The following is a 72,089-nucleotide window of genomic DNA, read 5'->3' as shown; positions in this document are numbered from 1 at the left end:
ATGGAGCGGGTCCAGTTGGAGATTAAGAAACTAAAAAAAGAGGTCAGTTTGAAGGGACCCAAGTCCTCAATCATTCACTCCTTTGACATTTTTTATCATGCCTTTCTCAAAGTAGGCTACACTGTGCAAACCTATCGGCCTAAGGATGAGATATAGCCTACTGCCTACATCACAGATGCAAGACTTGATGTACGTTTTATCTACATAATGCTCTTTTCTCTGTTCTCCACAGCTTGGTGAAAATGAATAAAATGTGAACAACACAATCCCCTGTCCTTGTTTCTGTGAAGTTTTGTTTGACAAATCACACATTCACTTGGTCAATCCAAAATGTGTTAGGGCCTCCACTGGTTTCAATACACACCCACTTCAATGTAAAACAAGTGTTGAAACATTACATATGAAATGCAGTGCCTCTGATAAATGCACCCCCCTTTCAATTGTTCACCTTTGGATATTGGCTTGTTTTAAAAGACTTGTAATTCTTAATGAATGATTTCAAATTAAAATGGCTGGTCCTTTGTGTTTTCTTTGATTTTAATACAGAATTAGGTGTTTGCATGCCATTTCCCATGGTATTAAGCTTTATTCACAATTACATGGAGTTAAATCAGAATTAAGGGTGTCATGTAGCCTAGACATAGCAAGTGAATTGCTTTCAAGAAAAGGCTCCCTAATAGCGTACTCTAACGTGGCAGCACCATTTGTCATTGTGTGAGTATTATACAAGTGAAAAGAGTAAGCCGTCATGGAATCATCACCCAGTGTAATGACATTGTAGGTACATATTCTACTGCCTCCAAATAAGAACTACACACATGCAGTAACCTGATTCATCTCCTGCATTAACACAGATGAAGGTGGACATATGAAACTGGCAGCCCAGGTGCTAAAGTCATGCACTACATTAACTTCACAATTTGCCATATTTCAGCTATACATAATCACACAGAGTGTAATGGTTTAGATTAACAAAGGCTGGTGTAGTACACCCATGAACTTGTAGCTGAGTGGAATGTGACACTACTTCCCATACACAAGGTTCATGGTTCGAGTCCCCTTCATGGTATTGTCAATTTGTAAATTTTAGGCCAAAAACTCATCAATTGATATATATTTCTCTCAGACAATGTGTAAGGTTTACAAGTGCTTCTGTAGCCTGGGAACCCCAATGACAATAGATAATTACTAATTTGGATAACATTGATTGAGCCTCATTAGGGCACAGGCTGCTGTAAACAGGTGCAAGATTACCTCCGTCACACTACTTAAGCAGTAGCCTGAACACTTCAGATGTTAACATACAGCTATGGCCTGTCCATTTCTGGATGAGGACATTGTGGATGAAGGGGCAAACATAGTCCGCAGGGCACTCATTCCACCTGTACCTAGAGTATTTAGGAACAGGAATGATCCCTTAGCTGCCTCTGATGATTATCTCTATGGAAGATACAGGTTCAGTCGGCAGGGCCTTGTATACCTGACCAACCTGCTAGATCCTTACATTGCTAAGTACACCCGGCGCAGCAGAGCCCTTTCCTCTGTGCAGTCTGTCTGCATTGGCCTGCGATTTTTTGCGTCGGGTACATTTCTGTACACTATAGGTGACGCAGAGGGACTGGCAAAGGCAACTGTGTGCAGGGAAATCCGTAAGGTGTACCTTGCCTTAAAAGCACACATGAATTTCTTCATCACCTTCCCAGGACATCTTCCAGAGCAGAGGATAAAGGAAGCTTTCTTTTCCGTTGCTGGTATGTCACATTAGGCCTATGCCAAATGTAGCCTAGCTAATGCATGTGACTAATGAACTTCCCTTTTCCAGGCTTTCCAAATGTCCTGGGTGCAATAGATTGCACCCATGTGAAAATTATAGCCCCTCCAGGTCCCGAAGAGAGGGATTACATCAACCGAAAACGGTTTCACAGCCTTAATATTCAGGTAGGCCTATGCATTAAGGTCCCACACGCATATGAAATTATTCACAAGTAACTGACTAGTAATGATGCGATTCACATGTTCTTCCTTTCAGAATTCAGCTCTTGATGACAAGAGTAGTGTACTTAGGCTTAGTAGGCCAATATTCCTGTAGGCCGTTTGGTCCAATAATTGTGATTCTGGAATGCTGGTGTGATCTGTCATGCAACTGCATTTCACCTTGGTGGTCTGTCAATCACTTCTCAATTGCATTATGTTGGCAGATGATCTGCGATGCCAGCTTCCTGATCACGAACATTGAGGCCAGATGGCCTGGATCTGCCCACGATGCCCTTATTTACAGGGCATGTACATTGTCCCACAGATTTACACAACGTAAGAGATGAATATCAAAACGAAGTGTCACCCTCATATGGTAAACCTTAATGTTCAACTACTCTTTCTGTCTTGCAGGGGAGTTCAATGGGATCCTGCTGGGGGACAGGGGCCCCTCTTCCTCACCTCCTGATTCCATATTCAGATCCGGGGACAGCTTCAGAGAGGGCATTCAATCTGTCACACAACCGCACAAGGGCCCGCGTGGAGATGATGTTTGGGCAACTGAAATCTCGCTTCAGGTGCCTTAAGGGCTTACGTGTCACTCCACGACGGGCCTGCGACATATGTGTTGCTTGTGCGGTATTGCATAATATTGCCAACCTCCGGAAAGAGAGGATGCCCTTGGTGGAGATGGAGGAGCAGTGGGACCAGATTGATCCTGCGGCTCTTCATGGGGCAGATGGGCGACGTGTCCGTGACGCATATCGAGACAGATATTTTTAGGGACGTCTACATTAGTATCATTGGTTGGTTTACAATGGTGTGATTTAGTTAGTTTTCAATATTGTGGAGTGATTTTATGATTTCTATTTTTTTGCCTTTCCCCTTCTCACCTAAATAAAAGGTGGACTATCATCACCATCATTTGTCAGAGTGTACTTTGTCAGCTCATAATGTCAGAAGCTGTAGGCCTAGCCTATGCTACACAGAGGAATGGCCTTGCATTTGAGGAGACTCCAAATGTAGATTACAATGGACAAACACAAACCACACCATAGCTAAATGGACACATAGCCTATTCACTGCAAACACACCCATATCAGAAGACATTAGTCAGTCTTGCAAAACACAAGAAATGAACTAAGAAATGAAGCAGTGGTAAAATGGTTCCTTTTCAGACATGACATTTGCTAATGGAACAAGTTACACTTTCTTCACGTGTTAATTTCGGGTTGGAATTTCAAAAAAGAAGAAAAAAAATCTTGGACAAGGCTACCATTGCTGGAAGCATTGAACCCCTGTCGTACGATAAGTGCCCTGCGTTCATACCACTAGACCAACCATGACTCAAGTGTAGAGGAAAACATGTCTTATTTTATCATACTACTAGGATGTTTAAATTTGATTAAAAAAGGGAAACTGTGTATGATCCCTCGCATTCAACAGGTTTCAACAATGTTGTATTACAATAATGGCTTGAGAATTGGTGGCTCATCGGTAACGCAGCTGCATTTCAATGCAAAGTCCCGTGTTCGATTCCCACCGTACCCAATGACGTTAGTGCATTTGGGTAAAGCTGCTTTATCAGATATTTCACAGCGTAAAAATATTAATGCTTTCATCAGATTGAGTGTTTTATTCTTATTGTTCTTCTTTCAGAAAAATTCGTTTTAGGATGAAACAAAGCATAGGTAACACGTAAGGCAGAGAGCATTTGCTGAATCATTGCAATGCAAAAACCAAGCGTCGGCGACTTTGATGACTTTTTCTTAATTACCTGGAAAGTGTAAATAGGCGTATTACTTGGTTGAGAATGAAGTCAGCCACTTAAAGACACATCAAATGAGAAAATAGACAAATGTAGCCTTTGTTTCTGAAGATTTCATTTTTATCCTATAACATGTCGCCAGATAACAGATTAGAACCCGGCGCACTCACATATCATGCAGCGCACCTACCCACTGCGCCATCCCACTGCGCCATCTACACCACCTTCTCCGCATCGAGATTTGCTTGAAGTTATTTTATTATCAAGACAATAAACGTTTTCTAAAAATGTGCTTATTATCAAAGAAATCCCCCGAAATGAAAGACAATGGTAATTATTGGAGTTTTAACAGGCATTACCACCGCATGCACTGTTTTGATAGGGAGACTGGCTCGCTTTGATCTCGCAAAATGCTGGTGGGAAAATGCGGAACGGTCCGGTTGTGCCACAGTTTCCTGCAGGTTGAAATTCTTTGCAACACTGATTCACTTAGCCTGTTGTTTAACCCACAGACATCATATATGAAGACTAGATACGTCATCGCGTATTTCAAGCGCGTCCGCACAGGTCGGCCATATTAGCGCAGCCTAAACTCTCCACAGACCCCCGTTACACCTGAAGTAAACTGAAGAATTGAAACGTCGAGATACTTAAAAATGTATACTGTTGCTTCGCTGAAATATTGACACCTGTATATAAATGGTAGGGCTCCTTAAAACTTAAATGTAGACTGGGGTAAAACGCCCAAGAGATGCATTAGCCTATTGTCCAAACATTTAGATAGACCTACAGCAAATACACATTTTAACCATTGCAGTGCATTACGTTGACGGCATGGATATATTCATTGCACCAAATTAAAGACGACAGAGATGACGTACGGGAAGAGAGATGTACAGCGCAACAAGTTCATTCTATCTGGATGGCTTTAGCGTCACGACTCATTTTGAACACAAGGTGGAGCTGTCGAAACCAAAGCATATACTACAAGTGAACGTTTATTTGTTATTTTACTGAAAATATAAAAGATTACGTTGTGCATTTGTTTATGGGATCTATTTAATTACATGAATAAGCCTACTGAACTATATTATATATGATTTTAGACCTATGCACATAATAATATAATGTAATATAATATAATAATATTGTGAATATTCATCACTATGCAGTATCAACATATACTTTCGTTTGGAATTTTTTATACTGTATAAAAAAACAACCCTTTCGAAAATCGATATAAATTTGAGGGAATTATGGCCATCTGAAGAGTATACAGCACCCAAAACTCACTGCAACTGGTTGAGCCAGAAGGCTGCTTTAACATGGCCGCCATGCGCGGACGTTGGACTTGCATGACGGGAACGCGGATGACGCATCTAGTCTTCATATGATGTCTGTGCTGGGAGCTACCAGGTTAGAGTTAGCGCATAAATTACCGTGGCAAATCAGCTGAGTTTCAGGTTAGAAAGGCTGATGGAACGGATCTCTGCCTAAAAATAGCGTAGTTTACAGACTTGAGCTCGGATTTGGGGTTATAGAGCTCGAAAGTCCCGCCCCTTAGTTCCGCGTTTCACGGGACCTAAGCTGACCATCTAACAACGTGGTAGAGAGTAAATATCTTCTGATCTCAGTCATGATAGTGTGTGTGTGTGTGTGTGTGTGTGTCGGGGAACATTTGAAGTGAAAAAAAACACCCTCCCCCACTTCAGCATCAGATGTTGGTGGTCTACAAGTCAATATGTTTACCCGACTATCTTGTAGCCCAGTCATGAAGTTCATAAAGCCATCGGTAGCCTATAGGCCAAGATATCCAAAATCCCTCCGCAAATTTCTGCATTGCCTGAGTTCATAGGCTAAAACAACTTTATTTAGGCCTAACTTATTTAGCTTACTTTATTAGCCTTATTTAGGCCTATTATCGTAGGCCTATTTAGGCTTTAACGTGGGCCTATTTTACAAAATATCGAAAGAAGGAAAGACACGACAGACAAGTTGAGGCTTACTGATCGTAGCCTATTACAGCAAATCGAACATGCGCTTTATGAACACACTAGCCTGAGGGCAAACATCTTCTTGGCACTATTGAGATAACCAGGCCATGCCATGAATTCAACTACCTGGGCCCACACTAAAATACTGACAGACTACAATTGCTTGGATCTTCAGTGGGTTTCGTGGGTCCGGGGGGATGGGTGGTGATGGCACGCTTGATGTATTTTTCCCCACCCCATGCATGCACGCGGACACACAGTGTCGGGACATTCACCCAATGAATGACTGAGTGCGGCTAAATATGCCTGTTGCATATCGTAGCCTAATTATTCACACATCACGTCAAGTCACAAATTAGTAGTCTCTTGCAGTTGACCTATGCCAAATTAACGTCCTCCCTGTAAGGCTGCACTAATTCAAACAGGTAGAGGAGTCGGCTTAGCCTATAGCCAAAGTCTATAAAATGTAGCCTATTTTTTGTAATTTCCAATTATCTAGGCTATGTTTACGATAATGATTTGTTGCGCTACGACGGTGCTCAAGACAAGTTGGAACATAGTCATCTCAAGTGCTCCATTTTATTTTGATCCTGCTTTAAGTCAATGGGCGAGAGGGACGGATGAAACGGGTGTTTCATTCGTCCCGACAGTGTCTACTGACACTAAAATCCCTTTTGCCTGTAAACCTGACAACTTTGACTTTTCATACTATCGGATATGTTAAAGTTTTCGAGTAAATCGCAGTGTTTCATTCGTCCCGAGTTTCATGAGTCCCTGCTCTCCCCTACTGCCTAAACTGTTACAGTTTAAATGCGTCCTCTCCAAACTGTGTGTGTGTGTGTGTGTGTGTGTGTGTGTGTGTGTGTGTGTGTGTGGGCGAGAGAGGGAGAGAGAGAGAGCGAGGGAGAGAGGCGCTTAATTCCCCGCAGAAAGAGCAAGGCGATGTCTCCAAATATTAGACAAATGCATCTTATTTTAGTTAAGTAGACATCAGGGATGTATTTTGCTTAATAGCAACGCCGACCTGATTGGTTCATATTGCTCTGAATAGCCACAGAAGGCTAGGCTATATTTTAATGGGTTTACGCGCGCGAGGTCATCTAACTGTGGTCACAGTCGCCAGGTGCTATTATGAGAGGAAAACTATAGCACGTTGGCAAACATTAAAGTCAGTTTAAGCCATGCATATGATGAACCAGTTTTCTTGTTTGAAAAAACACACTTCCCGGTGCGCAAGGTGCATGCATTTCTGACTGACCCAGATGAAATCGCATGAGGAACTCCATGATTATGAGATGACATTGCATAGGCCTATATTTCCCAGCATATATTTCCCCCCTCTCTCTCTCTCTCTCTCCAAACCCAGTTGTACTCGGACTCACTTTTAACACCGCTGGCCTTGAATCGCAGCACACATTGCAGTGAGCCGTGCCGTGTGCGAGTGCTGAGCAACTTCACCCCTAACGTTTAACCTAGACTAGCGAGTGCAGTGTTGTAAATCACGTGGAATAAGTGCAGCGATTACCTGCGTAGCCTACTTAATTATGGAAGTGAGTGTCATTTGGACTGCCTATGGAATCAAGCCTACTGTCACCAAGCTCTTCCTGTCTCCCCAGCCTCGCAATGGATGGACACCTGGCCACCGCTCCTCCGCCTCCTTCGGAACGGATGACTGTGGGGGGGATCTCCAAGGAAATTTGGAATTTCGGACTTGTATAGATTTGGGGTGCCCCGGGACTCTTTTAGATTTCTGTTAGTTAATAAATATTATTTTAAAACTCAATATTTGTGTCTTGGCGTATTTGTGGTGTACAGTACTCTCCAGGGTATTTGGTAACAAGGAGAGGTGTCGCTGGAAAAATGCGCACTTTCTCACCTGCGACACATAACCCGACAGTTGGTTACACTTAATTTGAGCACGAAAACAGCAATATCAGTCGCTTGCTAATTTTTGCCAATGTGACAACATTAAATTCATTAGGGAAGTGTAGGTTAGGTTATCGCCCCAGCTGTTGGCGATGTGAGATAAATAGCCAACGCTTACACGCTCAAACGAAGCGCTGTTAGGTTACTGCGGTGAGGTGTATTGCACTCTCAGTAATTTTTACCAAACGAAAAAGTATCCACATCCAGACAACAAGTCTGAAGTTGCAATATTAGACGTTTCAAATCTTGCGATGCGATAATCGGTATGGCTTCTGGCTACACTCAATTTACATTTTGTCAGAGCTTGCACATTAATGCAATTCATCCGATCATCATTTTTTAAAAAAAAGAAAATTCATTACATTATTTAGGCTATTCTTTTTATGACTCTTCCTACTTCCTGGAGGTGTTCTCACACAATTTATAGGCATGTTGTTATCAGCTGAATCGGTGCGTGCTGGTGAATATGAGCATATATTAATATGCCGTCAGCATCGTCTAAAACATTCCAAGCGCTCCCAAGTGCCACCCGGCGGTTGTTTGGGTACACTGCAGCTAGGCCCGGTACGTACCGAGGTGGATGACGTGGCATTACCTCGGTAAAGGGTGTGCATTGTAGGGGGACCGACTGTATGNGCTGGGCTACAAATATGCTGTTTAAGATGATAGATAAAGATTATTCATGCAGAAGTATCAATGTTTTGTTCCGAGGCCGTCGCCATGAAAAATGTGAAGAAACACAGCTTTCTAAAAAATTTGGGGGTTTGTACGAAAAATTAAGCAAAAATATCAGAAACAACATATATGGAGCTCGTAGCACAACTCGAAGGGGATCGAAATGCCATTTTAATACCGCCATTGGATTACATGCTACGATTTTCGGCTAAAAACGCCGTTGAGGTCCCATGAAATCGGGGGAAGTGACGTCACTTTCTAGCTCTATAGCCGTTGATGGAATGGTCTCCAGGTCACATTCAGTTTGTTTCAACTCAATAACAAGATATGACTGCTAAGAAATATGCTACTGTGTAAACTGGTTTCAACTGGCTTTGCTAATTACCCCCTCCCCTTAGCAGTTGAAACCACCATTGTAACTAGGGCTATCCTTCAATAAAAGAGGCAAGGAGGAGACTTTTTTCAGAGTGAGCTAGGACATTGTAAACGATTGCAGTCTCCTGGCCACCCTCCTTGCAAGTTTTAAATGTAAACTCAAGTTCTCTGTGTCTCTTCTGTACAGGTTGTTCGAGATTAATGTTGGTTGCTTAAACCTAACACTAACACATAATTCGGTTTGCCTACCCCTCACATCAATACTATCTACAATACCACCCAATAATTTGTCCACATCAAATGTGTTAAATCCGTGCTTATTACAGAGCTATGATTATTTCCAGAGCGAGTAACCACAGCTGATGATGCGACGCACTCGGCAATCTACTTTTGTGGACTTTTGTGTCAAATAGTTGGCTTGACCGTAACTGTAGATATTGTCAAGGTAGTAGCTTCACAAAACACATTCTGCAGACCTTTCAAGAATACGTGAAGGACTTTGGACACTTCGCTTTATGTGTGGATACCCTCAACATATTACGAGGTACGTGTGACGTTGTTTTGAGCTGTGCAAGACTTTAAAATGTTGTGTTTTTGAAATGTGTGTAACCGCCGAGATACGATGCCCGCATTCTATCATATTGCATAGCTGATATGGCTAACGAGGCTAACGTGATATTATCAAACTTTCTCAAAACGCATCCTTTTGCCTTGATTTTGCTCTAGAGTGACTGTATTTCATCCCAAACATGCAAAAATGAGGCAAACTTGTTCCAACTCCGGATAAATCCTTTAAGTACAAAATTCTCCTGTTGACATACAAATCACTTCACTCTCTTGCTCCTCAGTACCTCTCTGAACTCCTCCAACCCCACTCCCAGTCCAGGTCTCTGCGGTCTTCTGAAAAGGACAATCTCATCATCCCCCGAGCCAGACATCGTACTGTTGGTAACAGAGCTTTCTGTGTTGCTGCCCCCACGCTCTGGAACAGTTAACCTCCCAACATACGCCAGGCCCCCACACTGGCTACGTTCAAGAAGTATCTTAAGTCCCATCTATTTACAGAGGCATATGGACTTGAACTTCACTGGCCCTTCCCCTGCCCCTCTATTCACAGAGGCATATGGACTTTAACTTCACTGCCCCTTCCCCTGCACCCCCCCACCCCTTGTAAAGCGACCTTGGGTTCCTTGAAAGGCGCTATATAAAACCAAGTTATTATTATTATTATTATTATTATAACTGTGTACACAATAACTTGTACATGTCGTTATTTAAACAGCCATTGAACTGTTCAAAGTCTCCCCACCCCCACCCTACCCATTTTAAATGTACCTGAGAGAGCAAGCATGTTTTGAATATACTGTCAATCCGGATAGTATTCACAGCGCTTCACTTTTTCCACATTTCATTATCTTACAGCCTTATTCCAAATGCTACTAATGAATCTCTGTTGTCAAAATCCTACACAAAGTATTCCATTATGACCATGTGAAAAAGCTGTCTTGACAATTTAGAAAATTTATAAAAAACAAAGAAATAATTTTTACAAAAGTATTCACAGCCTTTGCTTAATACTTTGTAGAACCACCTTAGGCAGCAACTACATTTATTTTTTCATTTCGAAATGAAAAGGGATTAAAAGGGAGGTGATTGGTGTGTTTTCAACCTTTTAGTGCATTGAAATTGTACATTTTGAGTGTGCACCTGCCTAAAATAGATGGGTGTGAGTTTTGAATTAAATCCTATGGAGTCTCATGATCTGCTTCTGTAGTCACATTGCATGTTGACATGCATGCTTCTTTAGGTGTAGTTCAGATTTCCAATGTTGACGGCATCCATACATAGCCAAACCATATCAGTCCCTCTACCATGGTTGACTAGCCATATGATGCACTTTTTTTTGGTAAAATGCACTTGTTTACCACCACACGTGCTTTACACCATCTAAAGCTAATTTGTTTATCTTGGTCTCATCAGACCACACAACATGGTTCCAGTGATCCATATCCTTGGTCTGTTCATCTCTCTTGTCTCCAGTGTATCAGTTTGGTGCCTTAGCCGCCTGAGCCTTGGCTGAGCCTGAGCCTAAAGGTTACTTCCATCGGAAGTAAAAGGTAAAAAGGGAAATCAGTATGTGGCCCAGTCACATGAACAATACCCACCTGTTTTGTTTGTCACATGTGAGGAGAGAAGAATCCTTATTAGGCTATGCAACAGGGCCAAATGACGTCGGAGCTATAGATCATGTGAATTGTGACACTGTGCATAAGTCTTTAAAGCAGCCCGTAATGGAGGTGTTTAACCGCGCTTTATCAAAGACCCAGAGCAGTTACACTTCCCAAAGTCACATGACATACTGCCTGGTGGCTTCATTGCAATGAGAGAAATACTTTGCACACACTTGAACTCAATCAGTTTGAGAAGAACATGTTCCAGTTATGGAAGAGTTGTTATTGTCTTTGGCTGTTGGCAAGTCTTTTTTCAAGCATCTAAGTAAAAAAGCAAAACAAGGCTAAAAACATGTGTGTATGTATCGGCATAAGACATCTTTGCTTGATAAAAAAAAAAAAATGAATGGTGTGAACTGTGATCACTCTACAACAGGGAGCAGACTCGAGGTTAGCAGCTGGGCAAAATAAATGTAATATAGTCTATTTGCAATGTCATAGGAATTCATTCATATGCAGCATGTAATTGTAGCATTGTGGCACGTATGACAAAATTTACTTTGCACGACTACGCCACCTAGGGTGGGGAACTACCTAGGACATTTACCCCAATTACATTCAACCAGGACACAGTCAACAAGGACACAGGTTCGAGACACTCAGGCAGAAATATGTTCACATGGGTTGTCATTTATTCACAGGTGTATGGCATGTTACTTTTGTAGTAGCCCAGAGGGCTGCAAGGAGTTTAGCAGTTTGAACACTGAGTTCAGTAATTGTCCATCACAGTAAACCACATGGAACATAAGTCATATTTCCAGATCAAAACATCACATCACATGGTGTCACATACAACTCATATCATAGGTATGCACGCGCGCACACACACACTGCATGGTCCGTCGGAATGGACGGCCAAGCTGAGGCACAAATGGTGCACAAGGAGGTGGACTGCACAATAACCTGCTATGTGGCTTAAAGTGAAAATGATCAACTAATGGGTCAGGCTGGAGAGGCTCTCCACTAGCAGCACGGGAATAGACAGGAAAGATCAGGAAAACGCCACAAATTAATAAAACAAAATCAACAAAATTCAAAGTAACACTGCAAAATAATAATCACCAAACGTGTACACAGCAATGGAAGTGTGAGAAGGTCCACCACCCGAAGACTGGCTTGCTATGGGATGCACCTCATACCTGCCCAAAGAGAGAGGAGATACTGAATACAGAGTAATACAACTCCAAATGTTGGTATATGATTATCAATAAGAAAGGACTGGATGGTACTTATCTTATGATAGCTAGTAGAGAGATGACCAGCCACATTATACAGAGAAGGGAGGGCAGCCGCCTCAAGTGCCGCACCTGAATAGATCACTTCCACACACTCATACAGACACACAAGATGACAATCTCACAGGAGCAAGTAGCTGGTGTCAGCCACCAAACACAGTGAAAAACAAAAAAAAACAAAACAAACAGATTCACAGAAAACATACAGTGGACTACCACCAGAGTCTGCCCTACTGGACCACACTACAAGCCTTCTCCAAAGGCTCTCTCAAGATGGCGGATCCAGGGGAGGTAGATTAAACAAAAAAACTAAAAATAACAAACACAAAACTGGGCATGAACCGACACAGGACCAGCAGCAACAGAGCAGCAACTCTCCAGCGGCGAGAGGATGTGGGTGCACTAATCACTCCACCTGTAACACAATTTAAACCATTACTAATTGGCAGTGGATACATGTTGAAACAGAGGATTGAAATGAGCACTTACTGCGGGAGATGAAGGGATGATCAACAAGTAACAAGCTCAACGCTCGACATGGCCACTCAGATTAAGCACTAGAAAAGGAGTTAAGCCAATGTTAATGCCCAATACAAAAAGGGGAAATTTTGCGCAAAGAGCACCAACAAGACAGGCTACCTTCAGCAGACTTCAGTGATAAGTCACCCATCTCAGCTAACCCCAGTCTTCACCACTCAACAGGACAATGGGGTGCAACAATCAGCATCAACCACGGAGCGAGCCATCGGCAACGGAGTGGGCTACAAGTAAAACATGGCCACATGAAAATCACTCACTGCAACTGTGCCATAAGCAAACAAACACGTGTGCATGACTTAGCATCTAATGCTTACCTCAGGTTGCAGGGCCCTGACAAACTGAGCTCCAAGCCAACTGGAGCCCTGGTGCAGCGACCACACAGGTGCTTGGCCACAGCACCACAGCAGGAGGAAGAGGGGCGGTGCCTCACTCAGTGTCTACTTATATATCAAATTAAAGGTCCCAGCAGTAATAGGCCAGCCAATCATGGATTACGGACAGAATCACAGGTCAAATTGAGAGGTGGAGTTCAATCTGTTACATTCTATCCCCACCTTTTCTGTCGTCGCCCCGACGACAAACCAACACACTCATGAGTTGACAATACACACACCACGAGTGTCAGGAGTAGAACTTGCCACTCAACTCTGAAGGGGGAGTATAAAGTCAGTGGGACCAGCCTCTGATTCAGAGGGGATCCAGTGACTCTGTAAAGACACTACATGCAGTTACACAAAGTTATGGAGACCCAGCAGGCCAGCTGCCGCTATCCAATAGGAAAAAAACAGTGGGCCCTACCCCTGATACAGAGGGGACCCAGTGACTAGGAAAATGAAATGCATAAAATCGTAAATGACACATGGAGACCCAGCAGTGTAACTGCCGCTATCCAACAATGCAAAGCAAGTGGACCCAACCTCTGATACAGAGGGGACCCAGTAGGCCATGGAGACCTGGCAGAGTAAATGCCGCTAATCAACAGTATAAAACCAGTGGACCCAACCTCTGGTACAGAGGGGACCCAGTAACGCAGCAAAACAAGGAGACCCGGCAGTCCAACTGCCGCTATCCACACAATGAAAGGCCAGTGGGCCCAGCCTCTGGTACAGAGGGGACCCAATGATCCAATGACACAAGGAGACCCGACAGTCCAACTGCCGCTATCCAAACCAATGCAGTATACACCCCGCCCCCTCCCCAAACCTGCTGTATGTGGTACGCTGCCGAGGGTGCTCTTTGCCAACCCGTTAAAAGGGCAAGTCAGGTCTCGCAGTTGCTACATTTCTTCCTCCATTTCAAAGATGCCACCAATACCAACCCATCAAGCCCGCAGCCTCACACAATCCCCCAGTAGAAAGTTGCTGCTCTGCTGCCCTCCAAGAGTCCACAGCGTGCCGGCCCACAGTCTCCACTCCTAATCAGAAAGACAAAGGGAAAACAAAGTTTAACACACCAGTCACCAGTATCCGAAATGGAACTCATCTCTGCCTTGAAGAGTGTTCTCCTGCCGACTACGCCACATGATCATTAATTCATAAACAATCCAAACAGAACAGAGAAATAGTATGCACGTTGGTCTGCAATCTTGATTTCTGATATGGTTCTTGATGTTCTCTCCTGCACAGGGTGGACTGCAGAGCAGAATATTACACCCTGAACTACTGATGACCTACTTTGCCATCGTCTTCATCTCAAATATAATCATCATCATCATCATCATCATCATCACCATCATCATCATCATGTAGTTGGGTTTTGTGAGCAGAGAGTGAAAAGGAACCTGCATGAAGAGGCTTCTGTATTGTTCTGAAATCTTTACTGTATAGTAGTTTACAGAATTACTTCACCCCTCCGGTTAAGGTAGCCCAATTCCTCACCGGTCACTGCCAAAATCAATCAGTTCTTAGTTAGCAAGATTCTGAGCCATCATGTAAATTAGGCTATAATCTCTAGTTAAAATCTTTTAAATGATGCTCTTCACGAGCCAAAAAAAATCAACCAAGGAAAAACACAACTCCAGTGTATGGTAGAGTAAGAGACTTGTGCCGACTTGTGATGGCTTGGTCATCAATAGGGTTTTGGGTGTCCCATGACTTCTGTAACAACTGCTGCATGCTGTGGTGTCCAATCAAGGTGGTGTGACCTGATTGAATTTGACCTGGTGTTAATTCAACACAAACCCTCACTTCAAACATTAGTAATGGACATGGCTTGTTGCAAAGGGTAGCAGGTTGAAATATACAAAGCGGATTCCAAAAAAGTTGGGACACTTGGTATTTTGTGAATAAAATCAAAATGCTGGCATTTTCAAAACATTCAATATGTTAATAAGGTAGAGCATTGTGTACAGACAACATATCAGTTGTTACAGCCAAGCAGAATGATTGTTTTGGGGTAATTATGTGATCATTTAAAATTTCACCCTTGCAACAAATTCCAAAAAAGTTGGGACAGGGCCAATAAAATGCTTTTTATGTTGGATAAGACTAAACACAACACAAGGGAGAAGACTTAACATTTAAATACTTTGACTGATGGCATGATTTTATTCAAAAAATGTGCAATGTGCAAGACATGATTTCAGCAGCTCAACTGATAGGTGTGTTCTTTGACTTGTTTACCTTCTTGTTATGCTTAATACGTGGCATATCCTCACTGCAAGAAAACAATTTTGTCACCTGTTTACTCTTATGATGGAACCACACTGTTGGAACATAGTAGAGATTGAAATTTGCCATCATTATGGGGCAATATCTAAAGACTGTGCTCCAAAATATAATGCCTTGGTAGCTATGTATGCTGTTTAAAGTCTGAATATATCATTCAGCCCTCATTTTAATGCTCTACATGAGTAAGAAGACCATAACCAAGACACCTCAGCACCCCCAGACCATCATATATGCTGTCTTTCGGACTGACCACTAAATCAAGCTGAAGTATTCATTTTCTATATAACCTGGAGGGTGCATGACACCATGATTTAAAAAAATAATGAAATATTTTCCATTCTGTAATCAGAGGACAGTTTCACATGTCTCCTATGTCCATCTAGGTTGATCTTTGCCACTTGCACCACTGTGTAATGTCTGCATCATGAAGTGTTGTGTTTATGGTCATTTTTTCAACAGCTGTCATTGTTGGAGTGTCATAGTTTGCTTATTGACGATGGGTATGTCATGATCTCATAACTCGTGCAATGATTTCACAGAACTCTACATTACAGAAATAGGCCTTATATGCCTGCAATTTTGAGAATTCAATCTTTCTGTGTAATAGATCAGTAATTAGTCCCTCAAAATCTTCGCTTCTGAGTGCCACAGCCTCTCTGTGATGGTATTTTATCTGTGCATTCATGTTGGCAGTCAATATAGTTCCTTTCAAAATATTCCTCCTTGTGTTATTTTTTTAAATTATTCAACTATTACAACAAATTTTGGCCCTGTCCCAACTTTTTTGAGATTTGTTGCATGGGTCGAATTTTACATGACCACATATTTCCCTCAAAACAATGCTTTTGCCTCATTTTAACTGTTCATGTTGACCTTGTGCCATTGTGCATCTTATGCATGGATTGAATGTTTTGAAAATGCCAGCATTTTTATTTTATTCACAAAATACCAAGTGTCCCAACTTTTTTGGAATCCGCTTGTAAACAAGCAACAGAATATGCTTTAAAAATAGTTTATTAAAATGGTCAGATGTCTGGGGGATGTGGTGTATGTTTCAGGAGTGGCTGCCAACAGGGGCAGTCCTAGGGGCAGGCCAACCAGGCCCCCCCGAGAGGGAGCAGTCACATAGCGTAACCCTGGCCCCAAATGACATGTTAAAATAGTTGTAAACATTAAAAATTGTTTAAAAGTGTTATTCACATCACTAGAACATTTCACACTAGTGTTTTTTGTCAGTTATTCTAAGCATGTTTGCGTAAAAAAGGATTGTATGACGTACTATGGATGTAGGCCTTTTTTAAGCATAGCAGGTTTTACAAATGGGAAGTAATATAAAAGTTTTGATTTTTAAATCCCTATTTGCTTTGTGTATGACCTGTAATAACAACAATTTTTTTCTATGGGGATAGATTTACTAGCATACAAATGGTTAGGAAAAAGGCAACAGAAACAGTTCTCAAATTGAACCATATCCCATTACTAATTAGTTGATAAGGGTGTTGATCGATGTTGAGCATGCAGGGATTTGCCTGTAAACATACAAACACACGTTTAAAAGGCATATGGATGACAACAGAGTCCTCCCTGTTTCCAAAAGCTTATCGTAAACGCTTTTGAGGAAAAGTGATTGTGGGTTTGACATCAATGCTAGACTTACTCTATGAAGAAGGAACCAATATCCGCTCTGTCAAAAATAAACAAAGAAAAACATATAAAGCCTCCAAAACCCTTGGTTACACAAAACAATTTGATACTATTATTATTTTATATTTTTTTATATTTAAGATATTCCACGTTCTTCCAAGGACTAATTTGTCACATACACTGAAGGTTCTGGGAATGTTTTGGGGTTTCCCCCATGGTGCCAAACAGAAGTTTCTTAAAATAACTTTTTACGGACCATTTTAACCCTTTAAGACCTAGAAACACATCCGTGGGCACTTATGGTGCTGTACCATAATACAAGACTATCTGTAGCAGTGGGTAACACTTTATTTTAGGGATACATCTATTAGCACTAATACATACAATATTAATGGCTGCATAACTAACTTGTAAGGCATGTACTAAGCAAACGCTAAGGCCTACTAGGTCCTTACTAAGGTTAAATTGGTAATAAATCCCTTATTGTGCATGAACAAGACATTTGCAAATACATGCCTAACAAATGTTTGATTTTGCTTTGTACATGCCTTACAAGTGACTAATACAGGTACATTGTATGTATTAGTGCTAATAGATGTATCCCTAAAATAAAGTGTTACCACATATCTATACTTTAAAAGCTTTGATTATTCTGTCCGTTTCATTTTTTTTTTTACACCTCTTAGGTCTGGGATAATCCTTGCATGGTTAATATGTGTTGTGTCACTTGGGCCTAAAATACTATACACACTTCTACACTCCTACACTCTAAGTAAGACTACGTGTAGTAACACTACACACTCTACACTCTAAACTAGTTACACTACACACCTCTAACACTACACACCTCTACACTTAAACACTACACAGCGCTACACTCTAACACTACAGAAACCCTACATACCTCTAGACTCTGACACTACACACCTATACATTATAACACTACACAGTGCTACAGTAACACTACATACCTCTACACTTCTTCTTGTAGTACAAACCCCAACTCTGGTGAAGTTGGGACGTTTGGTGAACTGAGAATAAAATCAAAATGCTATCATTTCCAAAACATTCAATACCTTCCTTAGATGGAGAATTGTGAAAAGACAACATATCAAGTGTTAAAACCGAGAAAAAATATTGTTTAAGGGGACATATGTACTCATTTCTAATTTGATAACTGCAACACGTCTCAAATAAGTTGGGACGGGGATCAGTGAAATGTTATAAACATCCAAATAAGATAAAACAACAAGGAAGAACATTTCAAAATGAATTGTACTGATGAACAATTTGAATGTCCAGGTATAAGACAATCACAGCCGTGATTGAGTGTATATAAGACATATTTTTGTCATTAAAATCATTGTATAGGTTCATGACATCATGAAATATATATTGGCTGTAGTCTCACTCTAGCACTCCGAGAATTACAGCTAGTGAAAACATATTAAGGACGCTTCATGTGTGCAAATGATAGAGGGGTTTAACATTCCCCTATCCACCCGAGCTCACTTGAAATAGACCCAGAAGACATGGGAAACTGTCCTTTGCTTACAGAAGTCAGCAGCAGTTGCAGAAGTCAATTCTTTTTGAAAATAATAGTCTTGCACATCCTGTGCTACAGTGAAAATTGACCATGCAACTTGTGTTAGTGCAAAAGTCAGCCTCCATGATGGCATGCAGGTGCAGTAGTACATTGGTTAAGCTGTTCTAACTCACCTGTAGAATTGAATACAGTACTGAATGAAATACATGGGTTTTAAACAGCATGAAAAGCCACTCGTGCAATATATTTTGAAGGGAGATCTTCGATTACTGCCACATAGTAAGGACAAATTGAATTCTCTATGTTTTAACAGTTTAACTCCAACATAAGGACCAGCAGGACATAAAATGGCAGGCTTTTGGTCAAGACCTGTCACACTGTAAGCACTACAGAAAGGAAAACATTGCAAAACATGACAAGGAATACACCTACCATTTAAGCTGTTGAAATCATGTCCAAGATAGGAATCAACACTGTTTTTACAGTGAGTCAAATATGTATTTGATCCCTTGCTGATTTTGCCGTTGTCACAGCCACACCAGGCTCTCCACCAATCACGCCCTCTCTCCAATCACCTGAAACCACAGCTTCACGCTCACTCTCCCCTGATTACTAATTGGCCACCTGTTACCCTCGTTACCCCATTACCAAACCTCTCACCTGCCCCTTGTTTTCTTAATTGCCAGCCCTATGTAAACCCCTGTCTTTGTTCATTCTTTGTCTGGCTTCGTCTTGAGCTACACGGACTCCAAGCTCCTTGCCGTTTGAATCTCCCAAGAAGAATCCCTGAAGTTAAGTTTCATTTTGGACTTTTGATCTTATTGAATTGTTGGACTCTGCTTTATTTTCATTTGGACCGAATGCCTTACTCCTACGTTAATCTCCATTTTTGCCAAGTGTATCCTCTGAGCGTTGATGAGTCCAGTTTCTGTTTCACTGTATGAATTCCTGCAAACCATCAAGTAAAATCTGAAAACTGACCTCCTGTGCCTTGAGTCTGTGTTTCGTGACAGAAAGCCAGACCAGGCAATGGATCAGCCTACAATCAATCCAACCCAAGACCACTTTCAAGACCTGATGGACGAGTTCGGCCAACCACTCACAGCAGCTGCTACTCCGCCGCTGCAACAGCAAGTCCTCCAACCTCAGCCGATCCAGCAGGCCCCACAGCCACCGCAGGTCCAGCAGATGCCACCGGCCCAGCAGGTGACTCCATTGGCTCCAGTGATTGCCCACTCGCATGTGATGAACCCTACACCCTATTCTGGGGACCCTGAAGGCTGCAAAGGGTTTTTGCTACAGTGCTCCTTGGCAATCGAGATGCACCCTCGTCGTTTCCCAAATGACCGTGCACGCATCGCCTACATCATCTCAATGCTGACCGGCCGTGCTCTCCAGTGGGCAGAAAGCGTGTGGAACAACCCTGGAAATGCCACTACATCTCTTGAAAACTTTGTCGCTCACTTCAAGGAGGTGTTCGGGATTCCAGAGAGAGATTCTACCATCCAGACCAAACTCTACAACCTGAAACAAGGTAGAAGCGCTATCACACAGTATGCCCTGCGTTTCCGAATACTAGCTGCATCTAGTGGCTGGAACGAAGCAGCCTTGATCACCACCTTCCGCCAAGGGCTCGAACCATCTCTCCGCCTGCACCTGTCTTCCTATGATGACTCCATTGGATTAGAACGATTCATCCAGCTTGCTATCAGAGTCGCCCATCGCCGTGAGGCTTGCATGCAAGATGCCAATGTGCTAGTACCAACCTCCAACCGCATGCCGAAGAGTGATGATCCTGAACCCATGCAGGTGGACACCACAAAGCTCAGTCCCACTGAGCGCAGCCGTCGGATGACACAAGGTCTCTGTCTGTACTGTGGGTCAGATGCACACCTCATCGCCAAATGTCCAGTTCGTCCACCACGTCCAACGGTGAGTTCAGTCTATGCTCCTGAAGTGCATCTTAAGCCTCTCCTTATCCCTGTTTTCCTCACTGTTGCCTCTTCCAAACACTTGGTTTCTGCACTCCTTGACTCAGGCTCCGCTGGGAACTTCATATCTGGATCCCTTTGCCATCAACTCCAACTCCCGAAGACCCGCTGCTCCACAACCTTCACCGTCCACTCAATAGTGGGGAAGCCTCTCGCCCGCAAACAGGTACAATTCCAAACTAATGTTCTAGAGCTAAGTGTAGGAAGCCTTCACGTAGAGCCCATTAGTTTCCTAGTGTTAGACAATGCCACAGTTGACATAATACTAGGCCTTCCCTGGCTAAAGAAGCACTCACCTGCCATCTCCTGGACCACGGGTGAAATACTCAGTTGGGGTGAATCCTGCCATGGGTCATGTTTTCCCCAACTCCCAATCCAACGGGCCCTCACTGCCCCCCTGTCAGTCCAAGCTACAACCCTTGAGAGTCCTCACCAGAACCAGCCCATTCACATTCCTCCAGAGTACTCCTCTTTCGCAGATGTCTTTTGTCCCCAACGTGCAACCAGTCTACCTCCACATCGACCATGGGACTGTGCCATTGATCTCCTGCCAGGACATCCAATACCACATGGAAAGATCTACCCATTGTCCATCCCCGAACAACATGCCATGGAGGAATATGTGGCCCAGGCCTTGGAACAGGGCTACATTCGACCCTCAACATCCCCAGCCGCCTCTCCATTCTTCTTTGTGTCTAAGAAAGATGGCGGCCTGAGGCCCTGCATCGACTACAGGGCAATGAACAAAATCACCACCAAGTTTCGCTACCCCCTGCCGCTTGTTCCAGCTGCTCTTGAACAGCTACGAGGAGCAACTGTCTACTCCAAGCTGGACCTCCGTAGTGCTTACAACTTGGTGCGAATTCGCAAGGGAGATGAATGGAAGACCGCATTCATCACACCCACAGGCCACTACGAATATCTGGTGATGCCCTACGGTCTTTCCAATGCCCCATCCGTCTTCCAAGGCTTCATGAACGAGATATTTCGTGAGTACCTCAACAAATTTGTCATCATTTACATCGATGATATTTTAATATACTCGTCTGACTACCAGACTCATGTGCAGCATGTTACCCAGGTTATGTCTAAGTTGAGGCAGTACAGCTTGTACCTCAAAGCGGAGAAGTGTGCATTCCACCAGACCACAGTCCAGTTCCTGGGATATGACGTCAGCCCACAAGGAGTGAGTATGGATGATGGGAAAGTGGAAACAGTGCAGTCCTGGCCTCGTCCGCAGACCATCAAAGAGCTCCAGCGTTTCCTGGGCTTTGCAAACTTATATCGACGCTTTATCCACAACTACAGTATGCTAACTTCCCCATTGACCTCCCTCCTCCGTAACAAACCCAAATCCCTGGCCTGGAACTCAGAAGCCACACTGGCATTCGACCAGCTCAAGAGAGCATTCACCACAGCACCCATCCTCTGCCATCCAGACCCTGAGAGAGCATTTGTGGTGGAAGTTGACGCATCTACATCTGGAGTTGGAGCCATTCTGTCCCAGGTCCAAAAAGAATCTCATCGCCTCCACCCTTGCGCCTACTTCTCCAAGAAGCTCACAGCTGTAGAGCGCAACTATGACGTCGGTGATAGAGAACTGCTCGCCATTAAGCTTGCCTTGGAGGAGTGGCGTCACTGGCTGGAGGGGGCCAAGCACCCATTCACTGTCCTCACTGACCACAAAAACCTGGAATACCTCCGTCAGGCCAAAAGATTGAATCCCAGACAAGCAAGGTGGGCCCTGTTCTTCACACGCTTCCAATTCACAATTACCTACCGTGCTGGTTCCAAAAATGTTCGAGCAGATGCCCTCTCCCGTCTTCACAACTCTGAAGAAGACACTGACCCCCCTGAGCCAATACTGCCCCCAGAGATCATTGTGAGCCCCATACTGTGGGCAATTGATGCCCAGATTCGAGCTGCCACCCAGACTGACCCTGCTCCGGCTAATGCTCCAGCTTCCCATGTCTATGTTCCCAAAAGTCTACGCAGTCCACTCCTCACTGCTGCCCACTCATCTCTTGGGACCGGACACCCTGGTGCCAATGCCACTCTCACTGTTCTCCAGAACCGCTATTGGTGGCCTGGAATGGCAAAGGATGTCCGTCAATTCGTCACCCCCTGTTCAGCATGTGCAATGTCCAAGAGTCCACGCCACTTGCCGGCAGGCAAACTTGTCCCATTACCCATTCCACAAAGGCCCTGGTCACACCTAGGTGTAGATTTCATCACGGATCTCCCTCCTTCCAATGGCAGCACCTGTGTTCTTGTCATCGTAGACAGGTTCTCAAAGGCCTGCAAACTGATTCCAATGAAGAGCCTTCCAACAGCAGCAGACACAGCTGACGCATTGTTCACACACGTCTTTCGGAACTTCGGCCTTCCAGAGGACATTGTGTCGGACCGGGGGCCCCAGTTCATCTCTCGATTCTGGCGGGCCTTCCTGCAAAAGTTGGGAGTAACTGTTAGCCTCTCCTCGGGTTATCACCCTCAAACCAACGGCCAAACTGAGCGGAAGATCCAGGAAATCGGACGATTCCTACGCACATTCTGCCATGACCGCCAAAACAGCTGGGCCCAGTTCCTCCCCTGGGCCGAGTATGCACAAAACTCCCTGCACCAACCCTCCACTGGCCTTACCCCTTTCCAGTGCATGCTCGGTTACCAACCACCTCTCTTCCCTTGGTCTGATGAATCATCTAACGTCCCAGCAGTTGACGCATGGCACCGGGAAAGCCAGAGAGTCTGGAACAAGGCTCACCACCACCTGCAGAGGGCAGTCCGCCGTCAGAAGCACCACGCTGACATCCGCAGGTCCCCTCCATTCGAGTATGCGGTCGGGCAGAAGGTGTGGCTGTCGACCAGAGACATCAGAATGCGTCTCCCCTGTAAAAAGCTAAGTCCCAGATATATTGGCCCCTTCACTGTCACACAGAAGATAAATCCAGTCACCTTCAAGTTGCAGTTGCCTCCTAGTTACAAGATTCATCCAGCTTTTCATGTCTTGCTTTCATTCAAACCCTTTCATTCACCTGTCTCTTCTTCTCCCACAGAGCCTGGTGTGATTGCGGATCCTCCACTGCCACTCCTCCTGGACGAGGGTCCCGTCTATGCGGTCAAGACCATCCTTGACTCTCGGCGCCGCAGAGGTCGTCTGGAGTATTTGGTCGACTGGGAAGGTTATGGCCCTGAAGATCAGTCGTGGGTTCCCCGAGTTGATATCTTGGACCCCACCATGCTCGTCGACTTTCATATGACCCACCCCAGCCGACCAGCCCCCCGTGGTAGGGGTCGACCGCGCCGCCGAGGTCCCTCGTCCTCGGGAGTGCCTCCTGGAGGGGGGGGTAATGTCACAGCCACACCAGGCTCTCCACCAATCACGCCCTCTCTCCAATCACCTGAAACCACAGCTTCACGCTCACTCTCCCCTGATTACTAATTGGCCACCTGTTACCCTCGTTACCCCATTACCAAACCTCTCACCTGCCCCTTGTTTTCTTAATTGCCAGCCCTATGTAAACCCCTGTCTTTGTTCATTCTTTGTCTGGCTTCGTCTTGAGCTACACGGACTCCAAGCTCCTTGCCGTTTGAATCTCCCAAGAAGAATCCCTGAAGTTAAGTTTCATTTTGGACTTTTGATCTTATTGAATTGTTGGACTCTGCTTTATTTTCATTTGGACCGAATGCCTTACTCCTACGTTAATCTCCATTTTTGCCAAGTGTATCCTCTGAGCGTTGATGAGTCCAGTTTCTGTTTCACTGTATGAATTCCTGCAAACCATCAAGTAAAATCTGAAAACTGACCTCCTGTGCCTTGAGTCTGTGTTTCGTGACACCGGTTTGCCCACTAATAAAGACATGATCAGTCTATAAAATTCATGATAATATGTATTCAAACATGGAGAGACAGAATATCAAAAAGAAATTCCAGAAAATAACTTAAATTAATATATTTTAATTTATTTGTATTTAATTTAGGCAAATAAGTATTTGACCCCTCTAGCTAAAGAATATAAAGTGCTTTGTGGCAAAGCCCTAGTTGTCTAGCACTGAGGTAAGATGCTTCTTTTAGTTGATGACAATGTTTGTGCATATAGTAGAAAATATTTTTGCCCATTTTTCTTTGCACATTATCTCTAAAACATTAATAGTTTGTGGCTGTAGCTTGGCAAATGGGAGGTTCAGTTCTCTCCATAGAATTACTATAGGGTTAATATTTGGAGACTGTCTAGGCCACTTCACAACATTAATATGCTTCTTGTTGAGCCACTCCTTTGTTGCTTTGACTGTATGTTGTGTATTATTGTCATGTTGGGAGATCCAAAAATGGCCCACCCTTCAGTGTAGTGGTGGAGGGAAGGACGTTTGCACTCAGGATTGCACATTACATGTCTCCCCCCATCCATTCGTTGACGATGTGAAGTTGTCCTGTGCCTTGGCCAGACAAACACCCTCAAACCATAATGATACCACTTTCATGCATGATGGTGAGGAGGGTATTCTTGGGATCATAGACAGCAGTACTCTTTCTCAAAACACATTGAATTGTGATAATGCCAAACAGCTTGATTTTGGTTTCATCTGACTACAGCACCTCCGTATCATATCCTAAACCAGTCTGATGTCCGTTGGCAAACCTCAAGTGGGACTGCACAGGTTCCTTCTGAAGTAGAGGTACCATGTGTGCACTACAGGATTTTAAACGTCTGTGGCATTAAGTGCTACCAGTAGTTTTCTCAGTGATTTTGGTCCCAGTAGCTTTGATATCATTGCCTAGTTCATCCCGTACAGCTCTAGGGTGATTTCTTTCAGTTCTCATGATTATCAAATCCCTACAAAAGGTCAAATCTTGTATAGAACCCCAGACAGGCTGATGGATAGTCATTTTGTATTTCTCACATTTTGGAAGAAATGCATCAACAGCTGGGTCATTAATAGCTAGTCTCTTTCTTGTGGCTTTGTATGGCATTTAATCTTTGTTCAGGTCTAAAATCGGGTCCCTGATATCATTTGACCACTCTGTGGTTTGGACCATGCTGGTGAGGTTGGAGTGTGATTGATTCACTCATACTATGGACTGATTCTGCTGATTCAATGTCTCTTTTATGCATGTTAGTATGTACAGGTGTCTTTGATTCAGATGACAAGTTGATCGAAAGTGCCCATCTGGTCTGTGGGCCCAGAACTGTAATCAGTTGGCAGGGGATCAAATACTTATTTTGCTCGATGAAATGGAGCTAAATTAATATATATTCTCTTAAATTAATTTCTGGATTTTCTTTTTGATATTCTGTCTCTCCATATTAGAATACATATTATCATAACATTTATTGACTGATCATGTCTTTGTTAGTAGGCAAACCAACAAAATCAGCAAGGGATCAAATACATATTGGACTCACTGTATATAAAATCATCTCATCGGTTAATGCTATTAACTGTTAAGTGTTGTCTTTTGTTTTGTTTTTAGTCTTCCTCGACATTTGCGGCCTTTTATTGTCCCCGTCCCAACTCTTTTGAGACACGTTGGATTTACATATTCATGAATATCCCCCAAAACAATAATTTTGGTCAGTTTTGATGGCTGATATGTTTTCTTTGTACCGTTCTCCCACTAAGGTCAGAACCAGACTTCTGAAAATGGCAGTATTTTGTTATTATTCACAATTTACATTGCGTCCCAACTTCTGCGGAGTTGGGGTTTGTAGATGAAGCCAGCAGCAGTGACGACGAACCCCAGCACCAGGCCTGCTGCCCCAATGGCAATCTTATTCCTCTCAGGCTCAGGCATGGAGGAGTCTGGGGGAACATTGAAAATCCATGTATATTTGGCAACTTATATTTGCGTTCAGTGTGCATGTGTGTGTGTGTGTGTGTGTGTGTGTGTGTGTGTGTGTGCGCACTTTTTTTAATAACAGAGTGAGAATGATGATTGTCCTCACCCCAGTGGACCACAAGAGGCTCCTTGAGGCTGGTGTGGTGCACCTCACAGGAGATCTTCTCTCCAGCTTTGGGGGTGAACTCCAGGTGGGAGTGGATCTGGTAGTACCAGTCCCCATCCGCCAGCTCCTCACTGGATATCACGTCACCAGTCACCTCCTGCCCATCTCTGTACCAGGTCAGCTTGATCATCTTGGGGTAGAAGTTGTAGGCGCTGCACACCAGCATGGCTGGATGGCCACTACCGGACGCCTTTGTCAGTCTCAACTTCACCTGTGGCTCAGCTGAAACACAACAGTATTTATCTGGATTATGGACATGCACTGTATTTCATATGCATATGTTAAAATGGCTAGACTGGCAAGTTTTCTGCATTACATGTATCTCCACTGATCTGATGTATGTAATGTTGGTGTGATATTGGTTGGTTGTTACATCCTCATCAATGTTTTCTATTGTGATAAATATATTGTTAGGACAATGGTCAGGTGGTTAAACTTTCATTCATTTTAGTTTAAACAATGTCAACACTTTCAGCAAAAAAAAAACATATATGAACTATGTCATATGTGAAGTATGTCATGCTTGTCAGTATGATATTCAATTACACACAAAAGATTTTAGTTGATTTTATATTACTACTTTATATTTTATATTTTATGTGCATGCAGATACAGATACATAAATATTTCATTGATGATTGGTCTATTAACTTCACAATTCTTGACCACTATGAGCAATATTATCTGTTTTGCCCATCTCACCTGAGAGTTACGGCACTAATAAATATTTTAAGTCTTAAATATAAATGATGAAAAATAATAAATACTTCCCCCCCCCTAGAGAGAGAATTAGGTGATAATGAATTATAGGTACTGATTCCCCCTCTTGAGCATGTCATGTTTTTACCATCTACCCACCTGTCTGTGTCAGTATGTTATCAATGTCTAGCTGGTTATTGGGCCTGCAGTATCTCTCCTTCTCTGCCCGCATCCGTGCTAGAAAGACTTTATCTGTGTTGCGCAGGGCTGCATTGTACACTCCGTGTGCCGAGTAGCCTTCATACTTCCCAGTGGTGCTATTAAAGCGCAGATATTCAGCCTTATTAAACCAAAGGGTTTGGGTAAACTCCAGATGACTCTGGTCTGGGGAGGTGAAATGGCACTGTTCTGCACATGCGTAGTAATATCCATTGGCTCCATCTGCAGGCAAGACATGGTCAGTATCACCGCCAGTATGAATAATCAGTACACTAGTTCACTAGTACACAACCACGAGAAACACAGCATTGATTCATCTGTAGCCCCTTAATGCATGCCATGAGGCACGCTGTAATAGGCATTGAAAAGTTAAATACCATAGTACTACAATACTATGACATAACACATAACCCTTTAGTGATGCACTATGACATGATCATTGCCATTCTGGTAACAGCTAATTTATAACGGCGTGGCTTAACGGGTTAACCAATGAACCTACAGCACACTGTAGTAAGGCATACTAAAATCATATAGCAAAAATAAACACATTATTTTAAGCAGTACATGTGGAGGGCTTGAGACTAATTCACTTTACTTTATAGGATTAATAAAATATTTTTGATACTCTATTCTACATGTATAATAAGCGTAAAGAAAGTGGAAGTGGACCTACCCAGTGACAGAGACAGGAGGATCAGTGCACAGACAAAGTATTGTAATGTGGCCATGATTTAGCACTCTGAGTGGCTCTGGGAAACACACTGAGAGAAAGAGAAGGCTGAAGATGACACACGTGGGAAAGGACCAATCAGCATTTAGTTGTCAGTAGTTACTATGCAGAACTTTGCTTGGACAGGAGGACGCTGAATAGGCTAGTATGATTATTATCGACTTTCAAATCTCTTCGAGACTTGACCTGACTTGACTTCTTCGAGATGCTGGAGGTGTTGCGTCACTAGGAGGGCGTGGCCTGGCCTGGCTAATAATAGGCATCCATAAATAGAAAGTTTAAATACTGTCACAAAGATTTTGTTCAAGATAAATGCATGTACTGTAAGGGCGCGATCAGACAGATTTCTGCCTACAATCTGCGATGCGCGATTAGATTATTATTAGATTAGATTATCCTTTATTGTCTCTTCAGGAGAGAAATTCAGAATGGACATGAGAAAGTGTGATTCACAGTTAACATCAAATTACCACACCGTGACCACCGCATGGTCATGGATACAAGTCCTACTACCAAAAACCTGGATTTTATTAAAGTTAGCAAAACGGCTAGCAGAACGAGTCATTTAGCTAAGTTGCCAGGGTCACACTTCAATTTCTAAGACACACATACACAAATAACGATAATAAACACACAATTGTAGTGTCAATTGTAAATTTAAGTACTGTATTTATCTGTTCTCCGGTAATATTGCACAGTCTTAGGATCAACTGGTGTTGACGTTTCATGGCCTACGCATGCCCAATAGGGGTTTGTAGGATTATCTGACATGTAGGAGTATTTTACAGAACACCGGCGCGGAGAGGCGGAGAATACGCAACCCGCTTTGCGCTGATATTAGACATTGACAAACAATAGCACACATCCACCTCCTACTGTAGAATCCGCGGTCTGTGTGATCGCGCCCTAATGCTGGAACTAAAGTCTACTAATTTAGGAAAAATGTGGTATATTAAAGTAGGCCGCCTAAGTAAGTAAGTGTGCCCTTTATTATCCCACAGTGGGGAAATTCATGTGCTGCAGCAGTAACATACATACTAGTGCAAAAGTAGACGACATACAGGTACATACAGAAGACCAAGAAGTAGGCTATATAAGGGAGAAAATATATAAGGGAGATATAAAATAGAAATGTTATATATAACATTAAATGTTAATATATTATGAGTTGGCTCTTGGTAATGTCATAGCAATGTTGCTATGATGCAGTTGAGTATTTACAGCAAATAGTGAATAGGCCTGCTGGCGACCTGCACTAAGAAGCTACCCTCATGACAAGGATATAGAGTAGTAGATGCTAGCCTTTTAGCATGGCCACACTTGTGTGCCACAGGCTGTGTCTCAAATGACACACTTTTATCAGTGCACTGACAGTCAGTGCACACAGTGCACTGGGGTCTTTAGTGCATAGTGTTGTGGAAAATTTTGAGCACTATACACTGTGCCCTCGCTGGAAGTGACAGCTGAGCATGGCAATTAGCTCGCCAAAATATGAGTTGGCTACTGTTTACAATGCACAGCGTCTGGTGCTTGTACTTCCATTTCCTTCACCCCAGAGGACAGCAATCACACATACAATACTTTGGTCGTCATGAACAGGTTGGTGTCCCATCAACCTTACTTACAGAATTAGCAGACTGTTGACCAAACTCTTCTACTGAACTGAATGCCACATTTCCTCCGTGTCATTGTCAACATTTCATCAAAGGTGAGACAACCCTGGAGTAACTGTAGGCCTACAAAACAATTTCAAGATCCAAAATTCAAGATCTTTATTTGTCACATGCTTTCTTGTGCTTGCACAATTTGCAGTGAAATTAAGGTCACAACTGCTCTCTGCTGTGTAGGATAAATAATAATAATAATTTCAAACAATAAATATAAAAAGAAGGTGAAGAATTATTATTGTAAAAGAAAAAGTTCTAGGAGTTTAAGAAGCGGATGGCTTGAGGGGAAAAAAACTCTTGCACAGTATCTCTGTCCTGCATTTTATGGAAAACAGTCTTCCTGAGGGCAGCCTTAAACATAGAATGACTGGGTAATCCTTTTTGCTCGTGTCTTTGCCCTTCTAGAGTATCGTGCAGCGCTACTCTATGCAGGGCTGTGTTATCCTGAGCTGTGCAGTTGCCATACCACGTTGTTATGCTTCCCGTAATTACTGATTCAATTGTGACAGTGTAGAAGGACTTCTGCATCTCAGATGGAATTTTGAACTTTCTTAGCCTCCTGAGGTGGTACAGACGCTGCCTAGCCTTTTTCATGTGAGGTGACCAAGACAGATCTTCAGAAATGTTGACACCTAGTCTAGATACTTAAAGCTGCTCTCTCTTTCCACAGGGGTACCAAAGATTTCCCCGACAGGTTCAGAATAAGCTTGAGGACACAGCTGTTTCAACACATATCATTTTTTCCTTTATTTTCTCTTTTCATAACCAACATGTGCGTAAACAAATCACAGGCGGGTCTTGGCATGCAACTCTCAGTTTCACAGGTATTACCCTTGACAGCAGTAGTCCGCATTACAGGCTGGATAATTAAAGCCCGAAAGCCCCATTGGGAAACTCCAACTCCCATTGTCATTGTGACACAGCACTCCACAGCACACAAGTGAACACTGCACACAACGAAATTGCATTTATGCCTCACCCGTGCAAGGGGGCAGCCCTCAGTGGCGCCCCAATTAGTGAAAAACAGTATTTGGCTGAGACAGCCAGTGGTTTAGAAAACACTATATTGTGAAACAGATAACACAACAAACACACACAGATATACATATCAATAACAAAACTAAAGAAAATCACAGCCCACAATATAGTTGTTCACAATGTATGTAGAGGTACGTTTATCAGTCGACAGGTGATACACTAGAGAAGTTGCTATGCCAGCCACAATAAGGCAACCAAGCTACAGGCCTACAAGTTCACTATTCCAAACAAGGAAAGACTGGCTGGAACAGGGAGCTTGCCACGACAACTAAAATAAACAGCTACATATTATGTGCACATAAATGAGACAACACCGGAGCAGCACAGATGTCATTCTTTTTTGTTTTTTATTCAAGTTCATGTTGTCCACTTGAATAAAAAAAGAGATAGTAATAAAAAATAATAATAACAAAAGAATCATATCTGTGCTGCTCCGGTGTTGTCTCTCCAGTGAAGACTTCCTGCCTCTGTCCCGTCGATGCACCAGATGATAAAGCAGAAGTGCGAGGAATTACCCCTTTGTTACAAATAAATGTTCAGTTGCACTGGCTTGCCTTGACCTGCAAGAATGTTCCGGTAGCCACTCCCAGCAGCCCCAGGGTCAGTCCCACTCCACAGAACACAGACGTACCAACACTGGCTCCAGGAGGCACCTCAACCTCTGGAGGAGAAAAGATTGAACAGAGACAGACCTGATTATTATTCACTCACTCACACAGTTTCCTTCTATTTGTACATGAATCATCAAACCTGCACCTTTAAAGGAGCAGTTCAGCCAATTTCAAAATACTGTTGTATTGCTCTCACTACCCTTGACTTCTCAGTACCCGGTGTCGCTGCATTTTTTGGCTCAGCCCTTTCCGAGATCTGAGCTATTCTTATGGGGGGAGATTTTGTTTACATTAAAAGCTTTCTTAACATAGGCCTACTCCAAATATTTTCCCAAAAGGTATCGCTGCTTGCTAGTTGTCTGCTGATGTTGCATAACCTTTTGGATGCTTTTGGGAATAAATAAAAACTTTTTTTTTTCCTTAATGTAAACAAACACCTGCCCCCATTACAATGACCTGGGGGTCGTTTCTCGACAGTGCCTTTGCTAACGACGTTAGCCATTTTGTTCGTTCTTAAGACCAACGTTGTAACCAAGGTCTTAAGTCGCTCGTAAGACAGTCTTCCGGCTTGGTCTTGAGTTGGTCTTAAGTTGTTCTTAAGTTGGTCTTGCTCCTGACATTTCAGCGTCTTGGGGCAGGTTCAGGCAGAGTTCAAGTGACAGTGATTGATTACTGCCACCAAGTGCACAAGCGTCTAACTTTTACCACACAAAATGTCCAATGATTAGACAATTTTAAATATATTTGGTTGTGTATGCCGTCTTCCTGCCAGCAAGTCCTTACGTCCAACGTAGGCCACAAGAAAAAGAATTGCCATTAAGAGCATTGTGCCTGAAGATGTGCAGGAAGATTGAAAGGTGCGTCAAACACAGTAGGCTACACATGACATCTTTATGAAAGTCGTTAAATACCTGTGAAGACAATCATGTCCCCAAAATCCACCCCAATAACCAAATGTCGCTGTACATATCACTGCACAATAAAATCGCGCCAAATAACTTCGCAATGGCGTCAGCCACACGGTCCACTGTCACTGCGCACGAGGGAGAGGAGGCAGAGAGTTGCGAATATGCCCGAATTGCGCGCGCGCCAGCCTGGATGCGCGCGCACACACACACACACACACACACACACACACACACACAGTGAGAGAGAGAGAGAGAGAGAGAGAGAGAGAGAGAGAGAGAGAGATGAGTGGAAGTGGATATACTGGATATACTGTTGTGCAGATAAGGCACCTGCGCTTAATTTAAAATTCAGCCGAAATGGATATGTTACCAGTTACCACCAGCAAGTGAGAATTAGGATAGTATACATGCCATCACGCTTTCACCGGCCATTTCTGTGTAGTTATTTGGAGTGATTATGCTACAGTGATATGTAGACCGACATTTGGTTATTGGGGATGGATTTCGGTGACATGATTGCGTTGACAAGTATTTAACGACTTTCATGGAGATGTCATGTGTACTGTGTTTGACGGACCCTCCGTGCATCATCCCTTCCTGCACATCTTTACGCGTAAAGGTCATAATGGCAATTATTTTTCTTGTAGCCTATTTTGCGCGTAAGGGCGTGCAGGCAGGAAGACGACATAAACAACCAAATATATATTTTAGAATGATCGATTCCTTTCAGTTATCATTTCAAACATCATTGAACTGTCCACTCTGCGTGGGGAAGGACCTCGCTGTTGTCTCGCACTTAGAGTTCTTCTACATGCGTTCGGGTGTTGGCAGTGTCAGAGGCCAGCCCGAAGGCATCCCTTGGGGTTTACAGAGTTTAAGCTTAAAAAAATAGCCTACATCTGATCAACTACAGTAAGACTGAGCTTTCTCCAGCAAGCGCCTTGAGTCACTTCAAGTTAGAGATATGGGTAACAACGGTTAGACATATATTTGACCCACAACAGAGACCCAAAGACAGCGCGACAAGTGTGTGTGTGTGTGTGTGTGTGTGTCCATATTCTCAACCCTCTGCCTCGCGCATATGACAGCGGGCCGCGTTAAGTAAATGTGCAATGATTCAAATGATCCCAATGTGATGTCGCATGCCTTTCAGAGTAGGCTATCCTCACATTATTTCATTAAGCTGCATTTTTTTCCCAGGGTTGCGATGGGTTGGAGTTCGTGTAGCGTAGTCTATAGACAACAATGACATAGTAGAAATGTTCACAATGTGTGCTCAATCCGACCACGTTGTGCGCGCGTGGGTATTTGTTTCCCACTGCGACAACATATTGTGAAAATTAGAACTCAAGTGGACTCAGAGGAGAATATTATGGATGTTAGAGATTTAAAAGTCCATGCATACATTTATCCCTTCGGGTCTAGAATCATTGCTATTACCCTCCGGCAAGGCATGACAACCACTCATCCACCAACCACCGGTTTCTGAGAGAAGTTACTGAAGACTTATCATAAATTGATTTAGCAAAACCGGAATAAAATATAAGACATTGTGACATGTAATGCATTATTTGGTTTCTGCTGTCGAAGAGGGATGGTTTTGAGGGCACGGTTGTGTTGACAAAGATTTGTGGACTTTGATAGCGTTGTAATTATTGTATCTGACAGCCACGTGAATCATGACGCCGTCACTACTTTGATTGCGACCAATGCAGCCGAGCTGAGGCGAGACACTCCAAGCATTTCCGAAGACTTCCTCGTGTCTGAGAACGTACGTACGTACGTCCAAAGGTTGGTCGCGACTTCGGTCGGTCTTGCGTCTAAAGACCAACTGAAGACCAACTTAAGATCAACTCAAGAGCAACTTAAGACCAACTCAAGAGCAACTTACGACCAACTCAAGACCGACTTAAGACGGTTAGCAACGACAAGAATCGAGAAACGGAGTCCAGGATCTTGGAAAAGGCTGAGGAAAAAAATAAATCTCAGGTACTGACAAGTCAAGGGTAGTGTGANCATTACAAATGCATGTTGAAACTGGCTGGAGTTATCCTTTAAATTATAAGATCAATAAATCAACAACTCGAACACAGGGAGTGTTTTACCAAACTCTCTTGTCAGTGGCCTGTCCAGTGCTGAGTGCTCCACAGTGCAGGTGTAGATGTCCTTCTCTTTTGGAGTGAACTTGAGGGTGAAGAACTGAGTGAAGGAATAGTCATCAGGATTCATGCGGAGCTGGCTGCTACTCGTCCCCAGGGTCACGTTCTTGTTGTTCCTGGTCCACTTCACGGTGAGCCGGGGACCAGACAGATGAGGGTGTTGGCAGTGCCCAGCTGCACATCATCTCTGGGGTAGATGGAGCTCATCGGGGGTGCTGAGGAGGACATGTACTGCATGTGTGAGATGGTGACATGACAACATGGCATTATACAGTATTGTATAACAGGGCACACCTGCCGTGGTGCGCATCTGCTCTCGTTGATTGGCAGCGGAGGCGGGTGCAACCTATGTGTCATTATATATACTTTTATATATACTTTTATATACACATCTACATTTGAAACACACTTGTTTGAAAGTGCTTAGCATTAACAAGCATTTTAAGTGTCAAAACCATATTCTGTCATAACAACCGTGTCATATAACAACTCTATCATAACAACTGTCATAGCTAATGAGCAACACAGTTAATGGAGGCGTAACAGTTCATAACTGGCGTAACGGCCAGTTCATAAGGCGTAACGGCCATTTATTGTGCTAACTGCAGGCCTTTGAGATTTCACCACAAGACCTTAATCAATTCATATTTTTTATCAGCTTTATCTGTATGCTTGTATATATAATTTGTGAATCAGGTACTTATGAATGATGACAACACAGTTGACGGACAATGAATCCCCTCTAACCGGGCGAATACACCGACCGCGACAAGATCAAGCGACACAGACTGGACTGTGCAGCAGGAGCAATGCGAGTGATAGAAGAGTATGTCCGTTAAAAGCAGAATGCAAGCATTCCAACATTCCTATTGGCTGTGGAGGCAGACGCCGAACCGCATCATAGGTAATTTGCACAATATTTGCTGGAGTTTAACTAAACTGTCTCCAAGTCATGCAAATCACCTCTTATCACCCGAATTGCTTTTGTCTCTTTTCTTGTTGTGACTCAAAGGCAATTACTTCCATTGCTAGAATCGCTCATGTCGCGCTTGATCTCTACGTCCCTAAGACTATACAAAAATATGGATTAAACTTTTAAAGAGGTGAATTCAAAACTTACCAGAAGGTCTTCACATTTCCATCCAAAGAGGATATGCGTAACATTTTATGATGTTGGTCAAATGACTCAGGACGTAACCATTGCTGATTTATGCAAACAGTTTGTGTAAATCAAAGTTTAAAGTCTTAGAGTCACTCAATGTTTAGCCTCCAAACACGAATGCAGTATTTGTCCATGTTTTTGTGGCTGAAATCAAACAGTGATGTAAATCTGACTCACCCTGTGGCTCTGGTGGGTTTTTGTAAGACTGTATGCAAGTGTCCAGGTTCGCTTTACAGGCTTGCTGACGTTAAACTGCTCTCTCGTATGTCCCCTTCTCATACGCATATGGAACAGCAAACTCAGGCAGGGTCATCACATACTTTCCAGCCTCCCAGTCTGCATGGCGCTTCTCTTCCCCATCCAGGCCATACATGTTCTCTCCATCTGAGTCTGAACAGCCATGTAAGGCAGTGTCCACATGTACAACTGAAAAACACAACATATATACAGTAATACCATATCAGTGAGGGCAATATCTTGGAGTGTGTGTGTAATTGTATTTCACAACACAAACATCAGGCTATTAAAACCTTTCAACTCGTACACACAGTATTACCCCTTAGTGTTGGTTAATATGACATTAGGGCTGCATTGTCTACATTGCTGGCATTCATTTTCATTAGCTGGACAGCAGGTGGACTGGTTATACTGTGATCAGAGGTAACTGCAATGAGTAACTACCGTAGTCTGCAGTTACTATAGAGTGATGTACCTGCATTCTGTGCTGGTTGGATCAAATTTGGTTGTTTTCTTATTAGAATTTAGTTTTTTCAGTAACAAAGTCTAGCCACCCCATGAGGTAGGAGGGTTAGTGTTGTTTCCTTCACCATACATGTACTTCTACTTTTAATTAGGCCACCTCTGAAAGTGACTCAGTGTTTTATCTAAACTGAAAGACAGTGGCGTAAATCCAAACTTGAAGTCCACTACCAAATCTATAAACACACACTCTCGAAATACAACCAAGAAATTTCTAAAGCTAGACAATCTTTTTTCTCTGACATAATTAACAGAAATATTAATAATGCACGTGTCCTGTTTGGCACTGTGGAAAAGCTAGCAAGGCCCCCAAATCTAATGCCCTCTGAGTTCCTCTCAGTCAGCAAATGCAATGAGTTCGCATCCTTTTTCAAAGGAAAGATTGAAAAAATACGTGCAAACATACTCACACATGTGCAACCGACCCAAGATTCAGACCAGCTTGCTATGGTGAAGTTAAATCCTAACCTCATGAGAAATTTTCATTTAGTTGATGTGGACATTCTTAATAGAACGGTACAAAGTCTTAGCTCCTCTACATCTGACTTAGATATTTTACCAACAGCCTTCTTCAAATCCATCTTAAATCTAATATCATCAGATGTACTTCAGATCATCAACACCTCACTACAAACAGGCATATTCCCAGGCTGTCTGAAAGAAGCAGTTGTGAAACCCTTACTGAAAAAGAACAACCTGGATGCACTGGTACTAAACAACTATAGGCCCATATCCAATTTACCATTCATGGGTAAAATAATAGAGAAAATTGTTTTTAACCAATTAACTGCTTTTCTAATGTCTAATAGCTATTTTGATAAGTTTCAATCAGGTTTCCGTGCCTACCACAGCACTGAAACAGCTCTTATTAAAGTTATGAATGACATAAGATTGAATTCTGATGCTGGCAAATCATCCGTCTTGGTACTTCTTGATTTGAGTGCTGCTTTCGATACAGTTAATCATTCTATACTACTACATAGACTGGAACACTGGGTTGGCTTTACGGGCATAGTGATCGACTGGTTAAAATCGTACTTACAACAAAGAAGTTTTTTTGTCGCCATTGGAAGACATACTTCATCACCAATGTCTCTGGATTGTGGGGTCCCCCAGGGCTCCATTCTGGGACCACTACTGTTCAATCTGTATATGTTGCCACTGGGACACATTATCGAGAATAACTCCATAAATTACCATAGCTATGCGGATGATACCCAGCTCTACTTATCTATGTCCCCAAATGACTATACCCCCCTTGAATCACTCTATCATTGCATGGACCAAATTAACAAATGGATGTCTCACAATTTCCTCCAGCTGAACACAGATAAAACTGAAGTAATTATATTTGGGAAAAGAGAGGAGAGACAAAAGATTGCTACTATCCTTGAAACGAAGGGACTGAAAGCAAGGGAAACAGTTAAAAATCTTGGGGTCCTCATTGACAGTGACCTAAACTTCAACAGTCACATGAAATCTTATCAGATAAAAAACGTCTCTAAATTTAGGGGCCTGATGTCTAAACATGATCTGGAGAAGCTAATACATGCCTTTATTTCTAGTAAAGTTGATTACTGTAACAGTCTTTTTACTGGCCTCCCCAATAAAACCATTAAACAGCTTCAACTTGTACAAAACGCAGCTGCAAGGGTTCTTACAAAGACAAGGAAGTTCGACCACATTACTCCAATTTTAAGATCGCTGCATTGGCTCCCAGTAAGCTACAGAATTGATTTTAAGGCTATGCTACTTGTGTTTAAATCACTAAATGGAATGGGACCCACATATCTACTGGATATGTTTCAGCTGTATGCACCAACTAGGTCACTAAGGTCAACGGAGAAGAATTTGCTGGTGATTCCAAAAGTCAAAACAAAGTGTGGAGAGGCAGCCTTTAGCTTCTATGCTTCAAAGCTTTGGAACCAGCTTCCAGATGACATAAAAAATGCACCCACTATTGATAGCTTTAAATCTAGACTCAAGACAAAGCTGTTCTCAGATGCTTTCCCCTAGCTTAAATTACTTATTCTTATTATTTTTATTTTTTATTTAATTTGTTTTATTTTATTTTATTTTATTATTATTTTTACCTTATGTTTTATCTTAATGTTTTTAAATGCTTTTTGACTCTAATTCATTTCCTTCTTTCTTCCCTGTTTCCTTTCATTTACATTTGTTAACTTTGTGAAGCACATTGAGTTGCACCTGTGTATGAAATGCGCTATATAAATAAACTTGCCTTGCCTTGCCTTGCCTTAAATAACAAGGCCTATTGTGATATGATGGCATGGTATGTACAGCTCCAGACACATATTTTAAGCTTTGCAAATGTTCAGAAATCTTTAGATCCCTGTAACACTGAATAAGTCTTTCTCTGTATGGATGACCAACCAAAAACTGGGTAGTAATAGTGTGTCTTTCTTTAAAAATGGCATGGCTTACAAACAGTACATTTTCAAGTAGAAATAGAGTCGGTTTACTCACTCTTGGCCTGTGTGTGGATAATTCCAATAAGGATAAGAAAGATCCCTGATACAACCATGTTGACAGGACCTCATAGGAACTCAGTGTTAGACAGAGTGAGAGCACAACAGCAGAATACTCTCTATAGGGCACCACACTGCTGAGAGCCAATCAGATAATTAGGTTCCTCTGTGACATCATTTATCACTGGCAGAACAGGCACTTCAGGTAAGTAGGCCTATTTATTTTCATTTCATCAAGTGTCATTATGTAAGTGAGTATCCTCCACATTTTAGCATTTGTATCAACTTTCAATGTCAATGATGCTGACTTAGTTATTTTTTTTACATGTGATTTATTTTATTACATTCCTATTTCTGTTTTTAATGTGTGTTTTGAGGCTCAACCTGTTACTCTTATGTGAAGTCAGAGATATTATAGACAGAGATATGTCATTCTAGTTCTTTTCCGGTATCCACTTTATGTCAGGTGAACGCCCCTTTAGGAGACTATGGTTTGGAGACCTTCGGAGTGCTGAGGTTGAGAATAAATGGAGTCCCCTTAGCGCTGTAGATGGCTGTATTGCACTTTTCGTGCAAACACCTCAAAAACAGAAGAAGAAGGAGGGACAACGACCCCTTAGGAGACCCAACTTCAGTACACCAAGGCTCAATTCGAAACGGGAGGCAGTGACTCAATGATTCTCCTCCTACATAAACAGATCACTGATCAGATAGGTGAAGTTAGCTGATGAGGCAGCCGTTACGAACGGCACTAACGAGTGCGCTGCCTTGCGCATTTGATGTTACGGCGATTCTATGGCGGGAGTTACGTTCATCACGTTAGCGCTTAGCTTGCGCATGCTATATGAACGGTGAATGAACTTAGACGGCGGAATCGTAAAATAGGCTATAAATAGATCTAGCGACATCATATTTAGATACTACAATGTTGATTTATCCATTCGATTTTCAATATCTACATACGTAAGTGTCAGAATAAAGAGTATGATAAGGTAGTAGCTTGGGTAGTAGCCATGTTTGTTTTTCAGGTTTCCGGTTGAGAGGGAGGTGGTGCACAGCATGTTGGGTACCAAGGCAGCGAAGTCAGCATCTGATGCTGACCTCAAATATCCCCGTTACGCCCACAAATGCAGTCAACTGCCGAGAGAGGAAATAAAGCAATTTTTCGTTTCGATCCACACTTCATGACTCGATGTCCAGTTAGCTCACTGGAAGGACAGCTGCCTTCCCTGTTTCGAATTGAGCCTCAGTCATCCGATCTCCATCTCATCTTTGTGTTGGACAGCCTTGTTAATCAAGTTGTGATATTCTGAGAGTTAACTTCACTTCAAGACCTTGTTAAAATTATCCTCCTTTGGTTGATATTTACAAATTAAAATTACCTGATTGATCCTAACCTAGTTTCCTGTGCCCTGAGAACAAGAAAATCCAAAATGGCCAACAATTCCGATGATTGCTGTGGGGAAACACTGAAAGACTTGATATACAGCAAGTATAAAATTGAATTTGTAGTCTAGGGATAAAGATGATGAATGGATTCAGAAATAATAATGCATTTTATAAATCGACTTCAGTGGCAAAAAGACGAGTGCTCTAAAGTCTTTTCTCCAGGTAGAAGGGGTACATCTGATTATTCCAAGGCTTCATTGAATGACTGACTAAATCCAAAGCACTCTCCTTCGAGTCAAGGTTGTAGTTATATCAAAAACCCTTTATTTTCCACTGGGGTATACAGACAAAAATGCAGACCGGTTTCAGAAGTCATGCATACCCCCACAAAAGCAAGCAGATGCACCCCTGTCCAGCATCCAATGGTACTGAGATGGGTATGTGTGCTTTCTTAGCTCTACATATTTTGTAGTGTGTTTTCTCTGCTGTGCATATTTTGTAGGCCTACTACAGACTACTGTGTAACTTGATTTGAGTGATACCCAGTGAAGAGAGGCTCCTCCCTCCACAGGGATGGGGTGTCTGTCTGCTTTAAAAACTCCTCTTCAGAGTACCCAGCCAGTCAGAAGAGAGAGTCTGCAAATATGGTAAGTCTTTTTATTGCAATGCTTTTATTTTATACTGTCTGGTTACTGTTTACAATTACTCACTGACTTTCTCAAGCCTGATTTGCAAATATGATAAGTCTTTTTGCCATGGGTTTATGGTAGCAGGTGTATTTAGAATTACTATACAGTATACGTTTGAATATGGAAAGTTTTTTTCACACGCACCAAGTCATCTCATGTCATCTCATACACTTGTCATTTATGATAACTCTCACATTTCTCCTTTATTGTTGGATTTGTTATGTATAATATCAGAGCCACATCAAAGACCAACACAGCACCATTCAGGTGACTTATCCCACTCAAGTTGAGGTCCACTCTGCAAGTATTCAGCTTTTACACGTGTCAATACTAGCCTGCGTTTGGCTGTCCTTTTGGTGATAGCTCAACACTCAAATCCTCTCATCACTCCTGATTTTTATTGTCCCGCCATGTTGTTGGTGTACATTCATGCCATGTCTGTAAGTTACATAGATGTTATACCACCATGTCTATAACTTCATTATTGCCATAGTTCCTGTCTTTACCATGTCATCATTAACGATACATTTATGAAATGTACTAAATGAAACTCTCTCTGTGTCTCTGTCTCTGCAGCGTTGTCTAGCCCTTGCCCTCATCCTGTGTTCTCTGGCAGCATTCACCAACGCTGCCTGCGATACGACACTAAAGGAAGTGGAAAGTAGGCTACTGTACTCGGAGCCATACTTTAGAAATCATTACAATGTTGCATTTTCGTTATAATCTTTGTGTATTACACTAATTAATTACAAGGTCATTGTGTATACATAACATTATCATTGTGAAGTCACATTATATGAAAGGTGCTTACTTTACCAAGTGTCTGTACCCTACAGTGCATTTAAGTGATGTAGGTTTTCAAACAAACAGGGATTTTTTTTACATTTTAAGTTGGAGTGCCTTAGTCAGAGAATGTATGCCCATTCTTGAACCTGGATGTCCAATACCTTGGACTAAAGAGCATCCAAACCAAAGAAACCAACAAACTATCTGGATAAGAGCACGCCATACCAAATCACGCCATTTTCAAACTTTGTCTGCCCGCATGGGTATGTGTGTGTATTTACAGGCCAGGATCCGTGCCAAGATGCCGCAGATAAGGACTGGCATGAGGTGGACTCCTCATGGACCAACAGCCAGTGCATGGAGTGCTCCTGTGACACAGCCGGAATGGCCTGCTGTGATCTATAAGAGAGAAAATGCTTCTCATACTGCATGGTGCAATGTGTTAGTAGGCCTATAACGGTACACTGTATTTTATTCGGAACCGAACAGAGTGGTACCGAACCAAACAGTGCTGTACTGAAAAGTAGATTACATTATGCTGCCACTATATGCAGTGGCTCATGCAGGATGCTGAGAGATAATGCAAGAAAAAAAACAGGTGCAGAGGCTTGTTCTTCTTGAGACTCTGAGAAAAGTACTACCAGTATTTCTTACACTGATGAAAATGTACCAAAAATATACCAAACCCTGACCCCAAAAACTAAGGTACCTACCGAACCATGATTTTTGTATACTGTTACACCACTATTTAGCAGAGTTGGTCTTGAGTTGCACATTCAAATCCCATGAAGACTTTCCCTACACCTCCATGGCTGAAGTATGGTGGCCCAGTGGTGCAATTTACACATTACAAAACAAATCAACAAGTTTGAAAATATTACATTTAGAATACACACTTGCATATGGAAAACAAATTCCTATTTCACAAAACACATCCATAAATGTGAAGAAGTCCTTTCACATATTTCTGACAACAACTTCACATATCCAGCTGATAATATACAGTAGGCTATATGAACTTACTGAAATCAATCCAGCTCAATTGTCAATCCATTTGTTCTGATGCAGAGGAGCAGAGGGAGACGGTGGTCAGTTGCAACAGGGGGTGCTGCAACATAATTTTTTGTTCTGCTATCAGCTCTCTGTAGTGAATATATCTTTCTGCTGTTTGACTATAGTCATTCTAGTTTGTATCTGATAAGGGAAAAAAACTAGATGTTGCAACCAGTCCCTTTTGCAACTTTCCCCTATCTCCCCCACCATGCTAGCCTAGCAAACTAGATTAACCCATCTAGCGGCCAAAATAATTTTTGCCGGGATTTAGCTTAGGTATCAGTGATGTATAAATCTGCACTGAATTTAATGTGTTTTTTCATTTACTACTATTTTCAGTATGTGGAAGCCTGATTCGCTCCCTGATGAATGTGAGGTGCTTTACAACTGGAAGCAGTGCACTTATGAAGTGGTGGAGAAGAACGATCACAGCGCGCCATGTCCCCTCGCTACTGAACTCGGGAAATGAGCCTGTACATATCAATGATGTGATGTACATGTACATGTCATGAGGGATGTAAATGTCAAACAAAGCGCTACACATGTGTTAACTTTTGATCAGGGCCATTTGAGTATTTTGGTTATTATTATTATTTAAAAGGAGTAAGCAATACGTGGCAAAAAATAAATGGCTTCTGCCAACTTCTTACCTTGAGTGACAGTAGGCCTAAGTCTCTGTGTCTCCATTCATTTTCTGCTCCAGAGGAGTGTAGGGGAGACAGGGGATAGTTACAACAGAAGATAGTTGTAACATCCAGCCGTGGCCTACAGAGTTGGTCTTTCAATCTAAGGGTTGCAGGTTCGAATCTCCCCTGACCTCTCCCTACATCTCCATCCACGGCTGAAGTGCCCTTGAGCAAGTCACCTAACCCTACATTGCTCCAGCGACTGTACCCAATACCCTGAAAAATAATAACTGTAAGTCGCTTTGAATAAATGAAAGCATCAGCTTTCAAGTGTAATGTAATGTAATGTAATGTAATGTAATGTAATGTAACATGTACAAACCCCAACTCCGGTGACGTTGGGACGTTTGGTAAACTGAGAATAAAATCAAAATGCTATCATTTTCAAAACATTCAATACATTCCTTAGATGGAGAATAGTGAAAAGACAACATATCAAGTGTTAAAACCGAGAAAAATATTGTTTTAGGGGACATATGTACTCATTTCTAATTTGATAACTGCAACACGTCTCAAATAAGTTGGGACGGGGATCAGTGAAATCACATCCAAATAAACATCCAAATAAGATAAAACAAAAAGGAAGAACATTTCGAAATGAATTACTGATGTACAATTTGAGTGTCCAGGTATAAGACAATCACAGAGAGGCTGAGTCACTCAGAATTAAAGATGCAGAGGGAACAATTACCATAGTTACTGTATTACATAAAGTTTTGAATTCCTTTGATTTACCGTGATTGAGTGTATATAAGACATATTTTTGTCATTAAAATCATTGTATAGGTTCATAACATCATAAAATATATATTGGCTGTAGTCTCACTCTAGCACTCCGAGAATTACAGCTAGTGAAAACTTGACTATATTAAGGACGCTTCATGTGTGCAAACATTCCCCTATCCACCCGAGCTCACTTCAAATAGACCCAGAAGACATGGGAAACTGTAATTTGCTTACAGAAGTCAGCAGAAGTTGTGGAAGTCAATTCTTTTTGAAAATAATAGCCTTGCACATCCTGTACTACAGTGAAAATTGACCATGCAACTTGTGTTAGTGCTAACTTCAAAACTCTTTTGAGACGCGTTGGATTTACATATTCATCAATATCCCCCAAAACAATAATTTTGGTCAGTTTTGATGGCTGATATATTTTCTTTATACCGTTCTCCAACTAATGTCAGACCCAGACTTTTTGAAAATGGCAGTATTTTATTATTATTCACAGTTCACACCCTTGTGTCCCAACTTCTATGGAGTTGGGGTTTGTATTTTCTCCTATCATGTAGCTACGGTGAATATACACTCACCGGCCACTTTATTAAGCCCATAGAGCCAAATTTTCATTGACACAAGTTTCTGATTAGACAATGAGATGGTAGCAACCCGATGTATTTACGCATGTAGACAAGGTTGAGATGATCTGATGCTGTCATGAGCACTCTCTCTCCCTGGTAGCAACCTTAATTGCATTCAATTCTCTGCCACTCTGCTCACTCTCTCCCTACTCTGCCTAACGAGCTCCACCTGGCTCCGCCCTGCTCTGCTCTTGTTACCTGGCCAGCTGCACTGCATTTTCCACTCGCCATCCTCACCTTGCCTCACTCTGTTCTAATTACTCTGCCAGCTGCACTGCATTTCCCCACTAACCTCTCCCAGTATATCAAGCCCTGTTTTTCAGCCAAGCCCTGTCAGATCGTCTTCAAACCCGGACCAGTAACCTGCCTGTCTACGCTCTGACTCCTGTCTGATTCCGATCCTCTTGACTGCCTCCCTGTTCTTCTGCCCCGACTATCCCGACCTGCCTTCTGGACCTCGACTACTCTCTGATCTTCAGCCCCTCCGGTAACTCGATTCTGCCTTCTGTCTCTCACCACAATTATTGCCTAGCCCTGGTCTGTACTTCTGCCTGCCATTCATATTGCTTTTGTGTGTGTGTTCCCCCAGTTCTCCGACCACCAGATGAGCGAGCCCAGACGCTTCACCACCCTCAGCCCGACACGCCGCTCGATCACTGGGGGACACACACACTAGGCACTTTGGACTGGAAACCCCCGGACACTTGGTGACCCCCGGAGCCCCAGGTAACCCACAGGACCCTGGAAAACCCCAGAGCCCCAAGCACCCCTGGAACCCCTGACACCCCTGGCACTCCTAGCACCCCTGGAACCGGCACCTCCAAAGACCTCAAGATTCACTCACTCCTCTTCCCCCCTGAACCCTTCAATAAACAACTCTGAATTTGAACTTGCGCTCTTGGGTCGTCTTCTGTCCGTGACAGATGCACTTCAAACGGAACATCAGAATGAGGAAGAAAGGTTATTTAAATGACTTTGAACATGGCATGGCGGATGGTGCCAGAAGGGCTTGGTTTGAGTAGGCCTATTTCAGAAACTACTGATTTACTAAGATAATCACACACAAGCGTATCTAGGGTTTATAGAGAATTGTCTGAAAAAAATATATACAGTGAATAGCAGTTCTGTGGGTGAATGCCTTGTTGATGGGAGGGGTCAAAGGAGAGAGATCAGACTGGTTAGAGCTGATACAAAAGCAACATTGAGTCAAATTACCATTCGCGGTTGGTGCCAGAAGGGCTCGGTTTGAGTAGGCCTATTTCTGAAACTACTGATTATTCACACACAACCATATCTAGGGTTTATAGAGAATGGCCTGAAAAAGAAAAAATATACAGTCAGGGCTGTATTCTCCCACCCGCTTAAGACAAAAAAAGTGCGCAACAGCGCCTCTGCGCCTACTCAAGTCAGTGATTAAGCGGGGCTTACGCAGGATTTCATCAGTTGCGCACTTTGGGTGGGGCCAGGCCAAAATCGGGGAGTTTCTCATGTAAATCAATTGTAAGCGTATTCTCCCATCCACTTACGCGCTTTTCCCTATACGCACATCAAAGGGCTGTAGTAAGGTCAAGTGCCACTATGAGGTAAAATGTAATATTGCTTTTGATGCTCGCTTGGCTCGCATTTTGAACATGTTACACGGTATGCTTTGTTGATGTTCCTTACCGTCAGCGTGACTCAAAATCGAAATTCATTCACAGTTCCACATAAACATCCTACATTAATTGTGACAAAATATGACCAGCTGCCCAGAGCATGTTCTCATATCGGTGAACTTACAAACAAAAGCAAGTAATTAATTAATCAGTATGAGGATCATCATGTTGTCCCCACGGACAGTAACCAAAACCAAAAACACCTCGTTGCACCATGCGAAAGTTGACAAGGCACGTCAGACTAAAGACCGCTGTTCAAGTCGTCCTAACAGCCACCCAAAGTATGCCTATTCAAAAACAACATTCACCGTTTTTACTATGTTGTAGCCACAACGTTAAGTAAAGGGTTTTTATTGCAACTCCTCCACTTTTGTGATTTATTGGAACTCGTGCATATGTGCATGTAGCCTATTAAACTTTCTGAACTGATGCCCGACATACAAAGCCACCACCTACTGAGGTAGGCTACAGGTTGACCTGTTTTTGTAAGGCAGAAAATATTTCCTGAATCTCATTACAGCTAAAAGTAAAAAGGTAGGCCTACATAGCCTATCAGAGCATGTCTTTGGCATTTCACTTCTGGTCTCTATTAGACCCCATCCGCTGCGCGTTTAAGTCCTGGCTTCGCATTGCATGTCCATGTCCAACTAATTCCCATGTCTGTGACAAAGTATAAAGTCGTTTTTTAAAGTCGTTTTTTCATGACGATCGATTTCCTTGTTTATTCTTCAGCATGCATGTAGCCTGTCAAATGCTGACGGACAGCTGAGACCCACATATTTCCAATGATATTAATGTCACGTAGCTGTACAGAGAAGCGGAGAAGCGCTTTTAAAAGTCCGCAAATACAATGTGTTTGTTACTGAGGGAATTAAGAGGCAATGATCAGCATTTTAAATCAGTTTTTGATCTGGAATTGTCTAGGCCAGAGATTCTTAACCTTTTTGAGGTTGAGGCCCATTTTTTCCAATGCACAGCGTCCTGGGGCGCATATTATATTATATTATATTATATTATATTATATTATATTATATTATATTATATTATATTATTGGGATTATATAATATAATATTTTATAGTATGATATAAATTATAAATAAATAGGCAATTAATTAAGTATTTTATCACAAGGGATAGAACTGTACCAATTAATGGCTGATATTAATCTCACACATTTAATCTCACTACTGAAAAATCCACTCAGAATTATTCAGATATTATAGGTAGCCAGAGTCCTTCACACATTTGAATGCATCTCTGACAGCTCAGAGTTTGCATGACAGCTCTTGACTTCCGATTTGTAATGAATCTGCTGTTTCTAAATTCAGGACGCTTTTCTGCTGATGTGAAAACGCAACGTGATGAGAGAGAGATGGGAAGAGAAATTTCTCAGCCGGTTGGAAAAGTTTCCAGTATCAAGGAAAATTCGTGAAAGGACCAATGTGTAGACACTTCGACAGAGGGATACATATTCAGTAACTATATTTATTTTGAGTAGGCCTAACCGCTTAACTAAGTTCTAATGACTAAAACATGGGGATATTAGGACACGTCGCCAAATCAGCTGGAAAGCGGTTGGTAATTTCTCTTTTTCCAAATAGCCTACAGCAACGTGTGTTTCCATCTTATTCTTGATGAATCTCCTATTACCTTAAACAAAAACAGCGGGGTGTGGTCATTGCGTTATGACAGTCGAATTTGGGAAAAGGCTCACTAAAGCATTTGGGCCTAATAACGCTACTCGTCCATGCAGTACCGCAGCCCTGTCGGCCCACTGGTGCGAAACTGAAAGTTTTCTGTGGCCCTGGAGGTTGTGCGCGCGGCCCAACTTTGGTTTGCGGCCCTATATGGTTAAGAATAACTGGTCTAGGCAACATACCAAACTCCATTTTCTAACAAAACGTTTCATCATGTGTATTATTTCAATCAACCTGTTGCTGTGCTCCAAAACGCTGAGCTACAGTTCCCGCGAATGGGACACATCGCGTTTCCATCTCATTATCTCACCTCCACTACTCGCCTTGTGTTTGTGAAAAGGAGCGAAGGTTAGATTTTGAAATGCTTTTGCACGACAACTTTTGCCACGTGGTTTTAATTTCAAAGTTAATGTTCGGTTTTGGCTTTCAATGGATTGCCGAGGTTTTCACATGGTTGACCTGAAAATCCATGCTCCGTGGTTTCTTCATAGCCACAACTGATGAAGTCGGGGAAGACTCATCCCCCCATTTAGCATATATCACGCTCATGTTGGGCTACACACTGTTTTTCGGAGTTAAGCGCGAGGGGTGTGGTAATATTTCAGAGGGGAGAATGCGCGCAAGATGGAAGCGCGTAAAAGGTGCGCGCATAAAACCGACTTAAGTGGAGACGGGAGGTGCTTTACGACTGGAAACAGTGCACTTTTGAAGTGGTGAATAAGAATGATCACAGCGTGCACTGTCCCAACACGGGGATTTTTCTTGGCAAATGAGCTGGTGAAGAGTGTACAGGAGATGTCTAGCATAGCACTACACATGTGTAAACTTTTGATCAGGGCCATTTGAGTATTAGGGAATTCATTGTTAGTAAGCAATAAGTGGGAAAACAATAAATGGCTTCTGACAACTTCTAGGCCTGAGTGATAGTATGTCTTTGTGTCGCTATTCATTTTCTGCTCCAGAGGAGTAGGGGAGACCGGTGACAGTTGCAACAGGGGATGGTTGCAACATCAATTGTTTGTTCTCCTATCAGGTGAATATATCTTTCTGCAGTTTGAGTATAGTCATTCTAGCTTGTATCTGATAGGAGAAAAAAACTAGATGTTGCAACCATATTCTGTTGCAAGTGTCCTCGGTTTCCCCTACCATGCTAGGCCTAGCAAACTAGACAAAAGCCAAAACTACGCTACCATGCTAGGCCTAGCAAACTAGACAAACGCCAAAAATAGTAATAATAGTATAGATGGACTTGCCAAAACCTTTCCCTAACCCTAACCACAGAGAAATGTCTGAATCTCAGTCAGTACACACCAACAATATAATAGAACAAGATACTTACCTCTGTGGGAGCAATTGGCCTAAAAAAAACTAATGAAAAAGTATTTGTGAAGTGGGACTAATGGGCTGTGGGAACCATTGATTGTTCTATTCTAAAGATTTGTTTTGGTCTTTTTCGACTTTATTTGATAGGACAGTGTGAGAGGTGGACAGGAAGCAAATTGGGAGAGAGATGGGGAGTGGTCGGCAAAGTACCCGGGCCAGGAATCAAGCCCGGGTCAGCCGCATGTCAGGCGAGTGCCCTACCTGTTGGCCACGGCAGGGCCTGATTGAGTGATGCTGTTAAACCAGCCCGGTTTGTGTTTCCACTACAAACAGCCGACAGAGAACTCATCTATCAAAGTAGGCTATCAATTGTTTCATATTTGGATACTGCAATGTTGATATCTGCCTTCGATTTTAATATCAAAGTAATACAGTGTCAAAGTAAAGAGCATTCCAAGTTCATCTGGTGGCCACCATCATTATTTTTTGATATCAAATGATGATCATGATCATCATCATTCTGGGTAGTAGGCAGCGAAAGACCCGCTCAGCTCGGTTCAGACGGCCAAAAAATGCCTGGTGTTCGAGCTGTACCTGCCTAATCGAAAAACAACAAATGGTGGCCGAGTTGTGCTGTGTCGACCTGTACCGGGTAGAAAAAGCACAGTAGAAAAGGGCCTATAGAGCTGACCCCGACCAGCCTGTAATTACCTCAGCCAAGGAGGTAATGTGATTGTCCGAGTTTGTTGTGTGTGTTCAGGTTTTTGTTCGTTCGTCCGCTGCAACTTTGCTTATTGAGCAATGGCAGATCAGCGCACTTGAGCCTTGCAGCAGCCTTGCAGCCAAATCATCATTCTCTCTTCTCTCTATTCCAAAATCCCTTAAAATAGGGCCTAATAGTCAAACCAATACATCCACATCATTCTGTCTTACACATGGTGCGGAGATGCCGATTTCAGTGATGCCCAATGAAGAGAGGCTCCTCCCTCCTTAGGGCTGGGGTACCTGCTTTAAAATCTCCTCTTCCCAGTTCCCAGTCAGTCAGAAGATAAAGAAAGACAAGCTGAATCTGCAAATATGGTAAGTCTTTTTGCAAGCATTTTATTGTAGGCTATCTGTTTACAATTTCTCATTGACTCTCTCAAGCTGTTTTGCCATGGTTTTATGGGAGCTAGTAGTGCATAGATTTACTTGGGCCTATGTACCTTTGAATATGGCAAGTTTTTGACACACTCACAAAGTCATCTCATGTCAACTCATACACTTCATGTATGACATTAGTACTTAACGCATTTATGATTTTCTCATTTATTTGATTTGTTATTTATAATATCAAAGCCACATCAAAGATCAGCACAGCCCATTCAAGTGACTTGGCACACTAAATTTGAGGTCCACTGTGCACGTATTACGGTACATGCAGATTGAGATATTCACTTAACGTGTCCGGGAGTATCGCAAGTCCGAGAGGTTCGCGGGCTGCCTTGCACACTGCACAGTCAGCGTCCACGTTCTATCCGCGGGCAGCAGCCATTCATTTTCAATGGAGCCCGCTCATTGAACGCGGACGTCCGCGCAGGAAAATAGACTCGAGTTCTATTTTCAAGAAGTATCGCGCGCTTACACCACGCTCCTGTGTGCAAGGCATGATCAATTTACATGTATTCTAACCGTTTCAGACTGATACCGGATACACGTTAAGTGGACGTCCGCGCTGGTGGTGTGTATGCACCTTTATGTTCAGCTTGTCCCTGTGTCAGTCTGTATTTTGATGTGCTTTTGGTGATGACTCAAATCCTCTCGTCACTCCTGACTTTTATTGTCCTGGTGGTGTACATTCATGTCATGTCAGTAAGTTACATAGATGTTTTACCACCATGTCTAACCATGTCATCATTAACGATACATTTATGAAATATACTTAATGAAACTCTCTCTGTGTCTCTGTCTCCTCAGCGTTGTCTAGCCCTTGCCCTCATCCTGTGTTCTCTGGCAGCATTCGCCAACGCTTATTGCTATATGGGACCAAAGAGAGTTGGAGGTACTGTATCTACTCCAGTCCATACTTAATAAATCAATTCAATACAAAGTTACATTTTCATTATAATAATACTTTTAAGTTTTACATTATACTCATAAGTTTTGTGTATTGCACTTTTGATTACAAGGTCATTGTGTATACATGACATTACGGTATTATTGTGAAGTCACATAATGTGATGTAGGCCATCAAAGAAACAGGTTTTTAAAAAATGTATAAATCTCCGCGTGGACGTGTACTTTTACAGCCCAAGAACCGTGCCAAGATGACACAGATAAGGACTGGCATGAGGTGGGCTCCTCGTGGACCAACAGCAAGTGCATGGAGTGCTCCTGCACAGCTATTGCAATGGACTGCTGTGACCGGTAAGAGAGAAGATGCTTCCCATGTACTGTACTGCATGGTACAATGTGTTAGCACAATGTGTGCTAATCTGATGGCACAACCTTACAGAGTTGGTCTTTGAATCAAAAGGTTCCACGTTTGATTCCCATGGTGACATTCCCCTATACCTCCACCCATGGCCCAAGTATAGTGACCCAGAGGTGCAATTTATACATTACAACCCAATCAACAATTTTGAAAACAAGATTACATTTAGAATACACATTTACATATGGAAAACAAATCCCCATTTCATGAAATTATTTAGCAACTTATTAGGTTGCCATTGGGAAATGTCATTGTCGAGAAACGCACCCCTTGTGAGAAACGCACCCCTGGTCCTTGTAAGATCACCACAATAGACACCAGCTTGGGCCCAAACACAACGCAAGTTCCAAGAAGAGTGTTCAGGCTTTGGCATGATGGTGAAGACAGCAGAATGGCCACGGCTCACAGAAAGCGGCCGCTTGATTAGTTATAGCTTTGGGAAAGGCTGAGGCAATTTTAACCATACACATGAACGGCATGACATGTGCCATGTGCGTTACACCCTTTTTTGGGGGAAAACATTGTGGGGGAAGCCAATGCAAGTCAATTGGCGGTGTTGGGAAAGAATAAACAAAAGACACGGACCTGTAGACTAGCGTTGTTCACGCTAAACATGCCGAAAACGTGTTGTGTTGCCGGCTGTTCAAATAATATAGCCAAACAGCCGTGGATGAAGCATGGACTGTGCTCATTTAAGGGGCGTAACGCACATTAACGAGCAAAGTACCCAGATGGCCGTTCGTGCGTATTGGACAGTTTGGTTCCATCCATGGGCCTCAGCTTGAGTGATTCCAGGCTAACATTTTCACTTTTTAGTCTTAGACTCTTGGGCTTTTTAGGCTCACTTGGCTTGCTAGTGCCATGTCATCACTGGTATGATGTATAAACACCATAACATACATGATCAGTGATGTATAAACTTGCACTGAATTTAATGTGTGTTTTTTAAATGTATTATTATTTTACAGTATGGGGAGGCCTTCTGGATTCCCTGAGGACTGTGAGGTGCTTCGCGACTGGAAGGAGTGCACTTTTGAAGTGGTGAAGAAAAACGATCACAGCGTTCAGTGTCCCCATGCGGCTGTTGGCAAATGAGCTTGTGAAAAGTGATATACTGTATGTGTCAAGCGTAACACTACACATGTGTAAACATTTGATCAAGGCCATTTGAATATGTTGGTTGTCATTGTTATTAAAAAGTAGTAAGCAATAAGTGGCAACGCAATAAATGTCTTCTGCCAACTTCTAACCGTGAGTGACAGTAAGTCTTTGTGTCACCATTCATTTTCTGGTCCAGAGGAGCAGGGGGAGACAAGGGAACAGTTGCAACATCAATTGTTTTTTCTCCTATCAGGTGAATATATCTTTCTGCAGTTTGAGTATAGTCATTCTAGCTTGTATCTGATAGGAGAAAAAAAACTAGATCTTGCAAACATATTCTGTTGCAAGTGTCCTCAGTTTCCCCTACCATACTAGGCCTAGCAAACTAGACAAAAGCCAAAACTATGCTACCATGCTAGGCCTAGCAAACTAGACAAAAGCCAAAAATAGTAATAATAGTATAGATGGACTTGCCAAAACCTTTCCCTAACCACAGAGAAATCATGCCTAAACTGAAGTCAGTACACACCAACAATATAATACAACAAGATACTACTAACCTCTGAGGGAGCAATTTTCCTAAAAACTAATGAAAACGTATTTGTGAAGTGGGACCAATGGGCTGTGGGAACCATTGATTGTTCTATTCTAAACAGTGACGTGCGGTCAGGTTTATGGCTGGTGAGGAACTTGGGGTGTCTCAGATGGCGCACTTCGGGCACTATATTTCAGTGCATAGGGCGCTTTCAAAGTAAAATTTTGTTAGTTCAGTGCACTGAAAAGCGCCCGGATGATGCCCTAACAATGGCGGAAAACGCAGTGCTTGAACGATGGACACTTCACGCACTAAACGGGCGCCATGTTGAAAATAAAACGGAAGAAAATGATCGGGTCGTTCTAATCTTCTGACCGGTCACCTGCAGCAAACCCTTCAGCTCTGTCGGTCGCCCAGTCTTTATCACATCTTTTTTTCCCTTGGAAATCCAACTTCAAGAATGCTCTAAGTTTCGTTATGAAATCCACTTCCATGGTTGCAGTCAAAGTGAACAAGCTAGCGAACACTAATGACACCGTCTGACTGTATTTTGAACTTCAGATTTAGGTTGCGCTATGATGTAACTGACCAGGGCCTCGTTTCCGAAAGGACCTTAAGTACTACTTAACGCTACGTGCAACTTAAGTTCACACGTAACACCATCGTAGAGCTCACGGAGCGTTTCCCAAAGCCAACTTAGCAAAGAACCATCGCAGGTTTACACGTAACTCTACGAGCAATCCACGAGTGGTCTAGAGTAGTCTTAACGCGTTAAGATTGATCGTAGCGGCATGGCACAGTGGAGACACCCACAGGATATGAAGGGAAAAGAAGAAACCTGCGCATAAGATTGCTGTTTTAAGACGCGAGCGGCATGGCACAGTGGAGACACCCATAGGAAAAGAGGAAACTTGCGCTTCAAGTTGATGTTTTAAGACGGGAGTGTAAATATCATGGCAGCACAGTTGACACTGCAACGAAAATAAGAAGGTAACATTAGGCTAATTGTGGATGTGTATAAAATAAAAGCAATGTGTTTGGAAATATTTTACAGGTAGTAAAATAGTTCGACTGTGTTTGATAAACCTGGGCATAATTAAACTGTGATCAATCATAATTTGTGTGGGTGCTTCATGAACAAGAACAAGGCAAAATTAATAAGGGGCTTCGGCAACCAGAGACAAGAGTGTTGATGTCGGAAGGCCACTTCCGAAACTTTATTTATTTTATATTTTTTAAAGAAAAATGGTCAGCGAGTTGTTGCACCCTCTTTCATTTTCAAGTAGCCTAAGAAAGGGAAGGCGACGCAGAAAATACATGATAGTTGTAGGCGAAGGGTAAGCTATGACAAAAAAGGCAGCGATGGGGATTCATGTAGATTTTTTGTTTTAATAACAGCAGACTGCCGTGCAAAAATGTCCTCACAGTTGTGAAAGCCTTGAGCGCGCGGTAGGCTACTTTGCGCACCGCTCACCACGTGCCAAGCTCTGCTCTCCCTATTCCGACTCTAGTAGGCTAAGCAATAACAAAAAGGCAGCGAGGGGATGTGTCAATTTTGATGGACATTGTTTTTCATAACAGCATGCTGACGTGCTCCCGACAGTTGTCAAGCCTTGAACGCCTTGAGGTTGTAACTTTGCGCATCCCAATTTGGAACTCCAACTAGGCCTACTTGTCTTCTTAAATATTAAGCAGCAGTAGCCAACTGCACGCGCTTTATCTGGGTCTTAACGGCGTAGCTCATGGTTATTACCGTCAGTTGGGAGTTTTGCATGATTTCATTGTGTGTGTGCATTTTATTTCATTTGCCAACAATAACTCCTGTCGATAGTTGCAAACTGCTACAAATGTAGTCCCACCTAGGGTTTAATATTTTTCCCGAAAATGGCATGAATCAAATCCCGGGATCGGACGACCCATTTCCCGGGAATCCAGGGAAATCCCGTTTTTTTTTTTCCCCTCCCATTTTTTGATCTAGTCATGTAGAGGCTATAATTCAACTGTTCCTTCCAAACTGGCATTTTGTATCAAGCTGTTACTGTTTGTATCATTATTGGGAGAAAGGAATTAAGATTAAGCTCTCCTATCCACCAACACAATAATAATGAAGTAGGCCTATAAGATGATAGCCTGTGCGCAGCATGCAGCGCTTATCAATGACGGTGGATTGTTGGTGGAGCTCACGTCACGACTTTCACCTATAAGTTTGATGCAACAGTGGGTTGGCTATTTTCCATTAAGGAATTGTGTTTGAGGTTGTGCGCAAAATCATGGCACATTATCCTTCACCTGTGGATACACGTCTACCGCCAGCTTCATGAGAACAATGTTTCACTGTTGGCTACTGTGAAAGCGGTGGGAAATATAGCCTAAGCGATGTCATCTCAATCGTGGAGTTCCGTGCATGCGATTTCATCTGGGTCAGTCAGAAATGGCAGTTTGCTTTAGCGCCGGGAAGAGTGTTTTTTCAAACAAGAAAACTGGTTCATCATAGGCAGGTATGCATGGCTAAACTGACTTTATTGTTTGCCCAAGTGCTATCGTTTTCCTCTCGTAATAGCACCGGACGTCACTACAGTTAGGTGACCTCGCGCGCATAAACCCATTAAAATATAGGCATAGACTTCAGTGTCTTTCAGAGCAATATGAACCAATCAGCTCGGCTTTGCTATTAAACAAAATACTTTCCTGATGTCTACTTAACTAAAATAAGCTGCATTTTGTCTAATATTTGGAGACATCGCCTTGCCCTTTCTGCAGAGTGATTTTGGGAAGCGCCTCTCTCTCTCTCGCTCTCTCTCTAGTTCTCTCGCTCACACACACACAAGCGACGCTTGCACTCTTCGCAAGACATAGGCCTATGTCACTTGACTCATCTTGTTGGATAGACCAGCCAAACTTGCAAGCTAGATAGCCAATAGTTTCGATTGTGCTGCTTGGAGAGGAGGCAAAATTGGTACAATTAGGCTGCATGAAAGCACACGTTAACTTTCACGTTGTGCGATGGGTGGAGACAAGTTTGGAATCGCTCCCTCTCTCACCCTCTCTCGCTCACACACACGCGCGCGACGTAATTCTCTGCACTCTTCGCAAGACCTTAATGTCACTTGACTCGTCTTATTGGATACCAGCCAAACTTGTAAGCTAGATAGCCAATAGTTTCGATTGTGCTGCTTGGACTGGATGTACAGCTCCAGGCCTTTTTATTAGAATACCATGAAAAAGTTGATTTATTTCCATAATTCCATCAATAATGTTACACTGTCATGGATTGTAGATTCATGGCCCAGTTTTTTAACTATTCCAATCATTAAATTGTTTATTTTTACACATTTTGGTCTTCCAGCTCAAAAAAACCATGAATTGGGGAATTCACATCATTAGAATATTGTAATAAAATCACAATTTTCTTCATCAAAATTTGTTTCACATCAGTGCACATCAAATCAGTTGAACTTTGGTACTTTCTACACAACATGCAATGTTCAATACTTGGTTAGGACTCTCTCTGTCTTAATATTATTAATAATAACGGCCATGATGCGTTTAACATTGAAGTCAATGGCAGAAACAGTGCATGGGAGTAATGGAAGGCCAGATATCCTTGATGCTTTGCCGTCAGCTGTTTTTGTATAGCTGACCTGGTGTCCCACACTTCACTCTTCAATATACCCTGTAGATTTCCATGCCACGTTTTGGCGCTAACTCACCAGTTTAATTCTAAATAACCAGAAATGAAACCCCATTGAAAATGAATGGGGTTTTATTTCTGTTGAGTTAGAATTAAACTGGTGAGTTAACACCAAAACGTGGCATGGAAATCTACAGGGTATATTGAAGAGTGAAGTGTGGGGCACCAGGTCAACAAACAAGAACAGCTGACAGCAAAGCATCAAGGATATCTGGGCTTCCATAACTCCCATGCACTGTTTTTGCCATTGACTTCAATGTTAAACGCATCATGGCCATTATGAAGACAGAGAATGTCCTAACCAAGTATTGACCATTGCATGTTATGTAGAAAGTACCAAATTTCAACTGATTTAATGTGACCAGAATTTTGATGAAGAAAAATGTGATTTTATAACAATATTCTAATAATGCGAATTCCCCAATTCATGGTTTTTTTGAGCTGGAAGGCCAACGTATATAAAAAGAAAAAAAATAATGATTGGAATAGTTAAAAAACTGGGCCATGAATCTACAATCCATGACAGTTTAACAGTATTGATGGAATTATTGAAATAAATCAACTTTTTCATGGTATTCTAATAAAAAGGCCTGGATGTATTTAAACAGTTTAAATTTAGGCTGCATTAAAGCATCCACACGTTTCAACTTTCACATTGTGCGATGGGTGGAGACAAGTTGGGAATCGCTAGGCCTATAAGTTAGAGATTTTTTTAAACATGGGCTGGCAAGATGTAAATGACCTGCACTGCTTGAAAAAGACGATCGTTTATGTGCCTCAGGCATCTTAAATACTAAAAACTAATAGGCGGATGGCGGGCGGATTCGGTTTTGGAAATTGGAGAAAAAACATTAGGGCGGGTGGATAGCGGGTGGATTAGAAATTCTGAGAAGCGGTTGCGGATGAAATAATACGTCAACCGCGCACCTCTAGTGCTGAAATGGGCCTGTACTGCTGCTGCTTAAAGTGTTTATGAAACGAAAACAAAATAAAGGAATTTGACCATTTCCAGGACAGATTCTGAAAGTTCTAAGCCTTGTGAATAAAATGGGATATTTTCTGGGTGATATTTTGTCCTAAAAGTCATGTTAAAACGTTCCCAAAAAGTGTTTTTTTGGTGACATGCAAATTTTATGCAAATGATATGCGTGACATAGAAGGGGTGAGTTCACCTCATTCCACCTTGTTCAGATCAATGGCGGCTAGTACCAAAACAAAGCGCAGTGTCAAGCAGTGTGTTGCTGGATGGCCGAACGGTGCCAGCTGCAAAAATGGCTACTTGACAGAAGGAATATCTTTGCACAAGTTCCCTTCTGTGAAGAATGATGGAACTGTGGCCGACAAGGAGAAGGCTAAATCAAGCTAGGGCTCTGTGGATCCAATGCGTGGTTTTGAAGCAAGCTCGTGGTCACTGTTGTGCTCGACACATTTCCACCCCTTGTGCTTCACCACAAATGTGGAGGTCGCGGGCATGGTTGGACTGAAGAGAATGCTATTGCCTCAAGCAGTTCCAACAATTGACATCGCCGGCGTGCAGACTGAAACTGCCCCTGTAACTGCTCGGGCACGAAGACAGGTGAGTGCACTGCTTTGCTTTAGGCTACTCGTTTTACCTTGTCCATCTGCTTTGTATGTTGTTTTCAGGAAAGGGTAATGCACATTACATGCCAAACCGATGCGAATGCTCTCGGAATATGCACTTTTTGTTGATTGCCATTCAACTGGTCAATAAAGTGGTTTTGGGAGGATATCCGCGCATCAGCGTGGTGCTCTCGGTCGAGGACAGCCAACTCACAGATTGGGCTACTCAGGACTTTTTCTCCGTGGGTGCACCCTCATACTTTTATTTTTATATATATATATATATATATATATTTGAGCGCCCCTAATAAATTTCTCATTCATGGGGGGGAACACCCCCCTTCACCCCCTGTAACCTGCCATGATGCTCCCTCATGCCAAAAAATCCTAGAAAAAGTCCTGCTACTGCTTAGCGAATAAACGGAGATGCACATAGCGTAGGCCTACTTTGAAGCGTTGATTGTTTGTTTTGAGTATTGTGGTGCACGTGTGGCTGACGTTTGGACACACCTCGTCCTCAGAGTCCGGCTGAGGGACACGCGACGCCTGTGACTTTGAGCACAAAAAATAATAATAATGATAAATGCTAAGAATATGCTGAGGACTCAGGCTATATAGGGCGTTTTTCCAACAGCCTAATACCTCCGTTTTTTTCTCTAGTTGATGATATTTTTGCATGTAGCCTACATGCATTTCAATCACACTATATCGCGCAATTGAATCAAAATGCCCCCCATTTGTCAACAAATACACACGCCATGTCATCTGTGGGTCATGGCAAAGCGCCCTTAGCAACCGTAACCATAAACAAAACGAACTGTCAGGCTATGTCAACAATCGTCACTTCGCCTGTCAGACATGTCACTTTCTGCAGATGTATCAGTGCCTCTGAAATAGATTTCTGCTGCTGTTTTTTTTCTCATGAGGTTGGATGTGTGGTTTTTCGACACGCTGATGTTTGTATCAGAATTTTGGTTCCTTTATAAGATGTGGGTCCATCACATGTGTGTTGTTTTCTCAGATCGCCATACTAGCAAACCTGGGACTCCCCTCTATGATGTCACAGCCCAGCTCATTAGTCACACCAAATTTCACAGAATTCACACTTTGAGTTGCCATTTTCACAAGTTCCTCCAGGATGATTGGGTTCAAAGTCTCATCGATGCTATCAGAAAAAACAAGGCTTTAATGGGAATGACAGTTTGTTTTCGTTTCATAAACACTTTAAGTGAGCCTGAAGTGTTACCGCTGCTAGATGGCACTGTTGCTTACTGTTGCTAGGACAACAAATAGACACGCACTTATTTTTTTTCCCGGTTTCCCGTCATGGCTTTCCCGGGAAACGGGAAATTGTTTTGATCAGATTTCCCGGGAATCCCGGGTCCCGGGATTAAACCCTAGTTCCACCTTTATAGAAAACAACTTTGATACTGACACACGCCTTACATTTTGTAAATGGTTTAGCAGCAGATGACGGCGCAGTTCACTCCGAGGACACTTCAGCACCACATATGTGGACAGCGATCCTTAAGAGCGACGCTACGAATGATCTTAGAGGCTGTGCACGCGCGTTCATGTACGAGTGTCTTTGGGAAACAGTCTTAGGAAATCTAAGAACATTCGTAGGATCACTGGTTAACGACACACGTAAGGCTAAGAACCATTGTTATCGGGAAACGAGGCCCAGCAAGACTGTCAACGCCAAAACGAGGTTGCGGCCAGGCTGCTGCTTGCCGCACCACTGTATTTTACAGTGGGCATTATGCCAAAGGGTTCAGAGTAAAGAAATGATCATCACACGTAGAAAATAGTAAATTATTATCAGGAAAATGAGGGCACACCATGCATATTTCTATTAAGTGTATAAAAGCGTTTCATACAATATTACGAGGTTGCATACACAGAACGAGCAAAAGGCGCATGCGCTCAAGCTTGTTAACGAGGGATTGCGCAATCCGTGATGTGGCAAGGCTCGGAGCTGCCCCATGTTCAGCGTATTCAGAGCAATTTGATATGAAATGGGCAAATATTACGATTTTGGCCACGAAAATGATTGAAACTTGATTGAATACTGCACAAATGGTAGTTATGGTACAGATGCTCGAAGACAATAGTTATTATTGTTACTATTATTCACATTTACTGCATCTCATCAATCTCATGATGTCTGGATGGAGCTGGTGAGGCACTGCCTCCCCTGCCGTATTGGAGTGCACGTGCCTGATTCTAAAGATTTGTTTTGGTCTTTTTCGACTTTATTTAATAGGACAGTGTGAGAGGTGGACAGAAAGCAAATTGGGAGAGAGACAGGGAGGGGTCGGCAAAGGACCCGGGCCAGGAATCAAGCCTGGGTCAGCCGCATAGCAGGCGAGTGCCCTAATAGAGGGCTGGTGATCCAGCTGTGTCGTGCTGTACCTGCCTAATGGAAAAGCAACAAATGGTGGCCGAGTTGTGCTGTGTCGACATGTACCGGGTAGAAAAAGCACAGTAGAAAAGGGGTTATAGAGTTGACCCCGACCAGCCTGTAATTACCTCCGCCAAGGAGTTTATGTGATCGTTCGAGGTTGTTGTTTGTGATCGAGTTTTTGTTTGTTTGTCCACTGCAACTTTGTGGCCTGCCACAAAATGCGTACGCAAGGTTAATTGAGCAATGGCAGATCAGCGCACTTTAGGTCTCATTCACACCAAAGCGGTGAAGCGTCACGGGACGGATGCGATTTTTACCGGTAGTGCCGAAAATACATGGAAACATATCTGTCCTTCCATACCAATCGGCAGTAGTCGGGCGTCAGGGGCGTGGGAGCCGACTTCGCTTTGCGCTGCATTTGGAAAATAGAACTGGAGCGGATTTTGGACAGCAGCGTCCCGCGGTGTCCCATTCAAATGAATGGCAAAGTAGCACACTAGCGTTGGCTGTGGGGGGTGGGGTTTGGAACTGGACTGGCTGCGCACGCCGACGCTGTCATTGTGAAAGGCTGAGTAGAACACACCGACCGAAACAGCAGGAAGACCTGTCGTCTCTCTGCCGTTCTGCCACGCTTTAGTGTGGAGCCGGCGTAAGTCTTGCAACAGCCTTGCAGCCGTTTGGCCCCTTCAACCAAATCATCATTTTCTCGTCTATCTGTTCCAAAATCCCTTAATATAAGGCCAAATAGTCAAACCAATACGTCCACATAATTCTGTCTTACACATAAAGTTTGTCGATGGAAATCTAATAAATGAAAACATAATGAATGGGACTAGGGCCTAGGCTACTAAACCAAGGAAAGCGAGGATGGCACAACTGCAATAGGGAAAGAAAGTCATCTCATCGCCCCATGCTGGCAACGTTCCAAGTCTCTGCATCAAATGAATTTTTTTTTTCTTTTAAAAAAATACATCTCGGCCCTGACGACGAAGTAGGAGTAGTGACTGTCATAATATGCATGTTGCCCCGTTTTAACGATTCAGGTGGTAAAATGTTCGGTTTCTAACTGATCTGAACTGATTTTACTATTCTTAAAAAAGCGAATACAGAACTACACTGACTCGCATGTGTGACGTGTTTACTCCATGTAATTACCATAGCCAAATTAGCATAGCCAAACGGTTACTCGTCGTCACCACAGAAGCCATCATATCTACTAGAGAAGCTAAAACCAAACCAAACTAATCGAGTGTATACATGTGTAATAAGACACCAATAGGGAACTCACAGGATTACAAGAATGTGAAGAAACGCGAAGAACTTCCTATTTTTCTTAAAAGGGCAAAAAATGACTCAACATTTTCACAGGTAGTAGTTCATCCTATTGTGTAAGCTGAAACATGTGTCTGGTGTGCAAGTTCAGCGTCATATTTTTGTGGGATTTAAAAAAAAACCTCATCTATTGGAGTTTCCATAGGATTGCCCCGGTGTTATAACGTAACCGCTAGGATAGCTGTTTTCCACTTTCCCTCCCAATGTCAAAATGAGCCTTGCCTGTTATTACTTGGTCTAGCATCCAATGGTGCGGAGATGCTAAATTCAATGATGCCCAATGAAGAGAGGCTCCTCCCTCCTTAGGGCTGGGGTGTTTGCTTTAAAAACTCCTCTTCCTAGATCCCAGTCAGTCAGAAGAGAAAGAAAGACAAGCTGAATCTGCAAATATGGTAAGTCTTTTTGCAAGCATTTTATTGTCGGCTATCTGTTTACAATTTCTCATTAACTCTCTCAAGCCCTTTTGCCATGGTTTTATGGTAGCTAGAACATAGAATTACTTAGGCCTGTGTACCTTTGGATACTGCAAGTTTTTGACACACTCACCAAGTCATCTCATGACAACTCATACACTTCATGTATGACATTCGCACACATTTAAAAAATAAAAATAAAGAGGCGGGAACTGTGACACTCCGGTTGCAATATTTTTTTTACTTTTTCAAGGCAAATAGACTGACCGACCTTTTGACCTACACGGTCTTTGTCATTCGCATTGGATTTACTATTTATAATATCAAAGCCACATCAAAGATCAGCACAGCACATTCAGGTGACTTGACACACTAAAGTTGAGGTCCACTCTGCAAGTATTATGTTCAACTTGTCCCCTGTGTCAGTAGTCTGCGTTTTGATGTGCTTTTGGTGATGGCTCAAATCCTGTCGTTACTCGTTAGTCGTTATGTTTTACCACCATGTCTATAACCTTATTATTGCTATAGTTCCTGTCTTTTTGTACTACTTACCATGTCATCATTAACGATACATTTATGAAATATACTAAATTAAACTCTCTCTGTGTCTCTGTCTCTGCAGCGGTGTCTAGCCCTTGCCCTCATCCTGTGTTCTCTGGCAGCATTCGCCAACGCTGGCTGCTATATGGGACCAAAGAAAATGGGAGGTACTGTACCTACTCCAGTCTGCACTTAACAAGTCATTAAAGTTACATTTTCATTATGATCTTCATTAGTTTTGTGTTTTGCACTAATTAATTACAAGGTCATTGTGTATACATGACATTATAGTCTCATTGTGAAGTCACATATATAAAAAGTCCTTGATTTCCTTTATTACAAACCTCAACTCATAGAAGTTGGGATGCAAGGTAAATTGTGAATAATAACAAAATACTGCCATTTTCAAAATGTTTTATTCCTATATTAGATGGAGAACGGTACAAAGAAAACACATCAGTCATCAAAACTGACCAAAATCATTGTTTTGGGGGATATTCATGAATATGTAAAAACAACGCGTCTCAAAAGAGTTAGGACGGGGATAATAAAAGGCAGCAAATGTCGAGGAAAACTAAAAACAAAATAAAGGACAACACTTATCCGTTAATTACATTAACAGATTAGATGATTTTATATAAAAACAGTGTTCATTCCTGTCTTCGACATGAAATTTCAACAGCTTAAATGGTGGGAGTAGTCCTCGTCATGTTTTGCTATGTTTTCCTATCTGTAGTGCTTACAGTGTGTCAGATCTTGACCAAAAGCCAGCCATTTTATCACCTGCTGGTCCTTATGATGGAGTTAGACTGTTAAAACATAGTAAAGAATGCACTTTGTCCTTTGTAATCGAAGATCTCCCTTCAAAATATAATGCACAATTGGCTTTTCATGCTGTTTAAAAAACCCATTTATATAATTCAGAACTGTATTTAACTCTACAGATGAGTGAGATCAGCTTAACCAATGCACTACTGCACCCCCATGCCATCATGGAGGCTAACTTTTGAAGTTAACACTAACACAAGTTGGATAGTCCATTTTCACTGTAGCACAGAATGTGCAAGACTATTATTTTCAAAAAGAATTGACTTCTGCAACTTCTGCTGACTTCTGACTTCTGGGGTTATATACAGCCATGCATACGTAAACATATCGTTTCAAAGAGACTGTTGGAAACATCAATCTTTCCAAGGTTTATGCTTTACGTCAACACTGAATTAACTGCTTATCAGGCCTTTAAGGAAGAGACCTCTCTTATCGTCAGGAATGTACAGAGAGAGAGAGAGAGAGAGAGAGAGAGAGAGAGAGAGAGAGAGAGAGAACAAAACAGGGTTCATACAAAGTTCATCTAGCTCATGCAAATGGTTACATTTTCATAACTAGAATGGGCACTCGGTAGAGCGCAAACCTTCGCCTACGCCACTTGTTTTTTTCTGGCCATCTTCAGAGTGTGGGGCATAACATTCTCCAAATTTTGGTGTTAGTTTCATTTAAATCGAACCGGAATATCGTAATATTACATTTTTGGCCCAGTCTTGACCTCTTATTCAATTCAGCATGCACACGTTGTTCTGGTATATAGTGCTTGGCAAAGAAAAAGTTTTTTGACCTTATCATGACCTTGACCTTGAGCTTTGACCCAATCACTCCCAAAAAGTAATCGATTGTTCCTTGGGTCAGGACCAATCATCCCAGTAAATTTCATGAAAATTGGCGCAATTTACGTTTTTGACCTTTTCGTGACCTTGACCTTGACCTTTGACCCAATCACTCCCAAAAAGTAATCGATTGTTCCTTGGGTCATGACCAATCATCCCACTAAATGTCATAAAAATCGGCTCAATTTACGTTTTTGATCTTTTCATGACCTTGACCTTTGACCCAATCACTCCCAGAAAGTAATTGATTGTTCCTTGGGTCATGACCAATCATCCCACAAAAGTTCATAAAAATCGGCTCAATTTACGTTTTTGACCTTTTCGTGACCTTGACCTTTGACCTTTGACCCAATCACTCCCAAAAACTAATCGATTGTTCCTTGGGTCATGACCAATCATCTCACTAAATTTCATAAAAATCGGCTCAGTTCTGTCTGAGTTATACAAAGTACAAACAAACATTTTGACCTTGACCTTTGACCCAATCACTCCCAAAAACTAATCGATTGTTCCTTGGGTCATGACCAATCATCCCACTAAATTTCATAAAAATCGTCTCAGTTCTGTCTGAGTTATACGAAGTACAAAACAAACAAACAAACAAACAAACAGACATATACACAAATAAAAATACACGGCGGGCAAAACACACATATTCACAAATAAATACACGGCGAAGGTAATAACAACATGTATAAAGGCATTAATTATCTTAACAGTCTATTTCAAGTGAGCTCGGGTGCATAGGAGAATGTGAAAGCCCTCTATCATTAGCACACACAAACCGTTCTCAATATGGTCAATTTTTCAATAGATTTAATTGAGTGCTAGAGTAAGACTACAGCCAATACATATTTCATGTTCAAACAGAAAAGGTTGACTGAGCGCTCTTGTTCTCCAACTTAGTAAACTCCAAACTGTGGGTGCTCTTGAAGTAAGAAGACTAAAGTCCTTTCATTTAGAGCGTGTTGGCACTAGGGCCGACTTCAGGCAACTCCACAGGCCGACAAGGATTGTCCTTAGTATAAAAACCCTTTCTTTTCTTTTTTTCTTTTCTTTCTTTTTGAAAGGGTTTTTATACTAAGGACAATCCTTGTCGGCCTGTGGAGTTGCCTGAAGTCGGCCCTAGTGCCAACACGCTCTACATATTTCATGATGTCATTGACCTATACATTGATTTTAATAACAAAAATAGGTGTCATATACATTCGATCATGATAAATCAAAGGGAATTCAAAAATGTATGTAATTACTATGGTAATTATTCCCTCTGCATCTTTTATTCTGAGTGACTCAGCCTTTCTGTGATGGTCTTATACCTGGACACTCATATTGTCCATCAGTATAATTCTTTTTGAAATGTTCTTCCTTGTTGTTGTATCTTATTTGGATGTTTATTACATTTCACTGATCCCCGTCCCAACTTATTTGAGACATGTTGCAGTTATCAAATCAGAAATGAGTACATATGTCCCCCAAAACAATATTTTTTCTCAGTTTTGACACTTAATATGTTGTCTTTTCACTATTCTCCATCTAATTAATGGATTGAATGTTTTGAAAATGATAGCATTTTGATTTTATTCAGTTTAATAAACGTCCCAACTTCACCGGAGTTGGGGTTTGTAAGTAGCTGTACCCTGCAGTGCTTGTATAAATATTCACTATTGTGATGTAAGTTATCAAACAAACAGGTTTACAAAAAAAAATCTGCATGGATGTGTGCTTTTTCAGCCCAGGACCCGTGCCAAGATGACACTGATAAGGACTGGCATGAGGTGGGCTCCTCGTGGACCAACAGCCAGTGCATACAGTGCTCCTGTGGAACCAGCAGAATGAGCTGCTGTCACCGGTAAGAAAGAAAGTGGTCCTAATGAAAACGCTACGGTAACAATTTGGGATAACATCCTATTCACAGCTTTATGAACACTTTATAAATAATGAACTAATTATCATCAAAATGTTCACAAGTGTTTATAAAGGGGCAATAAATGAGCTGTTGGAATGGACTGCTGTGACCGGTAAGAGAGAAGGTGCTTCCCATGTACTGTACAGCATGGTACAATGTGTTAGCACAATGTGTGCTTATCTGATGGCACAACCTTTCAGAGTTGGTCTTTGAATCAAAAGGTTGCACGTTTGATTCCGATGATGACCTTCGCCTATACCTCCATCCATGGCCCAAGTATGGTGAATTTATACATTACAACCCATCTGAGGAAGACCGAGAGGTCCAAGCGTCATCATGCTTGCCATTGAATGAATGAATAAAAAGAAGAAAAAATAACTTAAAGAAGAAAAAAATCCAAAGGAGTGTGGAAACTTTTTTTTCCAAAAATACATTACAACCCAATCAACAAGTTTGAAAACAATGTTACATTTAAAATACGCATTTATATATGGAAAACAAATCCCCATTTCATAAAATTATTTAGCAACTTGGTACTGTAGGTTGCCAATGGGAAATTTCATTGTCGAGAAACGCACCTGGTCCTTGTAATATCACCACAACAGACACCAGCTTGGGCCCAAACACAATGCAAGTTCCAAGACAGCAGAATGGCCACAGCTAACAGGAAGTGGCAGCTTGATTAGTTATAGCTTTGGGAAAGTCCGAAGCAATTTTAACCATTTGGATAGTTTGGTTCCATCCATGGCCCTCAGCGACCTGAACGGAGTGATTCCAGGCTAACATTTTCACTTTTTATGATGTATATACACCATAACATACATGATCAGTGATGTATAAACTTGCACTGAATTTAGTGTCTGTTTTTTAATGTATTATAATTTTACAGTATGGGGAGGCCTTCTGGATTCCCTGAGGACTGTGAGGTGCTTCGCGACTGGAAGCAGTGCACTTTTGAAGTGGTGAAGAAGAATGATCACAGCGTGCATTGTCCCCATGTGGCTGTTGGCAAATGAGCTTGTGAAGAGTGATATACAGTGCATGCCAAGCACATGTGTAACATTTTTATTGTCATTATTGGTTGTCATTACTAATAAATTGAGTAAGCAACAAGAGGCAAAACAATAAATGTCTTCTGCCAACTTCGAACCTTGAGTGACAGTAAGTCTTTGTGTCGCCATTCATTTTCTGGTCCAGAGCAGCAGGGTGAGACCGGGGGCAGTTGCAACATTGTTTTTCTCCTATCAGGTAGTTACTTTCCTGGTAAACCAGAAGCTACTGTATGTGTTGACGCCCAGGGGGCTGGGCTACACAAACCTTCTGGTACACCTGTGATTCGCTCTCCTCCTCCGTTTTCGAAATAACCGGGGCAGCACGACGAATCAGGATCGTAGGGAGGGATTTCAGTGGGTATGACGTTTATCGAACGCAACACCCTCCCCCAGGGTAGTTCGGCTGTGCCCGCCCCCTCCCTGAATCACAACAGTAATGGCGGCGTGCGAGGAGTTATCATGCGTCGGGATGGAAGCAGCAATTTCAGCGGTGTTATCCAAAATACCTCAAGTTGATTTTCTAAAGGACGAGCAGAGAATGGTTTTGGAAGAATTTCTAAGTGGCAAAGATTTTATTGCTCTTCTCCCAACAGGGTAGTTCTGTTTTGGTTCTCGACCTGGCGGCGCTTACGTGACAACACGTCCTACGTCACAAAGCTTCAACGTGAGTGGTCGAAGTGTCATGTCATTCATATGAGGTTGCTCCAACCACGTGCAAGCATCTTTTGACTAAACTACGCCTGCGGAGAGGCGTGAAAGGGCAGTGTGCTTACAGGCTACTGGTCAGGGTTGCCAGATGAGGCTGATAATTTCCAGTCCAAAAAATGCTCAAAACCCGCCTAGAAGCACAAAAACCCGCCCAATTCCATTGATTTCTATGGCAAAAATTGGGTGGGTTTTTCCGCTAAATGCCATTTTGACCCGCACACAGCCATTCTAAGCAGCCCAATTGGGCGGGAAACAGCCCAATCTGGCAACACTGCTACTGGTTCACCAGGAAAGGTAGTTACAGTGAATAGTATATCTTTCTACTGCACAATTTGAGTATAGTCATTCTGGCTTGTATCTGATTGGAGAAAAAAAATAGATGTTGCAACCATACCCTGTTGCAAGTGTCCTCAGTTTCCCCTACCATGCTAGGGCTAGCAAACCAGACAAAAGCCAAAACTATTCTATCATGCAAGGCCTAGAAAACTAGGTTGCGTTCGGATCGGAAGGCAGTGACTCGATGACTCCCCTCCTACATAAACAGGTCTCTGATCAGACAGGTGAAGTTAGCTGATGACTAGCGTTAGGACCGTTAGCGCTTAGCTTACGCATGCTATTTGAACGGTGAATGACCGCCAGACGGCGGAATCGTAAAATAGGCTATAAATAGATCTAGCGACTGCATATTTAGATACTACAATGTTGATTTGTCCCTTTGATTCTCAATATCTACGTACAAAAGTGTCAGAAGAAAGAGCATTATGAGGTAGTAACTTGGGTGGCAGCCATGTTTGTTTTCAGGTTTCCGGTTGAGAGGGAGGTGGCGCACAGCATTTTGGGTACAAAGGCAGCGAAGTCAGCATCTGATGGTGCCCTCAAATATCCCCATTACGCCCACAAATGCAGTCAACTGCCAAGGGAGGAAATAAAGCAATTTTTCGTTTCGATCGACACTTCATGCCTCGATGTCCAGTTAGCTCACTGGAAGGACAGCTGCCTTCCCTGTTTCGAACGGACCCCTTGACAAAAGCCAAAACTATTCTACCATGCTAAGCCTAGCAAACTAGACAAAAGCCAAAACTATTCTACCATGCTAAGCCTAGCAAACTAGACAAAAGCCAAAACTATGCTACCATGCTAAGCCTAGCATACTAGACATGTAGGGAAAGGAAGAGCAGCACACCGATGAGTGATGTATAAAACTGCACTGAATCGAATTAGTATTTTTTCTTTGCAGTATGTGAAAGCTCGTTCCATTCCCAAGGACTATGAGGTGCCGTATGAATGGAAAAAGTGCACAGATGAAGTTATGAAGAACGTTCACATCGTGCAATGTCCCCATGATCAGGACTGTATTAAGACATTGACGTGCACCTGGGCACTACACCTCGCAGGTGTCCCATTTATGAACAACATTTGTAAAGTTTGTGTCTTTGTTGGTGCCCCTGGTCCTTATGGATAATCCGGCCCTGCCCATTTTGGCTGTTGGCTATTTTTTATATTATATGATATTTTATGGTATGGTATTGTATTGTATTGTATTATATTGAACTGGTGGACCATATGGAGCACAAACAGACGGAAGGGAAGGGAAGGTATATTGACACAGGCCGTGCACAAAAAAAGATTGGGTAAGACTGTTGTGTCTTATCGCTGCACACTTCATGTCCATGGGTGTGTGTGTGTGTGTTTGGTGTGCCCATTAGTGTAGCCTCTTTGTACAGATGGTCCCCGCCAGCCAGTTCACTATTTGCTGAAAATACTCATATCATAACATTGAGAGCCTCAAGTAACAGATTAAGATTTGGACATGACAATTTTGTTGTCGATTAGGTGATAACAGAGGCTCTGTGCAAAGGAGTTAAAGAGCATGTTCGGTGAAAGTACGTTGCTGAGACACCAACTTTTTTATGGACAGCCAAGTATTGTATGCAAGATAGTTGCCATTTGGGGTTAAGGAAATACAAGCACGAGACGCTTTGCAGTGTAAACAGTAGGCAATCTGTGTTTTGCGGAGCTAATGCTATGCTCGCCCATCACTTCCAGTGAGGGCACAGTGCATAGTGCACAATCTTGTCCACAACACTATGCACTAAAGACCCCAGTGCACTGTGTGCACTACGCACTAAGCATCAGCGCAATGACGTAAGTGACACAGTGTATTGTAGAGTGTGTAGTGAAAACAAAATTGTAACATTGTAACATTTTAGATAAGTACAACCTATTGAGTTTTGACAATTTCTGTAAATTCTCCTATAGCTGTCTTCTTTATAAGACTTTGCATGGCCTGGCGCCACCTTGTTTACAGGATTTTATAAAATATCGTCAAACACGAGTAACTCGAGCAGTGGTCAATAAAGATGTAGAGATTCCTTTCAGGAAAACCTCTTTCAGTCAAAATGCATTATCTACTAAAGGCGGCATATTATGGAACTCTATTCCTCTGCATATAAGGGAATGTCCCTCTTTAGCCACCTTTAAGATGGAATATAAAAAGTGGCTTCGAGCCCAACAAACATGTTCACACTGATGGTCTGAGCCTCTACACAGCGTACACGCACACACGCACACACACACTCACATAACACATGGCCCTATTTTTTGGGACCTTTTTCTTTTCTCTTTTCCTTTTATTTACATGCATGCCTTTTGCTTCTGTAGTGGGTTTTATTTCTTTTGTTACTAACAGTCTGTCTTATCTTAAAGTCTATTGCTTGTAAACATCTAGCCTGCCTATTGGACACCAGATGGAAATTAGCCCTTGGGCTACAATCTGGCATGTTTACATATATGTACATGTATGTATATGTTCATTAATGTGCAATGTCCTGAACAAATAAAGTAAAAGTAAAAAGAAAAAAAAAAAAAAAAAAAAAAAACATTTTACTATCAGAGTAAGATACTTCAAGACCATGTATTTCCCAGATCCATGAGGTGTCAGGTGAACACCCCTTTGGTTAGGAAACCTTTGGAGTCTTACATCTGAGAATGAATGGAGTTCCTTTGGCACTGCAAATGGCGATAGTGCACAT

At 42.4% G+C, this 72,089-nt stretch overlaps 4 protein-coding genes and 1 pseudogene across 5 annotated transcripts; 3 read left to right on the top strand and 2 right to left on the bottom strand.

The window, feature by feature from the left end:
• Nucleotides 1–1,309: 1,309 nt before the first annotated feature.
• LOC134444841 (putative nuclease HARBI1) lies at nucleotides 1,310–2,561 on the top strand. Its single transcript, XM_063194026.1, has 4 exons — nucleotides 1,310–1,751; nucleotides 1,823–1,938; nucleotides 2,199–2,283; nucleotides 2,389–2,561. The coding sequence occupies exons 1-4, from the start codon at nucleotides 1,310–1,312 to the stop codon at nucleotides 2,559–2,561; spliced, it is 816 nt and encodes a 271-aa protein (XP_063050096.1).
• Nucleotides 2,562–26,224: 23,663 nt separating this feature from the next.
• On the bottom strand, nucleotides 26,225–26,807 carry LOC134446167 (rano class II histocompatibility antigen, A beta chain-like). Its single transcript, XM_063195471.1, has 2 exons — nucleotides 26,514–26,807; nucleotides 26,225–26,370 (listed from the first exon to the last, which is right to left on the bottom strand). Exons 1-2 carry the CDS (start codon nucleotides 26,737–26,739, stop codon nucleotides 26,240–26,242), a joined length of 357 nt encoding a protein of 118 aa, XP_063051541.1. The 5' UTR covers nucleotides 26,740–26,807; the 3' UTR covers nucleotides 26,225–26,239.
• Nucleotides 26,808–31,465: 4,658 nt separating this feature from the next.
• LOC134446165 (RLA class II histocompatibility antigen, DP alpha-1 chain-like) lies at nucleotides 31,466–39,101 on the bottom strand (annotated as a pseudogene).
• Nucleotides 39,102–40,926: 1,825 nt separating this feature from the next.
• On the top strand, nucleotides 40,927–68,407 carry LOC134446168 (beta-microseminoprotein-like). Of its 2 annotated transcripts, none has more exons than XM_063195472.1 (4): nucleotides 40,927–41,053; nucleotides 63,810–63,894; nucleotides 67,123–67,240; nucleotides 68,187–68,407. In XM_063195472.1, the coding sequence occupies exons 1-4, from the start codon at nucleotides 41,051–41,053 to the stop codon at nucleotides 68,311–68,313; spliced, it is 333 nt and encodes a 110-aa protein (XP_063051542.1). In that variant the 5' UTR covers nucleotides 40,927–41,050; the 3' UTR covers nucleotides 68,314–68,407. The 2 variants fall into 2 exon arrangements, with proteins under 2 accessions (XP_063051542.1, XP_063051543.1); XM_063195473.1 differs by lacking the exon at nucleotides 40,927–41,053 and adding an exon at nucleotides 63,092–63,166.
• LOC134445431 (beta-microseminoprotein-like) lies at nucleotides 50,658–53,357 on the top strand. The gene is made up of 4 exons (XM_063194512.1): nucleotides 50,658–50,734; nucleotides 51,611–51,695; nucleotides 51,943–52,060; nucleotides 53,096–53,357. The coding sequence occupies exons 1-4, from the start codon at nucleotides 50,732–50,734 to the stop codon at nucleotides 53,220–53,222; spliced, it is 333 nt and encodes a 110-aa protein (XP_063050582.1). The 5' UTR covers nucleotides 50,658–50,731; the 3' UTR covers nucleotides 53,223–53,357.
• Nucleotides 68,408–72,089: the final 3,682 nt, after the last annotated feature.

Source organism: Engraulis encrasicolus, chromosome 3 (genome assembly GCF_034702125.1).
Source record: "Engraulis encrasicolus isolate BLACKSEA-1 chromosome 3, IST_EnEncr_1.0, whole genome shotgun sequence".
In the NCBI taxonomy this organism is placed as follows: domain Eukaryota; kingdom Metazoa; phylum Chordata; class Actinopteri; order Clupeiformes; family Engraulidae; genus Engraulis; species Engraulis encrasicolus.
This window is presented reverse-complemented; position numbering and strand designations above follow the sequence as displayed.

Bases quoted from the DNA above. Each gene is read 5' to 3' on its own strand.
- LOC134445431 (XM_063194512.1), top strand. The intron at 51,696-51,942 runs GTACTGTATCTA...GTACTTTTACAG, and splicing joins GGGACCAAAGAGAGTTGGAG to CCCAAGAACCGTGCCAAGAT. The intron at 52,061-53,095 runs GTAAGAGAGAAG...ATTATTTTACAG, and splicing joins GCAATGGACTGCTGTGACCG to TATGGGGAGGCCTTCTGGAT.
- LOC134446167 (XM_063195471.1), bottom strand. From the start codon at position 26,739: ATGCTGGTGTGCAGCGCCTACAACTTCTACCCCAAGATGATCAAGCTG. The intron at 26,371-26,513 runs GTGAGGACAATC...ATGTTCCCCCAG, and splicing joins GCCTCTTGTGGTCCACTGGG to ACTCCTCCATGCCTGAGCCT.
- LOC134444841 (XM_063194026.1), top strand. From the start codon at position 1,310: ATGGCCTGTCCATTTCTGGATGAGGACATTGTGGATGAAGGGGCAAAC. The intron at 1,752-1,822 runs GTATGTCACATT...TCCCTTTTCCAG, and splicing joins AGCTTTCTTTTCCGTTGCTG to GCTTTCCAAATGTCCTGGGT. The intron at 2,284-2,388 runs GTACATTGTCCC...TCTGTCTTGCAG, and splicing joins TGCCCTTATTTACAGGGCAT to GGGAGTTCAATGGGATCCTG.
- LOC134446168 (XM_063195472.1), top strand. The intron at 63,895-67,122 runs GTACTGTACCTA...GTGCTTTTTCAG, and splicing joins GGGACCAAAGAAAATGGGAG to CCCAGGACCCGTGCCAAGAT. The intron at 67,241-68,186 runs GTAAGAAAGAAA...ATAATTTTACAG, and splicing joins AGAATGAGCTGCTGTCACCG to TATGGGGAGGCCTTCTGGAT.